This window comes from Hyla sarda, chromosome 4, assembly GCF_029499605.1.
Source record: "Hyla sarda isolate aHylSar1 chromosome 4, aHylSar1.hap1, whole genome shotgun sequence".
Classification (NCBI taxonomy): Eukaryota; Metazoa; Chordata; class Amphibia; order Anura; family Hylidae; genus Hyla; species Hyla sarda.
In genome coordinates, this window is record NC_079192.1 from 90,894,748 (window position 1) to 90,966,836 (window position 72,089).

The 72,089-nt window shown below is 46.8% G+C and overlaps 2 long non-coding RNA genes across 3 annotated transcripts; both read right to left on the reverse strand.

Annotated features, from left to right (window-relative positions):
- Nucleotides 1–19,469: 19,469 nt before the first annotated feature.
- LOC130368227 (uncharacterized) lies at nucleotides 19,470–32,778 on the reverse strand. Of its 2 annotated transcripts, none has more exons than XR_008892381.1 (6): nucleotides 32,297–32,778; nucleotides 21,217–21,301; nucleotides 20,279–20,319; nucleotides 20,118–20,184; nucleotides 19,853–20,017; nucleotides 19,470–19,750 (listed from the first exon to the last, which is right to left on the reverse strand). It is a non-coding gene; the product is annotated as an uncharacterized LOC130368227 (long non-coding RNA). The 2 variants fall into 2 exon arrangements; XR_008892382.1 differs by lacking the exon at nucleotides 32,297–32,778 and adding an exon at nucleotides 28,929–29,506.
- Nucleotides 32,779–51,858: 19,080 nt separating this feature from the next.
- LOC130368229 (uncharacterized) lies at nucleotides 51,859–54,169 on the reverse strand. The gene is made up of 5 exons (XR_008892384.1): nucleotides 54,111–54,169; nucleotides 52,669–52,709; nucleotides 52,508–52,574; nucleotides 52,243–52,407; nucleotides 51,859–52,139 (listed from the first exon to the last, which is right to left on the reverse strand). It is a non-coding gene; the product is annotated as an uncharacterized LOC130368229 (long non-coding RNA).
- Nucleotides 54,170–72,089: the final 17,920 nt, after the last annotated feature.

Sequence of the window (72,089 nt, forward strand, 5' to 3'; positions counted from 1 at the left end):
ACTTTTGACTTAAAATGGAGAAAACAAAGACAGGCGGGGAAGGCAAAAACATATAACTTTAAAAAGGCAAACTTCCCTGGGCTGAGGGCTGCACTACAGGACATAGACTGGGGGGAGGTGTTCTCAAATACTGATACAGAAGGTAAATGGGACATCTTTAAATCAACTCTAAATAACTATACAGCTAAATATATACCAAAGGGGAACAAATATAAACGATTAAAACTAAATCCTACATGGCTGACAAATGATGTTAAAAGAGCAATAAACAACAAAAAAATAGCCTTCAAAAAATTCAAATCTGATGGGTCAGCTATAACATTTAAACAGTACAAGGAGCTTAATAAAATCTGTAAAAATGTAATAAAAACAGCAAAAATTCAAAACGAGAGACAGGTGGCCAAAGAAAGCAAAACTAATCCTAAATATTTTTTTAGATATATAAATACAAAAAAATCAAGGACATAGTATGTAGGACCCCTTAATAATGATAATGGGGAGGTTGTCACGGGCGATCAAGAGAAAGCGGAGCTACTGAATGGGTTCTTTAGTTCTGTATACACTATGGAAAAAGGAGCTGACATTGGCCAGGTCAGTGCTGGTAACACATCATGTAATGTACTGAACTGGCTTAATGTAGAGATGGTACAAGGTAAGTTAAGTAATATAAATGTAAGCAAATCTCCAGGGCCAGATGGATTGCACCCAAGAGTTCTTAGAGAGGTAAGTTCAGTAATATCTGTACCCCTGTTCATGATATTTAGAGAATCTCTGGTGTCTGGTATTGTGCCAAGGGACTGGCGCAAGGCGAATGTGGTGCCAATCTTCAAAAAGGGCTCTAGGTCTTCCCCAGGAAACTATAGACCGGTAAGTTTAACGTACATTGTGGGTAAATTGTTTGAAGGACTTATTTTTTTTTTTTTTCAACTGTAATTTTTATTAAAGATTTTCACAAAAGAAAACAGGAGTCCGCTAAGACTTAGGCAAATCAGAGTCCGGGGCGCAGCCCAGCACAATCACAATAGGGGTAAGTAACAATCCAATATAGAGAGCAGGACAAATAAAACAGTTGTACATCGGGACAATTAGCCCCGACTGCAGACAAACCATCAACCCAGCAAATATACAGAAGATAAGAAGCCATATAGTGAATTACTCAAAGGAGAGAACTGAAAAATTCTCCAACATGAAGGACCGAGAGAGAAGACAAACAGAAGACAGAAGGAGACAAAGACACCGAAGCACAAACACATTAGGGGAGAAGGAAGGAAGGGAGGGAAGGGGGGGGGGGATAGGGAGAGTTTTCGGTAGCGCCTTAAGGAGGTTGCCTGTCAGAGAAACGATCCCACGGCTCCCAAACTGAAAGGAAGGTGGGGATAGTATTATTCAGAGAGGCTGTGAGGTATTCTAGAGAGCGTATTTCACTAATACGGGAGAGTAGGTCTGACTCAGAGGGAGGAAGAGTCCTCTTCCAGCATTTAGCAACTAAGGTCTTAGCCGCCAAAAAAATGTGCATAGCCAGTTTAAACAACCTCTTGGGTAGAGCCGAGTGCGAGAGGTGCAAAAGATAGACCTGAGGGTTAGGAGGGACCGATACTCCAAAAACATCCGAAAGTAAGCGACTCACTAACTCCCAATATCCCGTGATGAGCGGGCAAGACCAAAAAATATGAAACAACGTACCCAAACCCACCCCACATTGCCAGCACTGGGGGGGGACACTGGTATTCAGTCTATTCAATAACTCCGGGGTATGGTACCAACCCAAAATCAGTTTGTATTGAGTCTCCTTGTAAGCAGTACAGCCCTCTCCCATATTATTTTCCACTGAGGAAGGGTAATAGACATATTAAGCGCTTCCTCCCAACGAGACATATACCGGTGGGATACCTGGACATCCCCCATATGCCGGGTAAGCAATGAGTAAATATCGGAGAGAAGACCCCTCACCTGAGGTCCACCACGACACAGCCTTTCAAAGCCTGTAGGCAAGGACACCACAAGGGAACCGAGCGTGGAGGACATAAAATGCTGTAGCTGTAAATAATGAAAATGCTCAGACGAGGGGAGATCCCAACGAGACTGCAACTGAGAAAAATGCAAGAGAGTTCGCGACAAGGGATCAACCACATCTGCCCAGCAAAAAAGGCCTCTAGACCCCCACTCCCCCACCATAAGAGAAGTCCGTCCGGGGGGAAAACTAGGATGATAAAGGAAAGATCGAAGAGGGGAGGAGGGAGACAGTAGTTTAAATTTGACAGAGCAGTAACCCCACACATATCTGGAAAGTGCCATAGGGCCCAGGAGAGGGGAGAGAGAAGGAGCAGAGGCAGGAAGAGTCCAAAGGAGAGCGTTAGGGTGGACAGGCGCTAACCATAGCTTCTCTAGCTCCATCCAACGGCTATAGGCATGATAGGTAGACCACGCCGCTAGATGGCGCAAGTGGGAAGCCCAATAGTACTTTACCACATCCGGGACCGCCAAGCCACCAAACGCCCTCCCGGCCATCATCACGGACATCGGGAGCCGATGTCTTTTTCCATCCCAAATAAATCGAAAAATAGCCGCCTGTAGAGAGCGCAGGGCTGACAGTGGGACCCGAACCGGCAGGGTCTCAAAAAAGTAAAGAAGCTTCGGGAGAATAGTCATTTTCACCGCAGCAATGCGACCAAAAAAAGAGATGTATTGCGAGCGCCATTTTTCCATAAGAGCACGGAGCTCCCGAAAGAGGGGAAGATAGTTGGTGGAATAAAGTGAGGAATAGTTAGAAGAGATCCAGACCCCCAAGTACTTAATAGCAGAGGGAGACCACCGGAAAGAATAGTCAGAGCGTAGAAGAGCAGAAAACGAAGAAGGGAGATTGAGAGGAAGGGCCTCCGACTTAGCAAGGTTAACCTTATAGCCGGAAACCACCCCATAGTCATGCAAAACCTTGTAAAGAGAAGGAAGAGACAGTAGAGGGCGAGAAAGTGTAAGAAGAACATCGTCAGCAAACAGACAAACCTTGAATTCCCTATCATGTAAGAAAATACCAGTAATGTCCGGATCACCTCTGATCATAGCGGCTAAGGGTTCAATACATAGCGCAAAGATCAGGGGGGATAACGGGCAACCCTGACGAGTTCCATTAAATAAAGAAAAAATAGGAGACGGCGAGTGAGGAAGCTTGAGTGAGGCTGTAGGGGAGGAATAGAGACCCCGCAGTGCAGTCAAAAACTTCCCCGAAATCCCAAATTTTTGTAAAGTAGCAAAAAGAAACGGCCACCCCAGCCTATCGAAAGCTTTTTCAGCATCTAAACTAAGAATTAAGGCCTGCTCAGATCTCCGATTGATCAAATCAATCAGGTCCACCACCCTCCTTGTGTTGTCTCCACCTTGGCGACAAGGGATAAATCCAACCTGGTCTTTATGAATGAGAGCCGGGAGGAAGGAGCAAAGTCTAACAGCCAATACCTTAGAAAAAAGCTTAAGGTCAGAGTTAAGGAGGGCAATGGGCCGATAGCTGGAGCAATCGTGAGGATCTTTGCCGGGCTTGGGTATAAGGGTGATAAGGGAGTGTAAGAAAGACTGCGGAATCGCCTCCCCGTCCAGAAAGGAATTGAAGAGAGAAATGAGTTTAGGCACCAGCAGAGTGGAGAATGTCTTATAATACAGATATGGGAAACCATCCGGCCCAGGAGAGCGACCAGTCGGGAGAGATTTAAGGACCTCCAAGACCTCCTCTCCCGTAATAGGGGCATTTAGAACATCCCGGTCGGCACCTGAAAGAGAAGGCAATCCACACCGAGAGAGATAGGTGTCTAAGGTGGCTGCCCTCTCCCCCGGGTCGGACGGCAACTGGGAAGGAAGTGAGTAAAGACCAGTGTAATAGTCAACAAAAAGACGGGAGATATCAGCAGGGTGGTAATGGAGAACCCCATTAGGGTCCTTCAAAGCAGAGGGGGATTGAGCAGCAGCCCGGTCACGTAAACGCCTCGCCAGCATTGTGTGAGCCTTATTGCCTTTCTCGTAGAAGCGTTGCTTGGCATAGAGCAATTGCCTCTCAACTCTATGTAGAGCCAGGTCGCCCAATCGCGCCCGGGCCGCAACCAAGCCCCTCAGTGTTGAAACAGAAGGAGAAGACAGCAAGCAAGCTTCCAGACGAGCAATCTCCAATCGAAGTTCCCGAGAGCGACTCAGAGCATTACGCTTAAGACCAGCGCCCAAAGCAATGCAATGGCCGCGGATCACAGACTTGTGAACTTCCCAAAGGATAGCCTGCGAGGACACTGAGCCTTCATTAGTGGCAAAGTAGTCAGTAATACACCGCTGAATCGACTCTCGGGAAGGTAACGTTTTAAGGAGGGAGTCATTCAATCTCCAATGACAAGATCTCAGAGAGGAAGGGGAAGAGGAGAAAGAGAGGAGAACTGGACAGTGGTCAGACCAAGAAATAGGATCCAGAGAGGTATCAGAGAGCATGCGCACCATCGGAAGATTCCCAAAAAAAAAGTCAATACGCGTATGCAACTTGTGTGGGTGCGAATAAAAACTAAAAGAGCGCTCCGTCGGGTGGCCAATCCTCCACAAATCGTAGAGCGAGGAGTTACGGATGAGACGCCGAAAAATTGAGGCAAGACGCAGCTGCGCAGGCACAGGGGGAGCGCCGGTGACTGAATGGCGGTCCAAGGAGGGGGAAAAGATGAGGTTAAAATCTCCACCCACTAACCATGCTGACGGGGGATACCTCTGGAGTTTAGTAAGGACCCTACGCAGAAAAGGAACTTGCGAAGTGTTAGGAGCATAGACATTACAAAGCAAAAGGGAGACCCCGCCCAGGGAACCCTCCAGTATGACATACCTCCCCTTAGGATCAAGAAGAGAGGAAGAGACTTGTAATGGGCAGGACCTAGACACCAAAATAGCTACCCCCGCCCTCTTCCTATCCATGGTAGCCGAGTAACGTTTGAAGGACTTATAAGGGATTACATACAGGAATACATAGGGGATAATAGTATTATAAGTGATAGCCAGCATGGGTTTACTAAGGATAGAAGTTGTCAAACCAATCTAATTTGCTTTTATGAAGAGGTGAGTAGAAGCCTTGACAGAGGAATGGCTGTGGATATAGTGTTTCTGGATTTTGCTAAAGCATTTGATACTGTCCCTCATAGACGTCTGACAGGTAAGTTAAGGTCTTTGGGTTTGGAAATTTTAGTTTGTAACTGGATTGAACACTGGCTCATGGATCGTACCCAGAGAGTGGCGGTCAATAATTCGTACTCTGATTGGTTCACGGTTATTAGTGGTGTACCCCAAGGTTCAGTACTGGGACCGCTGTTGTTTAATTTATTTATCAATGATATAGAGGATGGTATTAACAGCTCTGTTTCTATCTTTGCAGATGACACCAAGCTTTGTAGCACGGTACAGTCTATAGAGGATGTGCATAAGTTACAAGATGACTTGGATAGACTAAGTGTCTGGGCATCCACTTGGCAAATGAGGTTCAATGTGGATAAATGTAAAGTTATGCATCTGGGTACTAATAACCTGCATGCGTCATATGTCTTAGGGGGGGATTAAACTGGCAGAGTCACTGGTAGAGAAGGATCTGGGTGTACTTGTAGATCACAGACTACAGAATAGCATGCAATGTCAGGCTGCTGCTTCCAAAGCCAGCAGGATATTGTCATGTATCAAAAGAGGCATGGACTCAAGGGACAGGGACATAATACTCCCCCTTTATAAAGCATTGGTACGGCCTCACCTGGAGTATGCTGTTCAGTTTTGGTCGCCTGTACATAAAAGGGACACTGCGGAGCTGGAAAGGGTGCAGAGACGCGCAAATAAACTAATATGGGGCATAGAACATCTTAGCTATGAGGAGCGATTAAAGGAGTTACAATTGTTTAGTCTTGAGAAGAGACGTTTAAGGGGGGATATGATAAACGTATATAAGAATATTAATGGCCCATACAAAAAATATGGAGAAAAACTGTTCCAGGTTAAACCCCCCCAAAGGACGAGGGGGCACTCCCTCCGTCTGGAGAAGAAAAACTTTAGTCTCAAGGGGCGACACGCCTTCTTTACCATGAGAACTGTGAACTTATGGAACAGTCTACCTCAGGAACTGGTCACAGCAGGAAAAATTAACAGCTTTAAAACAGGATTAGATACATTCCTGGAACAAAATAACATTAATGCTTATGAAGAAATATAAAATCCCATCCCTTCCCCAATATCGCGCCACACCCCTACCCCTTAATTCCCTGGTTGAACTTGATGGACATATGTCTTTTTTCGAACGTACTAACTATGTTACTATGTTACTATGATGCCGCTGTTGGGGGTGATTTGACTGGTGTTGCTGCATTCCGCATGGAGGGGGTTCTTCGGGTCCAGCCTCCTGTCGTCGATGGTAGCCGAGTCCGTGATGTCCGAAGCCGTCCCGCAGCTGGAGTTACGGCCGCTGGTCCAGAGCCGGTAAGGTCGGGTGAGTACACCACTGTCTCCACTGCTGCGGGTTCAGGGGGGGTGGGGGGGTTGGAGGGTTTGCAATATTTCGTAGATGGGTTGCAAGCGTTGCTGCGCAGTAGCGGGTTGTCTGCGGGTGGGTCGCCGGTACCTGTGTGGGGCGCAGCGACTTTGTCCAAGGGGCTGGTGGATATAGTCGGGGTCCTGGGGTTGCTCGGGCGAGCTCACCCCCGGTGGTGGGGGCGTCGGGATCCGGTGGGGGGGTTCGTTTGGCTGCTTCTGCTCGGGGGGAGGTGTACGTGTGTTTCGAGGGCCCCTTGGGCGCGCACCTTAAGGCTGAGGTGCGGGAAAGGATTTGGAAGCGGGAGTGTGTGGATATTTTTTCGCTACTCCTGCTTGAAAAATTTAATCTGGACAGGGTTAGGCCGGATGAGTCGAAGCGTATGGAGAAGGTTGAGGAGGAGGAGGAGCGCCGGCGGTATCGGCTGATACCGCGGACCTTCTCCAACTGGCTTCAGGCGTTCGCTATTTTGGGCAGCGTTGTGGGAGAAAAGTCGCCGGAGCATTGCTCTGGTCTCTTTTGTTATTTGGACGCTGTTGGGGAGGCGTATTGGGTGTATGGGGGTTCGGCGTGGCTTTGGTACGATGAACAGTTTAGGCAGCGGATGGCGGTGCGCCATGATTTGAGGTGGGACCATAAGGACATAGGGCTGTGGATGCGGCTTATGGCGGCTCCACGCAGTGGGGGTGGCCTGCAGTCCTTTCGGGACAGCGCCGGAGGTGCAGGGCCGGGGTCAGGGTGTTTGCTGGCAATTCAATAAAGGGAATTGCAAGTTCGGAGCAGAGTGCCGTTTTAAGCACGAATGCTCCGGGTGCGGAGTGGGTGGCCACGGGCTGTCGCGCTGTTTCCGGCGAGGTAAAGGCAAATTGGGGGAGGTTGATGCGAAGAGGGGCGACCCCGGTGCAGGTGGCAAGGATGGAGCCTTTCCTCGCCAAGTACCCAAATAGGGCGGCGGCGGAATTTTTGAGGGCGGGGTTTACGGACGGATTCCGTATCACCTTTGAGGGGGTTCTGGATGGGAATGGGGAGGTTAGGAATTTGGTCTCGGCTCTTGTCCGGCCAGATTTGGTGGAGGAGAAACTGATGAAAGAGGTGTCTTTGGGTCGGATGGCTGGTCCTTTTGACTCGCCTCCGTTGGTGGGCCTAATAAGTTCCGCCTGTTTCACCACCTTTCACATCCTTCTGGAGGGTCGGTGAATGACGGCATTGACCCAGCTATCTGTGCTGTGACTTATACTTCTTTTGATGCGGCATTGGCGTGGGTCCGGAGGTACGGCCAGGGGGCCTTGTTGGCCAAGACGGACATTGAGGCCGCTTTTCGTCTGTTGCCGGTACACCCGGACAGTTTTGCGTTATTGGGGTGCTGTTTGGGAGGGCGTTTTTTTGTAGACATGTGTTTGCCCATGGGCTGCTCAGTTTCATGTGCGTTTTTTGAGCAGTTTAGCTCCTTTTTGGAGTGGGTGGTGCGGGTAGAGTCGGGTTTGGATTCGGTTTTGCACTACCTTGATGACTTCCTGATTTTGGGCCCGGCGGGGTCTAGGGTGTGTGCTATTTTACTACAGGAAATGGAGAGGGTGTCGGGCTGGTTTGGCGTTCCGTTGGCGCCTGACAAGACTGAGGGCCCGTCTACGTCGGTGAAGTTTTTGGGCATAGTGATCGACACTGTGGCCATGGAGTGCCGGCTGCCAGAAGATAAGCTGGGCGATCTGAGGGAGGAGGTGGCGAGGGCGTGTCGGGTTCGGAAGCTGCAGCTGCGGGAGGTCCAGTCTTTGCTGGGGCGTCTCAATTTTGTGTGCCGGATCATGCCTATGGGGAGGGTTTTTTGCAGACGTCTCGCGGCGGTCACGGTGGGTGTTTCTCGGCCTAATCACTATGTGCGGTTGCCGGTGGGGTTGCGTGAGGACCTGAGGGTGTGGCAGGATTTTTTGGGTCGGTATAATGGGCGCTCTGTGGTGATGGGGAGGCCGGTATCGAGCGTTGACCTGGATCTGTATACCTATGCGGCTGGGGCCTGCGGGTTTGGGGCTTACCTTCAGGGTCAGTGGTGTGTGGAGGTATGACGGGAGACTGGGCTGACTAGGAACCTTGCATTCCTGGAATTGTTCCCGATCGTGGTTGCAGTGTTTGTATGGGGGGAGCTGTTTCGCAATAGGAATGTGTGCTTCCATTGTGACAACCTGGGGGTGGTTTTGGCTATCAACAACCAGACGGCGAGTCCTCCGCCAGTGGTCACGTTGCTGAGGCGATTAGTGTTGAGGGTGCTAGAGCTTAATTCTCAGGTGGTGGCGTTGCATGCGCCAGGGGTGGATAATTCGGTGGCTGACGCTCTCTCTCGCTTACAGTGGGACCGTTTCCGGGAACTGGCGCCGGAGGCCGAGGTGACCGGCCTTCCGTGTCCGGAATGGCTGTGGCATCTGGTTTAGAGTTGGCGCTCGCTTTAGTCTGTCGGTCAGTAAGCCAGGCTACTTGGGCTTCTTATCGACGCTGGTGGTCGGACTGGGAGACGCTACTGGGACAGTTGTCGTTTATGGGCGCCCCTGCAGATTGGGAGGCGGCCCTATTGTATTATGTTGGTAGGCCGTTTTGCGAGGACGTGTCTCCGGCGGGGATTGGCCGTCGGATGTCGGCTTTTGCGTTTTGGTTCAAAGTTCGTGGTTTGCCGGACGTCTCTAAGTCGTTTTTGGTGCGTTAGGCACTGCGGGGGTTTCGGAGGGGGGCGGTGTCCAGGGATTCGAGGCGTCCGGTGACTTTTCCGCTTTTGTGTCGGTTGGGGACGGCGTTGGATGGGATTTCTATTTCGAATTACGAGCGTTGTTTGTTTTGATTGGCGTTTGTTTTGGCGTTTTTTGGGGCATTTCGGATGTTAGTTTGGAAGGTGGGGTTTTGCGTTCTTTGCTGCGCCGTTCCAAAACGGATCAGGAGGGTCGTGGGGTTACTGTGCGTTTGGCGGCCTTACGGGGCTCGGCTATGTGTCCGGTTTTTTGCTATGCGGCTTTTTTGGAGGTGAGGGTGGGGGTTGTGGGTCCTTTATTGGTACACGCAGACGGGAGTTTTTATTGCGTTTTCAATTCGTGTTTTTTTTTTTGGAAGTGTTTGGCGGTGGTGGGTTGTGTGGCACGGGATTATAGCTTGCATGCGTTCCGCATTGGGGCGGCTACCGAGGCGTCTCGTTGGGGCTTGGGACCCGAGATCATTAGGCGGATTGGGAAGTGGGAGTCAGAGAGGTTTCAGTTGTATGTTCGTCCTCATTTGCTGTGATTGTTGTGTGTTGGGGGAGTGCCGTTTGTATTTTGTTATTGTTTTTTGTCTTTCAGGTGGCGGCCCGGGACTTGTGCGGATTATCGGCCACTCCTATGTGGTGAGGGGTGGGGTGCGGGCTGGTGTTCGTCCAGCGGGCCGGCAGTTGGGCTTGACGAGTTCGACAGGTCAGGTCCACTGGTTGGGGAAGAGCGGAATGCGGAATTGTTGGCCAGGGTTCAGTTTTTTGTACACTTGGACAGAGCCCCCAACGACCTTGTCATACACCTAGGAGGGAATGATTTGGGTGTGAGGAGATCCCGGGATCTGACCTGGGACATCAAGCTGGACTTGATGCGATTGTGGTCGTCCTTTCCAGGCCTGATCATCGTGTGGTCTGAAATGGTGGCCAGGAGGAAATGGAGGCAGGCCAGGTCTGTGGTTGCCATTAATAGAGCACGGATTAAACTCAATAAGGTGGTGGGCAAATTCGTGGCCCGTAATGGGGGCCTGGTGGTGCGTCATAGAGAATTGGAGGGGAGCTCTTCGGAGTTCTTGGATGATGATGGCGTTCATCTGAATATTTTTGGTATGGATCTGTGGATCTTGGAGATTCGGGAGGTAGTGGAGCGAGCACTTAGTCTGTGGTGGAACGGGGACAAGTGAGGAGTCACTTGTCGCCATTGTGGCGGTGGCAGGAGAGAGACCTGGAGGTACAAGTGGATGGCATGGAGGTGATGGAATACAGTGTGGAGGTGGGCTGGGAGCGGTCCCAGCCCGATGGAAAATTCTGCAAGGGAACATGGGTTCCCAGGATTGTTGGGGGGGCCTGACAAAATGGTTCTCCTGTGCAGGCGCTAACGGCTAGGAGCAAGTGAGGCCCCATTCTAGCTTGGGCTCGGTAACAGTGCCTTCAGGTCCTCCTCCTGTGTTAGGGACATGTTAATTGGTTAACTTATGTTAAGAATGTTTTATTCAGGGCGTGACTGGACTCGCTAGAGAGAGGAAGCATGGTGTGAGAGCTCCCGCCGGACTGGACTGAAAACGGGCTAATGTGAAGGTTATGGGTGGTAGATCTCTTGCCAAACGGAAGAAGAAGCAACCTGCACCCACTGTGCCTCCTCTGAGCGGTATCGCCCGCTATTTCGCATCTCAGAAATCCGATCGGACCGACCAACCTGTGGTGCGGCCTTCAGACGCCATTCCCCAACAACAGCAGTGCGAGGCGGGGAGAAGGAGTGAGCAGGCGCTCCAAGCGGCGTCTGCAGCAAGTGACCCCGCTGACAGTGCAGCTCACACGGCCTGCAGACAGAGAGAGACCGGCGACAATACACAGGACTCTGCTCCGGGCTTTGACAACGCGCCGTGCGCGATACTGGAAGTAAGTGCCGCGCCTCCCTCCAGCACCAGTGCTCGGCTACCTCACCGCCTCCACTGCTGCCATCTCCTGCTGCGCCACAGCGTCCGGCACAGACCTGTGCCGTCCAGCACCCGGTCACCTACTGGTGCGGAACTGCACTTAACTTAGAGACTCCTTCCCCACTTACCTCCACATCCCTACCTGAGTGCTTATCAGACCACCAATGCCCGGGCATCAACCCGCTAAGAAGCTAGGCCCTGCCATACAGCCTATATCCACCAACCTCTATGTGACACAGATAGGGATGGGATCCTCACAGTCTACTGATGACAACCCAGTAGGGCAGTCTGCAATACCTGCCTCCCCGGCTCCTGACCACAGCTTGATGCCACAACCTGAACATCAGGTACTTCCTGCACCTGAATTTCGCCAGGGCTTGCAGCCTGAGTCCCCAACTCCCAATAATACATCACCCGACACAATAGCCTCCTCCATGGCTGCCGGTCCTGCCGCAATGAATCCACAGGCTGCTGGCCCCTCGCCATCCTTGCCGTCTCCTGCCACTGGCCAACACGTTTCACGTGAGATCCAGTATACGAATCCTGCATCTATGACACCTTTATTACCTACCTGCCAGGACTCGGGGAATGCCCAACAGTCACAAGATGGCTATTGGAGGCTGGTTGAGAAACGACATAAATCGCAAGGGACTTTACGTACACCACCTGTACGCGGAGCGGCTGCGCCACCCCAGCTACCTGTGCTCCCAGAAAAGGTTCCTGGCCCTCCGGCATGCGACATAACTGACTGGGCCAATGAAATGTACTCTGATGGCTCCAACTCTGATAGAGACTCTCAAGACTCATCTGTGGATAGTGACGCCCCTGAGTACTGGGGTAAAAGTCCCCCTGCAAAGAAAAAATTATTCAAGACCCTGATGAAAGTGAGACATAATAAACGCCGTTCCCGTGACCATTCATCCTCTGAGGACTCTCATACTCCAACGGAGGATGCCCCTCATAGGTCTGCACCCTCTAGACAGCAGATGCCAGCCATAACTGCCACGCTTCAGTCACATGTTCCGCCTCCTACCTTTCCACTTACTCCTGAGATGGCGCTCTCGACATTGCAGGGACACCCTGAATTGCAAGCACTCTTGACCCTGATCCCCACTAAAGCTGACTTGGCAACGCTGGCGACCGATCTCAAACTTGCTTGGAACCGTGACCTGGAACCCGTTAAGGCTGAGGTGTCTAACTTACATAAGAAGGTCCAGAGACTGGAGGATTTTTGCTCTACTACTACAACCCACCTCCAGAAACTACAGGAAGCCACAGAGAAATTGACATTACAGCAAATCCACACAATTGATCACTTGGACGATCTTGATAATAGGAATCGGCGCAATAATCTTAGGATCAAGGGCCTTCCGGAAACAGTTCTACCTCAGAACTTGCCAGATACATTGCAACGTCTCTTTAATGAACTACTAAAGAAACCGCCGTATTCGAACATAGAACTGGATCGTGCTCACAGGGCTCTCAGAGCGAAACATCCTGATCCGAAAAAGCCCCGTGATGTTGTCTGCAGAGTGCATCATTTTCTCCAGAAAGAGGCAATCCTGAGAGGTGCTAGACAGGTTAAAAACCTTTCCTATAATGGTTCCCCTATACAGATATACCCAGATCTTTCTCTACGGACCCTCCGTTTGAGAGCCTCCTTGAAACCGTTGCTGACTCTGTTACAAAATGCTAAAATTGTTTACAGATGGGGCTTCCCCTTCTCTCTGAATGCAAAGTATGGATCCAATATCTCTACGCTCAAGAGACCGGAAGATTTGCCTGCCTTCCTTGAAGCCTTCCGTATCCCCCATGTCAGTCTGCCTGAGTGGGAAGCCTTGTTCTTATCTCCCCTTCCTGCTGCACCGCAAAACCGTCCTGATCGATCTCCGAGAGACCGTCCATCCGAGGTCACCACAAGTGTCCCGCTGCAGCAAAGATCGAAACGTAAAACCTGAGCTGCCTATCTGAGATATTAGTGTATTACCTCATATGTAGTTTAACACTGTCAAATGTGGTTGCATTATGTCACCGCAGATAGATTACTGATATTTCTTGTCTTTTATAGCTTGTCCTCATATGGTCACTGTTTCCTGGCCTGTTAGTCTTATATTCTTTACTTGTTTATTTTATGTCTCCTTTGCTCCCATGGTACCCACTCTTCCTAAATATAATTTACTACCTGCACACATAATGCCCATAACCTACCAACTACCATTGTTCCCCTAATTTAGTTGCTACTGTTGTCACACTTAGCCCGTTTCATACTCGCCTCATCCCCTTAAGCGGGGATGAAGCTCTGACCTGTTACTCATAAGTCCAACCCAGGACCACTAAATGCTGTCCTTTCTGGCTTGTCTATCACGTTACCCCACTAGTATGTACATCGGACTGGTTCCGTTGGTACCTCTGACCCTTATGGTCTATTCCTTTAGTCCCTTTGCTTCTGTGTCTGTGCAGAAGCTTCTCTTCCCTTGCTTTCCTCCCTTTTCCCTTCCTCCCCACTTACTTGTGCTCTCTTCTATACGCAGACTTGAATCCTCGGACACTTGCCTGACTGATGGGCTGGACCCTCCACCTGTCTACCAACGGTGTGGTGAATATTGGCATTTACACATTACATCTGATGGCGGTTGACCTTCACATTACTACCCTTAATGTCAAGGGTTTCAACACCCCCGAAAAGCGTGCCCAGACGTTGTTCTCCATTCATAAGCAAAGATCCCATATCATAGCTCTACAGGAAACACATTTTAAAAAAGGTCACCTCCCTACCATACCAACCAGGCACTACGATAAATGGATACATAGTGTTAACCCTGATTCCAGGACTAAGGGTGTATCCATAGTTTTTCACAGGACGCTTCCCATTACGATCCAGACCTCCCTAGTTGACACAGACGCTCGATTTGTCTTCGCCAATTGCCTCCTTGCGGGACGTAATCTGACGGTGGCCTCTATATACGCTCCGAACCATAACCAAATTCAGTTCTTACTGAAGACTTTGGAGAGACTCTCCTCCTTTGCCAGGGGTCAGATTCTCCTGTGTGGAGACTTTAACACACCTCTATTCCCTCAGGTGGACACCTCATCAGGACACTCATACATCTCTCATAGTAAACTCAGGGCCCTTAGGCATAAGCTACATCTATTACAGTTAATTGATACCTGGAGAGCCTTCCATCCACAAGGACGAGATTATACCTTCTTCTCACACCCTAGACAAACATACAGTAGAATAGACTACATTCTCTGTTCACACTCCCTCCTCCCCTCTTTTACTTCTGTTACGATTGGTGTTGTCTCTATGTCTGATCATGCCCCAGTTCAGGGTACATTTACGCTTCCGACCTTGGTCAAGCCACATGCCTCTTGGAAGCTTAATGAAGTGGGATCCGTCGTCACCGCTAATCAAGTGGGAAACATTGAAATGTGTCTTGAGGGGAGTTTTGATGAGGCATGGGGCTTGGCTGAAAAGGGAAGCCTCAGCTAAGCTGATGACATTATACCGAGAGCTGCACATCCTAGAGACACGGCACAAACAACACCAACAGGACTCAACTTACCGTGAACTTATCAGAGTCAGGAGTGATCTGTTAGAGACGCTCAACAAAAAACACTGCCACTATAGACAACTAACGGGTAGACTGTTCTACGAGTGGAGTAATAAATCGGGGAAGATGCTGGCGAGGGCCCTTAGGGCGACACGCTCGACCCTCTATGTCCCCTCCATTCGCACTCGATCAGGCACCCCTTCTTCCCTCACGCCGGAAATACTGGAAACTTTTCAGAAATATTATACAGACCTATATAACCTCCCTTAACCTACCGCTCTCTCCTCTCACACTGACACTCAACCCTCCTTACAGAATTACTTACATGAAACGGCATTGCCCATCCTAACTGCTGAATCTATCTCGGACTTGGAGGCTCAGTTCACCCCTGAGGAACTCCACCTGGCGATATCGGCCCTACCTGCTGGTAAAAGTCCGGGACCAGATGGCTATACTGCCAAGTTCTATAAGACCCTCAGGGATGACCTGTCCTCCACACTCCTGCTGACTTTTAATGCTATCTCATCTTCCTCCTTTTTGGGATCGACTCTGAGACAAATAGGTTTGGGCCCCCATATGTTTGCCAGAATCATGTCGCTGTATTCCTCACCCCAGGCTAGAATCAGAATCAATGGACAGCTGTCGGCTCCCTTTAGCATTCGCAACGGTACGAGGCAAGGCTGCCCATTATCACCTATCCTTTATGTCCTATGCATGGAGCACTTGCTCAATGCAATACGCTCGAATCCAGATATAAGAGGCCTCTCCTCTCCCTCGTGCAGTTGCAAATGCTCAGCGTTCGCTGACGATGTCCTTCTATTTCTCTCCTCCCCGCTCACTACCCTCCCTTCCCTCCTCTCCACCATAGCACAATATTCGGCTTATAGTAACTATAAACTGAACCCATCCAAAAGCGAAGCTTTGAATATCACACTGCCCTCCCAAATGATCACTCACATTTCTTTCACTTACCCTTTTAAATGGCAGAGGTCATCACTGAAATATCTTGGGATCCTAGTCCCTAGTGATCTGGCTAGCACTTTTCAATTAAATTTTCCCCCATTGTTCCACACCCTGAGAACTGACTTGTCGAAATGGGACAATAAAAACTTCTCATGGATTGGCAGGGTAAATATTTTTTAAATGAACATCCTACCCCGCTTACTCTATCTCTTTGCCTGTATCCCCTGTCATATCCCCCGTTCTTTCTTTAAGGACCTCTCTGCAATGCAGTCTCACTTTGTTTGGAGTAAGAAACATCCCCGCTTGGCAGGGAAGGTGCTTTATAGACGCAAGAGGGAGGGTGGCCTCGCACTGCCAGACTGCCTATCGTATTACAAGGCGATCATATTAGCCAGAATACTAGACTGCTACCACAGTCAGACTGCTAAGCAATGGGTTGTCTTTGAAAGAAATCTCTGTGGTGTGGATGCTAGGTCTACCTTGTGGACCAAAAGACTGCCCGCCCCCTTGCACCCACCTGACCATTTACCCCCGGTAACACATTCAATACTGCGAGCACATCAGTCCTACCTGAAAAATACATCTCACTATTTCCCGGATGGCCCCCTTATGCCCCTGTTTGGCAATGTGCTCTTCCCTCCAGCGCAGACTTCTGCCACTTTCTTAACGCGTAAAAAGTCTGATTATGTCCTATTCTCTTCCTTACTGCAACCCACAGGCTTGAAATCCCTCTACGACCTTTTGGGTGGAACTCAGCCTTCAACTATACATAGGTTCCAATATAGTTAACTTCTACACTTCTATAACACCAACAAAGCCGCACTCCGTCTTCATAGACAACTGACCCCCTTTGAAACCCTTTGTGCGGCCTCCGCTCCTGTCCCCCATGCAATTGGAACTCTCTATGCCCTGATCATAGGGGAACGCTCTGAAATTCCCCTGCCCTATCGAGTGGCATGGGAAAGGGAACTACAATGTTCTATTCCTGACAATGACTGGTCTCGTGCCCTGCTACATTGTCACAAATCTAGTATCTCATGCAAGGCACAAGAAACTAACTATAAAATCATCACGAGATGGTACAGAGTGCCGTCTCTTTTGGCGCAGATGTTCCCACAGGCTTCTGATGCATGTTGGAGGTGCGAACGCTCAAATGGGACAATGTCCCATATCTGGGTGACATGCCCGACATTGAATACGTTTTGGACACAAGTTTTATCTACCGTAAATAGGCTGACGACCCTTTCCATCGATAAGGACCCACGACCTATCCTCCTGTCCATATTCCCTAACACATGCCCCCGTCTGTCAGCCACTTTAGCACACTATTTACTTATCTCGGCTAGAGCTGTGATCCCTCGCCTTTGGAAATCTCCACTACCCCCGACCTACTCCTCATGGCTGAGGGAAGTTACCTATACTTGTAGGATGGAAGAACTCCGGGCAGACTCTACCCGACAGTTCGATAAATACCATGCTGTTTGGTCGCCTTGGCTATCCTATGTTGCCTTTCAGGAGTTCACTGATGATAACCTGGATCTGTCACCACGCACGCTCATCCCCCTCTGTCCAACTCCGCAATAGCTCACCCACAGTTGCTGTTTACTGCTTAGACAGGTGGAGAGGTTCAGTCCGAACAGGTAAGACTCTCTGCCATATTACACTAAGTCTGCTGCATCCTATCTCCCCCTCTTCGATTCTTCTACACCCCCCCCTCCTTCCTCTATCCCCCTGTATCTTTTCCTCTCTCTCCCTCCTCTCCTATCTTCCAGTTCCCTCTACCGATGTTGTGTTTCCTTTGTCTGTCCTGGTTCTCTGCTTCACTACTGGCGATGTTTGAATTTTCGCTAAAGTTATCGAATTTATACGTAGTTCTGAATCCTGTTAGCTACTCACAACCTCTGTTCTCTGGAGTTCATTTATGATGTGAGGCTCGGACTGCTGTAATGTTTAACTTCGCTGAGTGACTCCTTGTTTACTTGAGCCATGTGGGCTTTGTTGCCTGACCAGTGTAGACACTTCTCATGTTGTAATTTTCATTTTACCTTGTATGTTGAAAACCTTAATAAAACTTTACTTTGAAAAAAAAAAAAAAATATGTTTTATTCAATGTTATGTATGATGTTCATACAAGGTTGCCTTACAATGTTTTATTGTTATTTATTGTTTGATATTTAATAAAGGGGCTGCTGTGGCCTTGTTACCACCAACACTGTGTCTGTCATGTTTAAGGTAAGGGATTCCTCGTTACAAAGGGGGCTTTTGGGGGTTGGTGGATGGTAGGCTTTAGCAGCTATATTATCCCCAAGTCAAGGGTCCAGGCTGTAAAATAGAAGAACACCGGAGCAGCCAGATACACTGACTCTAAGGCTGAGCCTCATACTTCTACCGAAGCTGCAGAGTTATAGGGGAACTGTAAAAATGAAAGTACTACAACCCCCAGTGTGGTCAGTCTGTGCCCCCCTAAGGGTCAGGGTTGGAGGAGGCACAGGTTGAAAAGACACACTACATTGGGAGTTGTAGTACTGTAGTTGTTAAAGAAAAAAAATATGTTTTCATCATGTTGCCCATAGCAACCAATCAGATTACTTCTTTCATTCTTGAGAAGACCTCTGAAAAATAAAAGAAGTGATCTGATTGGTTGCTAAGAGCAACTGGACAACATTTCCTCTCCACAGGTACATTTCCCCGATTGTCTTCATATTTAGGATGAGAATCTACTGACAAAGTGAGTAGCCAACCATTTCTGGGCATAAAACTCTGTAAGAAACAGCAGTCTGGGGGCATCTGTGGTGGACATGAAGGAAGGTGGGGGGGTCCAGGGAAATTGAGATTTGACGTCTGCAGCGAGCGCTTCTCACTGAGCGACGGGTCTCATCCCAGGTATTGCAGGGGGACCCCCCACGATCAGCTACTTATCCCATAACCCATGGATAGGGGATAAGTTAATTTTTGCCATAGTTCTCCTTTAATTGGCCAGAACACACCCAAAATCGGTCCCAGCCAAATATTGCTTCGTGTCCTGTCATTTCTCCCAGCTGTTCTTTTTCTACCTGCTTGTAAGGCATGCCTACACTCTCTAATTCCTTAAAGTGGTACTCCGCCCCTAGATATCTTATCCCCTACCTTAAGGATAGGACAAAAGATGACTGATCACTGGGACCCCCGCAATCTTCATGCAGCACCCGGCGTTCCAAATAATATATTAAGAACTCTGGGTTCTCGTGGTGCGGGTTGTGACCTCCCGCCACGCCCTTTCCATTTATGTCTATGGGAGGTGGTGTGATGTCACAAGAAGGTGTGGCATGATGTCACGAATCCCATCACAGGAACCAGTGATCTAAACATACTATTTAGAATTTTGGTTGCTGCATGGAGATTGCTGGGGTCCCAGCAGCAGGATCCCCTTGATCAGACATCTTATCCCCTATCCTTTACATAGGGGATAAGATATCTAGAGGCGGAGTACCCCTTTAAGGGACAGTTCATGTACCCAAAAGTTGATCCTTTGCAACCGTATGACCCCTAGCAAGTTCCCTGCATGAGTCCCATTCATCAGAAAAAGGCGTGTGCATGGAACTTGCTGGGTGTTCTACGTTTGCCTCATAAACTGCACCACCCAGCACCAGTTGCCTCTCTCTGCACCACATTATGCAGATCGTGCAGGAGAGCAGCTTTGGTCATCCATGTTTTGCTAACTCTATTTTCACACACAGAAATAAATAAATGAGTCGAACAAGTCAAAGAACAGTTTAAAAAAAGGGGAACTTTATTTATTATTTATTAAAATGTTTGTGTAGGGGATTTTTTGTAACCTCCCATCACTCACAAAGAGCGTACAGTAACTAATACTCAGGACAGGAAAAACCTCCAGAGGGGAGGAAACCTGTAGGGAATCCATGGCTACTGTATGGCCCTTCCTCTGGGCATACTAAAGGAGGTTACCTCTATAATTTGGGCAAATGTTTCTGTGTATGTGCATGATTCCTAGGCCTGTGCCTTCATCCAACGTCTTGCTGTAGGTCCCGAAATGCTACTCCATGTCCTGGAAATAGTGCATCTAAGATAGGGGACAAAAAAGATAGATTATTTACATGTTTATCATAAAAATACACATGGAACTGCAATAAAGACCTTTTGGACAAAACAATGTAACACTTACCAGTCACAGTCATGTGCATGACTTTGCATTCCCGTGTCCCTACACAGTGTCCAGCACCGGCCCCTCACTGATGAACAGGACCAGTGTTATTTCTGGGGCTATGCCTTCATCCAACGTCTTGCTGTAGGTCCGGAAATGCTACTCCATGTCCTGGAGATAGTGCATCTAAGATAAGAAAAAAAAGATAGATTATTTACATGTTTATCATAGAAATACACATGGAACTGCACTAAAGATCTTTTGGACACAACAATGTAACACTTACCAGTCACAGTCATGTGTATGACTTTGCATTCCCGCGTCCCTACACAGTGTCCAGCACCGGCCCCTCACTGATGGAAAATGAACAGGAGCAGTGTTATTTCTGCTCAGTGCTGCTCTTTGGTGGACAATGGTTATGACATCACATGTTTGACACACTGTTACCTCCTGGGAGTTCTATTTCAGTAGTGCTGCTCTCTGATTGGCTGAAAATCAAAAAAGCTTTCTAATATATTCTGTATGACTGTTATTTAAGGTTTTTGACAAATTTTATTAAAATGGCGCCACTCCCTGTGGGTGCGTTATATTTGTTTCTCCTAACCAGACATTCTGTATAAGTAATATAATTTGGTGGCCCCAACAGCCTCGGCCCATAGGTTTCTTACATAGATCAATGCTACTCCGGTAGGCTCAATGAGCAGCGCTGGCCGCCGGGACGTCTGACGAGTGACGTCCCTGACGTTGCGGTCTGGAACGAAGGATGTCACTAGTCATACGTCCCAGCAGCCATTGATTTAAAGTGGTCATGGCTCCTGCTGCCAGTTCAAGATCAGACACCATGGCCCTAGATTGACATACTGCAACACCGATCCCCTGTGGCTGCCCACCTGTTGCAAAACTACAACTCTCAGCCTTCGGCTGTCAGGGCATGCTGGGAGCAGGGGCGGGTCCAGAGTCGAGTCTCGGGAGGGGCGCTATTAGAGTATTTTGTGTTGGTGGACAGAAGATTACGGAACTTACAATATTATTAAATGTATCATACAGTCCTAACCTTGTTTAAGACTCTTAGGCCGTGCTCATATGTCAGAAAAATAATCATATATACCAATTGCCACAGAATGGGAAAGTGCTAAGGCTCTATAGTGAGGAGAATACGCAGTGATATCAGTGACTACAGGTGACGTCTTATCATTGTGTATTCTCCTCATTATAGAGAAGACGTCACCTGTAATCACTGATATCATTGTGTATTCTCCTCAATATAGAGATCAGTGATTACAGGTGACGTCTTCTCTATAGTGAGGAGAATACACAATGATATCAGTGATTACAGGTGACGTCTTCTCTATAGTCTTTCCTTATCTAATTCAGATGGTACATACCGCCAGGATTTGTTCCAGCTAAATCTTCTCTCTGCAGAACTTGATGCCCAGACGTCTCCTCACTATGCCAATGCATTCTGATCCTCTATATGAAAACAATAATTATTATAATACTGCCAAACACTGTATTCTTTGAATATAATACTGTCACACACCCTCCTAATATAATTCTGACATACTGTACCCCCTGAATAGACAACACACTGTACCCTCTGAATATAATACCACCATACACTGTACCCTCTGAATATAATACTACCACACACTGTGCCCTCTAAATTTAATACTACCAAACACTGCACCCTCTGAATATAATACTATCACACGCTGCACCCTCTAAATATAATACTATCACACACTGTACCCACTGAATATAATACTAACACACACTGTGCCCTCTAAATCTAATACTACCACACAGTGCATTCTCTGAATATAACTTGCTGTGCTGTAACTACCCTCTGAGTAAAATACCGTAATGTATTGTGGCCCCTAAAAAACGTACCACCCCAGAAATTCCTCACAATATACACTATACTTCTGAAAGGCAAAACACTCTGTGCCTTCACATATAGTAATAATGCCCCATCTTGTGCCCCTACATATAATATGACCTGTCCTGTTCCCCCACATAATAATGCCCTCTGTGCTGTGCCCCTCACATAGAATGCTCCTGTCATGTGCCCCACACATTTAATGCCCCCTGTGCTGTGCCCTTCACATATAATGCCCCCATTCTTTGCCCCTCACATATAATGCATCCATCATGCGCCCCTCATATATAAAGCCCCCATCATGCGTCCCGCACATATAATGCCCTTATCATGCGCCCCTCACATATAATGCCCCCTGTGCTGTGCCCTTCACATATAAAGCCCCATGTCCTGTCCACTCAGGGGGCATTATATGTGAGGAGCACAGCACAGGGGGCAATATATGTGAGGGGAACAGCACAGGGGGCAATATATGTGAGGGGAACAGCACAGGGGGCAATATATGTGAGGGGCACAGCACAGGGGGCATTATAAGTGTGGGGTACATAACAGGGGGCATTATATCATATAATGTCCCCCTGTGCTGTGCCCCACACATATAATGCCCCCTGTGCTGTGCCCCACACATATAATTTATATGTGTGGCACAGCACAAGGGGCATTATATGTGAGGGGCACAGCACAGGGGGCATTATATGTGAGGGGCACAGCACAGGGGGCATTATATGTGAGGGGCACAGCACAGGGGGGCATTATATCATATAATGCCCCCCTGTGCTGTGCCCCACACATATAATGCACCCTGTGCTGTGTGCCCCACACATATAATTTATATGTGTGGCACAGCACAGGGGGCATTAGGTGAGGGGCACAGCACAGGGGACATTATATGATATAATGCCCCCCTGTCCTGTGCCCCTCACATATAATGCCCCCTGTGCTGTGCCCCTCACATATAATGTCCCCTGTGTTGTGCCCCTCACATAATGCCCCCTGTGCTGTGCCACACATATAAATTATATGTGAAGGGCACAGGACAGGGGGCATTATGTGAGGGGCACAGCACAGGGGGCATTATATGTGAAGGGCACAGGACAGGGGGCCCCCTGTCATGTGCTCTTCACATATAATGCCCCCTGTGCTTTGCCCTGCAGACCAGGGACATGCACAGACATTTTGGAGGGCAGGGGCTCAAGTAAAAAAGAGGGCACTTTTCATAATTTAAAAAACGTCTGCCAGACTTAATGGGCAGATGTGCTGCGGCCCAGGGACACAGTGGCCTCCCGCCAGGCTTTCTCGACATTCTTAGCCCCCATAAAAGTTGGTGTTTTTGTAAAATCGAGTCAAGAACAGTTTCTATGAAGGTCTGCCATGTGTATATACACTTTGGCTGTGCTGTCAGTCTTATTTACAGAAAAGATATGACAGCTGCCCTATAATATACTGTATTATAGAGGAGATTTATCAAACCTGTGCAGAGAAAGAGCGGTGCAGTCGCCCATAGCAACCAATCAGATCGTTTTGCGGAAGGATTTTCCTCTGCAAAGGTTTTAATAAATCTCCCCCTATATGCCCCCACCTGAGCTCTATATGACAGAACCCAGCACCCATCACCAATCACCCATTACCCATCCCCAATCACCCATCCCCAATCACCCAGCACCCATCACCCATCCCCAATCACCTAGCACCAATCACCCAGCACCCATCACCAATCACCCAGCACCAATCACCCAGCACCAATCACCCAGCACCCATCACCCATCCCCAATCACCTAGCACCAATCACCCAGCACCCATCACCAATCACCCAGCACCAATCACCCAGCACCAATCACCCATCACCCATCCCCAATCACCCAGCACTCATCACCCATCCCCAATCACCCAGCACCAATCACCCAGCACCAATCACCCAGCACCCATCACCCAGCACCCATCACCAATCACCCACCTTACGCAGGAATCTCCACACAGCTCTGGTTCTTACACTGAAGAGATGGACACCACACTAATATATGCTTACAGTCTACAATATACTAAAGTTGGCAAAAAAACATAATTATAAATATACAAAGATGGCGAGGCATAGCACAGCATACAGGATGGAGGCAGGGAAGCTCCGCCTCCATTGCGCACAAGACTGACTTCGCATACTAGCAATGTGGGGCAATACCTAGAAAATGGAAAGACCAATTTTTGTATACTGCACTGTAACCTAGTGTATTGGGTTTAGTGCGAGTAAACAGCCTGTCAGTTTCCCTTTAATTATATACCGTACCTCCCCTTAATTCCCTATATACTGTGCCACCATTCATCTATTAATTCCCTATATACTGTGCCACCATTAATGAACTATATACTGTGCCACCATTCATCTATTAATTCCCTATATAATGTGCCACCATTCATCTATTAATTCCCTATATACTGTGCCACCATTAATGAACTATATACTGTGCCACCATTCATCTATAAATTCCCTATATACTGTGCCCCTATTAATTCCCTATATACTGTGCCACTATTAATGAACTATATACTGTGCCACCATTCATCTATTAATTCCCTATATACTGTGCCACCATTAATGAACTATATACTGTGCCACCATTCATCTATTAATTCCCTATATACTGTGCCACCATTCATCTAATAATTCCCTATATACTGTGCCACCATTCATCTATTAATTCCCTATATACTATGTCACCATTAATGAACTATATACTGTGCCACCATTCATCTATTAATTCCCTATATACTGTGCCACTATTAATGAACTATATACTGTGCCACCATTCATCTATTAATTCCCTATATACTGTGCCACTATTAATGAACTATATACTGTGCCACTATTAATGAACTATATACTGTGCCACCATTCATCTATTAATTCCCTATATACTGTGCCACCATTCATCTATTAATTCCCTATATACTTTGCCACTATTAATGAACTATATACTGTGCCACTATTAATGAACTATATACTGTGCCACCATTCATCTATTAATTCCCTATATACTGTGCCACCATTCATCTATTAATTCCCTATATACTGTGCCACCATTAATGAACTATATACTGTGCCACCATTCATCTATTAATTCCCTATATACTGTGCCAACATTAATGAACTATATACTGTGCCACTAATATTTAACTATACTGTGCCACCACTAAGGGTGCATTCACACGTGCGTATTTTCTGCTGCAGATCTGCTGCAGATTTGCTTTAGCAGATTTCTCTTCCCATTGTCAATGAGAAGCAAAATCTGCAGCAAAAATAGGCACACGTGAACGCACCCTAAGGATCTACACACAGTGCCAGCATACATAAAAATATAATGTTCCAATATAATGAAATATATGCTGTGCTCCCATAAATTCCCTATATACTGTGCTTACATTCCTCTATTAATTCCCTAATAATGTGCTTCATACAATAAATACAAGCACATAACATAAAGGCACATACAGTACATAGGTAATATACACACATACAGTACATAGGTAATATACACACATACAGTACATAGGTAATATACACACATACAGTGCATAGGTAATATACACACATACAGTACATAGGTAATATACACACATACAGTGCATAGGTAATATACACACATACAGTACATAGGTAATATACACACATACAGTACATAGGTAATATACACACATACAGTGCATAGGTAATATACACACATACAGTACATAGGTAATATACACACATACAGTGCATAGGTAATATACACACATACAGTGCATAGGTAATATACACACATACAGTGCATAGGTAATATACACACATACAGTACATAGGTAATATACACACATACAGTACATAGGTAATATACACACATACAGTGCATAGGTAATATACACACACACAGTGCATAGGTAATATACACACACACAGTGCATAGGTAATATACACACATACAGTGCATAGGTAATATACACACATACAGTGCATAGGTAATATACACACATACAGTACATAGGTAATATACACACATACAGTACATAGGTAATATACACACATACAGTACATAGGTAATATACACACATACAGTGCATAGGTAATATACACATACAGTGCATAGGTAATATACACACATACAGTACATAGGTAATATACACACATACAGTGCATAGGTAATATACACACATACAGTGCATAGGTAATATACACACATACAGTGCATAGGTAATATACACACATACAGTACATAGGTAATATACACACATACAGTCCATAGGTAATATACACACATACAGTGCATAGGTAATATACACACATACAGTGCATAGGTAATATACACACATACAGTGCATAGGTAATATACACACATACAGTGCATAGGTAATATACACACATACAGTGCATAGGTAATATACACACATACAGTGCATAGGTAATATACACACATACAGTACATAGGTAATATACACACATACAGTGCATAGGTAATATACACACATACAGTACATAGGTAATATACACACATACAGTGCATAGGTAATATACACACATACAGTGCATAGGTAATATACACACATACAGTGCATAGGTAATATACACACATACAGTGCATAGGTAATATACACACATACAGTGCATAGGTAATATACACACATACAGTGCATAGGTAATATACACACATACAGTACATAGGTAATATACACACATACAGTACATAGGTAATATACACACATACAGTACATAGGTAATATACACACATACAGTACATAGGTAATATACACACATACAGTACATAGGTAATATACACACATACAGTACATAGGTAATATACACACATACAGTGCATAGGTCATATACACACATACAGTACATAGGTAATATACACACATACAGTACATAGGTAATATACACACATACAGTACATAGGTAATATACACACATACAGTGCATAGGTAATATACACACATACAGTACATAGGTAATATACACACATACAGTACATAGGTATTATACACACATACATAGAGACACTGACACATACATACAACATGGAATATATACTAAAAGATATAGCCAATAGGCACATCATACATACAGGTACACACATACAATCACTCACAGATATACACACACATACATAGATTTACTTGCTCATATATATATATATATATATATATATATATATATATATATACACACACACACATATATACATACACACACATATATATATACATACATACACATACATACATACATACACATACATACACATACACAGACAGATTCACTTGCTCACATATATATATACACACACATACATACACACATATATACACACACACATATATACATACACACACATACACACACATATACATACATACATATATACATACATACACACACACATATATACATACACACACATACATATACACACACACACATACATACACACATATATACATACACACACATACATATATACATACATATACATACACACACATACACACATATATACATACACACACATACATACACACATATATACATACATACACACACATACACACATATATACATACATACACATACATACACACATATATACATACATACACACACATACATACACACACATATATACATACATACACACACATACACACATATATACATACACACACAGTGGTGTGGAAATTGAAAAAAAAACTACTTGTCCAAGGGACTAAAGCGGAACACAATCTACTTGTCCCTCAAGAAAATCTACTTGTCCTGGTTGATGAAATAATTTCAACCAAAATAGTCTGATCCCCCCCCACTAGACCACCAGGGATGGATATAAGATCCCTTTAGACACTGCTGACAGCGGTGATCTAATGGGTTAATAGGTGATCGCAGCATGCCAGGCTATTAGCGGAGGGAGAGCTGTAGCTCCTCTTACACCCCAGACAAGCCCAGAAAAGTCTAGATGTAACTTTTTGATCACCTTATAAAACATTTCTCATATGAAGTGACCAAAAATTAGCAATTCTGGACTATTCTTTACATTTACACCGTTCACTGTACGGTTTAATTAACATTATATTTTAATAGTCTGGACATTTCCACATGTAGCGATACCACTTATGTTTATTTTTGTACATTATTTTTATTTAAAGAAAATTGGAAACTTTTATTAGGAAAGGGGCTTATTCACATGTATACGCACTTTATAAAATATTTTAATCACTATTTTTCAGTCTCAATAGGGACTTATGTGTTACTGGGGGGGGGGGGGGGGTTCTGCTTCTCCAGTTTATGTGCTGCATTTTGTGTCAGAAAATGCTGGAAGTTGCATTTAGTTACTAGATAACTACAACTCCCAGCATGCCCTGATACAGCCTATGGTTCTGTGGGTGTTGCAGCATGTTGCACTGTATAGTACAGTTAAGGTTATTGGGGGACATGCTGGGAGTTGTAGTTTTGGTTTGTGTCAGCTGCAGAGCCATAGGATGTGTCAAGGAATACTGGGAATTGCAATTAGTAACTACAACACCCAGCATGCCCTGATGCAGCCTATGGCTCTGCAGCTGGGGGATTCTGGGGGTGCAATTTAGTGCGGGTGCCACTAAAAATAAATAAAATTAGATGGCTCGACGTGACAGTCCGCTCCTACACCCGCCACACACACACCCGCCACTGCCCCCCCCCCCAACATCATACATTACATACACTCACACATACACTCACACCATACATATGCACACATCATACATACACCTGCCGCTGCCCCCCCACATCATACATCACATACACACACATCACACTTAGACATTATACACACATCATACATTACATACACATCACACATAGACATCATACACACATACACTCACACCATTCATATCCACCAGTGTTTCCCAACCAGGGTGCCTCCAGCTGTTGCAAAACTATAACTCCCAGCATGCCCAGGGCATGCTGGGAGTTGTAGTTTTGCAACAGCTGGAGGCACCCTGGTTGGGAAACACTGATATACACCATACATATATATCATATACATCATATACATATACATATCATATATATCATACATATCATATATCATATACATCATATACATCATACATACACCTGCCCCCCATCATACATTACATACACACATCACACATACACTCACACCCTACATATACAACCACCCTTCCTGCCGCCGCCGCCTGTATTCTCGGTCTCCTCACCTGAGCCGCCATGAGTGGACATCAGAGCTGTAGTCCCGGCCGGTGTGAGGTCAGATTTCCGTCCTCCCCCTCCCCCCCTGCTCTGTGTTTTCCCCGTGCAAACAAGCAACCTCCCCGTGTTGGATTAGGTCCTGTGGAGACAGGGGGAGGGGGAGGGATAGAGCTGTGTGCGGGGGATGGAGCTGTGCACGGAGCTGTCTACATCCTCTCTCTCCCCCTGCTGTGTCTTCTGAGCTCCGTCCATCCTCCGGGAGGGGAGATAAGGGGGCTCTGCAGTCAGCTGGAGGCCGCCGCCCCCTCCATACACTCTGAGCGCCGGTGTGAGGTGTAGACTTCCATCGGCTCCTGCGCCTCACACCGACATTAAAGAAAAATAAGGGGGGGAAGTCTGTCTGTCCCTGCCCGATACAGGGCTAAATCTATAAACAATTCACCTGCCCGGCGCCCAAAACTACTTGTCCCGGGCGTCGGGCTATAGGATTTCCACATCCCTGACACACATACATACACACATATACACATACATACACACATATATACATACATACACATACATACATATACACATAGATTCACTTGCTCACATATATACATACACACACACACTGACATACAATCACTCACATATATACATACACACACTGACATACAATCACTCACATATATACACACACACTGACATACAATCACTCACATATATACACACACACTGACATACAATCACTCACATATATACACACACACTGACATACAATCACTCACATATATACATATACACACACACTGACATACAATCACTCACATATATACATACACACACTGACATACAATCACTCACATATATACATACACACACTGACATACAATGACTCACATATATACACACACACACTGACATACAATCACTCACATATATACATACACACACACACTGACATACAATCACTCACATATATACATACACACACTGACATACAATCACTCACATATATACATACACACACTGACATACAATCACTCACATATATACACACACACTGACATACAATCACTCACATATATACACACACACTGACATACAATCACTCACATATATACACACACACTGACATACAATCACTCACATATATACATATACACACACACTGACATACAATCACTCACATATATACATACACACACTGACATACAATCACTCACATATATACATACACACACTGACATACAATCACTCACATATATACACACACACACTGACATACAATCACTCACATATATACATACACACACACACTGACATACAATCACTCACATATATACATACACACACTGACATACAATCACTCACATATATACATACACACACTGACATACAATCACTCACATATATACACACACACTGACATACAATCACTCACATATATACACACACACTGACATACAATCACTCACATATATACATATACACACACACTGACATACAATCACTCACATATATACATACACACACTGACATACAATCACTCACATATATACATATACACACACACTGACATACAATCACTCACATACATACATACACACACACTGACATACAATCACTCACATATATACATATACACACACTGACATACAATCACTCACATATATACATATACACACACACTGACATACAATCACTCACATATATACATATACACACACACACTGACATACAATCACTCACATATATACACACACACACACTGACATACAATCACTCACATATATACATATACACACACTGACATACAATCACCCACATATATACATATACACACACTGACATACAATCACTCACATATATACATATACTCACACTGACATGCAATCACTCACATATATACATACACACTGACATACAATCACTCACATATATACACACACACACTGACATACAATCACTCACATATATACATATACACACACTGACATACAATCACTCACATATATACATATACACACACTGACATACAATCACTCACATATATACATATACACACTGACATACAATCACTCACATATATACATATACACACACTGACATACAATCACCCACATATATACATACACACACTGACATACAATCACTCACATATATACATACACACACACACACATACAATCACTCACATATATACACACACACACACACTGACATACAATCACTCACATATATACACACACACACACACTGACATACAATCACTCACATATATACATATACACACTGACATACAATCACTCACATATATACATACACACACTGACATACAATCACTCACATATATACACACACACACACACACTGACATACAATCACTCACATATATACACACACACACACACAGACATACAATCACTCACATATATACATATACACACTGACATACAATCACTCACATATATACATAAACACACACTGACATACAATCACTCACATATATACATATACTCACACTGACATGCAATCACTCACATATATACATACACACACTGACATACAATCACTCACATATATACACACACACACACACACTGACATACAATCACTCACATATATACACACACACACACTGACATACAATCACTCACATATATACACACACACACACTGACATACAATCACTCACATATATACACACACACACACACTGACATACAATCACTCACATATATACATATACACACACTGACATACAATCACTCACATATATTTACAGTTACTTACAGTAAGGCCCCATCCATCCCTCTCTGCACATACATAGAGATAGACACACACACATATATGTGTGTATATATATATATATATATATATATATATATATATATATATACACACACACTGACATACAATCACTCACATATATACACACACACACACTGACATACAATCACTCACATATATACACACACACACACTGACATACAATCACTCACATATATACACACACACACACACTGACATACAATCACTCACATATATACACACACACACACACTGACATACAATCACTCACATATATACACACACACACACACTGACATACAATCACTCACATATATACATATACACACACTGACATACAATCACTCACATATATACATATACACACACTGACATACAATCACTCACATATATTTACAGTTACTTACAGTAAGGCCCCATCCATCCCTCTCTGCACATACATAGAGATAGACACACACACACATATATGTGTGTATATATATATATATGTATATATATATATATATATATATATATATATATATATATATATACACACACACTGACATACAATCACTCACGTATATTTACAGTTACTTACAGTAAGGGCTGCTTAGACTGGTTTGTGACCGGACATGTTGTGGGCGGGGCCTCCCTCTGCCTCCCTCTGCCTCCTCTGCTCCTGTCTCCTCCGTGTGGAGAGAAGCAAAGAAATGGCAGATAATGACAGGGTGAGTGGCGCCCCCTTGCTGCAGGGAGGGCACAGCACCCTCCATTAAACCACATACAAATCTCCAGCAATGGATCCTTTTTACTTCACTTGTCAGCCTGAGTCTGCACCTCCTTTTGTGAGGGCACTAGAGGGGCAGGTGAGGAAAAGGGCAGGGGCTCCAGCCCCCTTTCACTCCTATGTGTGCACGTCCCTGCTGCAGACCCTCATTAAATATTCCCTTTTCTCTGACCCCCCTCCTCCTAACAGTGGCGCATATCCTGTTTCCATAATCCCCTGGACCCTGAGCATACCCTTACTTACAGTATGCAGGCCGCAGGGACGGGTCCTCCAGGCGCCGGCGCGATGATGTGACGTCATCGCGCCGGCCTTTAGTGGATCTCGTCCCCGCAGCTCACACGCTGTGTACTCACAGCGTGTGTGTAAGGTTAGTGCAGTGTTTCCCAACCTTTTTCGGGTCGTGGCACACCTCGTAAAAAAAAATTTTCGCGGGGCACCGCTACCGAGGTTGACGAGCGAAAAAAAAAGAGGGAAAAAACGCACTGCACTATATCTATTTATCTGTCTCACTGTCACTCAGTACTTACTGCACTTGTCTCCTTGGAGGACCGGACTATAGTAAAAAAAAAAATATATATATATATATATGTATATATATATATATATATATATATATATATGAACAAATTCCTATGCACACTGCATATATCTTATCTTGCATATATCTTATTTTCCCCCACATTAGGCTGGCAGTATAGTCCCCACACATTAGGTTGGCAGTATAGTCCCCCCACATTAGGTTGGCAGTATAGTCCCCCCACATTAGGTTGGCAGTATACTCCCCCCCACATTAGGTTGGCAGTATAGTCTCCCTACATTAGTTTGGCAGTATAGTCCCCCCACATTAGGTTGGCAGCATAGTCCCCCCACATTAGGCCCCGCATAGTCCCCCCACATTAGGCCCCCGCATAGTCCCCCCACATTAGGCCCCCGCATAGTCCCCCCACATTAGGCCCCGCATAGTCCCCCCACATTAGGCCCCGCATAGTCCCCCCACTTTAGGCCCCGCATAGTCCCCCCACATTAGGCCCCGCATAGTCCCCCCCACATTAGGCCCCGCATAGTCCCCCCACATTAGGGCCCGCATAGTCCCCCCACATTAGGCCCCGCATAGTCCCCCCACATTAGGCCCCGCATAGTCCCCCCACATTAGACCCCGCATAGTCCCCCCCACATTAGGCCCCGTATAGTCCCCCCACATTAGGCCCCGCATAGTCCCCCCACATTAGGCCCTGCATAGTCCCCCCACATTAGGCCCCGTATAGTCCCCCCACATTAGGCCCCGTATAGTCCCCCCACATTAGGCCCGTATAGTCCCCCCCACATTAGGCCCAGTATAGTCCCCCCCACATTAGGCCCAGTATAGCCCCCCCCACATTAGGCCCAGTATAGTCCCCCCAACATTAGGCCCAGTATAGTCCCCCACATTAGGCCCAGTATAGTCCCCCCACATTAGGCCCAGTATAGTCCCCCCCCACATTAGGCCCAGTATAGTCCCCCCCACATTAGGCCCAGTATAGTCCCCCCCACATTAGGCCCAGTATAGTCCCCCCCCACATTAGGCCCAGAATAGTCCCCCCCACATTAGGCCCAGTATAGTCCCCCCACATTAGGCCCAGTATAGTCCCCCACATTAGGCCCAGTATAGTCCCCCGCACATTAGGCCCAGTATAGTACCCCCCACATTAGGCCCAGTATAGTCCCCCCCCACATTAGGCCCAGTATAGTCCCCCACATTAGGCCCAGTATAGTCCCCCCACATTAGACCCCACATAGTCCCCCCACATTAGGCCCCGTATAGTCCCCCCACATTAGGCCCCGTATAGTCCCCCCACATTAGGCCCCGCATAGTCCCCCCACATTAGACCCCGCATAGTCCCCCCACATTAGACCCCGTATAGTCCCCCCACATTAGGGCCCCGCATAGTCCCCCCACATTAGGCCCAGTATAGTCCCCCCCACATTAGGCCCAGTATAGTCCCCCCACATTAGGCCCAGTATAGTCCCCCCCACATTAGGCCCAGTATAGTCCCCCCCCACATTAGGCCCAGTATAGTCCCCCCCACATTAGGCCCAGTATAGTCCCCCCACATTAGGCCCAGTATAGTCCCCCCACATTAGGCCCAGTATAGCCCCCCCACATTAGGCCCAGTATAGTCCCCCCCACATTAGGCCCAGTATAGTCCCCCCCACATTAGGCCCAGTATAGTCCCCCCAACATTAGGCCCAGAATAGTCCCCCCCCCACATTAGGCCCAGTATAGTCCCCCCACATTAGGCCCAGTATAGTCCCCCCACATTAGGCCCAGTATAGTCCCCCCACATTAGGCCCAGTATAGTCCCCCCACATTAGGCCCAGTATAGTCCCCCACATTAGGCCCAGTATAGTCCCCCCACATTAGGCCCAGTATAGTCCCCCCACATTAGGCCCAGTATAGTCCCCCCCACATTAGGCCCAGTATAGTCCCCCCACATTAGGCCCAGTATAGTCCCCCCACATTAGGCCCAGTATAGCCCCCCCACATTAGGCCCAGTATAGTCCCCCCCACATTAGGCCCAGTATAGTCCCCCCCACATTAGGCCCAGTATAGTCCCCCCCACATTAGGCCCAGAATAGTCCCCCCCCCCACATTAGGCCCAGTATAGTCCCCCCACATTAGGCCCAGTATAGTCCCCCCACATTAGGCCCAGTATAGTCCCCCCACATTAGGCCCAGTATAGTCCCCCCACATTAGGCCCAGTATAGTCCCCCCACATTAGGCCCAGTATAGTCCCCCCACATTAGGCCCAGTATAGTCCCCCCACATTAGGCCCAGTATAGTCCCCCCCACATTAGGCCCAGTATAGTCCCCCCACATTAGGCCCAGTATAGTCCCCCCCACATTAGGCCCAGTATAGTCCCCCCCACATTAGGTGCAGTTCCCCCACAAACATACAGCCTTCAGCCATACAGTGTATTACTGAAGGCTGTATGCCTGTGTACTGCCCCACTTCGGTGTTCCGAGCACCACTCCTCTGGTCCGGCTATACAAGTAGGTCCCGGGACCGGAGGAGCGGTGCTCGGAACACCAAAGGTGACGCGCCGCTGGAAACACTTACCAAGTTGACAGCGCGCGTCCTCCTCGCTGCTCCGGTCCTCTGCGATTGTTGCTATGGGCGCACGCATGGGACGTCAGTGACATCCCTGCGTGCGCTACCTCCCGGCGGTCCCCGCGTTTTTAAAGTAAACTCGGGGCCGCAGGGACTTAGAGGCTTCCCGAAAGCATCTTTCGGGACACAGAGGTGTCCCGCGGCAAAAACACCCGGCGGGTGTTTTTCCCACGGCACATCTTACACTATGTCACGGCACACTAGTGTGCCGTGGCACAGTGGTTGAAAAACACTGGGTTAGTGAATGGTGGAGCCGGAGCTTACAGCTTCGGCTCCACCATGCTAGGGAGCGGGGGGGCAGCAAACTCGGGGGGGGGGGGGGGGGTGGGGGAGGGCAATTGCCCTGTTGCACCCCCCCCTGGATCCGCCACTGGCTGGGAGTTGTAGCTTTGCAATAGCTGGACAGATGTCTGTTGAAAGGGGGGAAAAGCACCAGAAATAAAGCAATGTGGGCTTTGAAAAACACCATTTATATGTTGTTTTTAATTACAGCCTAAGCCTAGGAACAAACACAATTCTTGTTTGATGTTTTTTTCTTTTTTTGCAAAAAAACAAACAAACATCAAAATCTTCCCCCTCATGTCTTTTCTCAGCTATCTTTGTGTTATTTTTGCTAAAAGCACTGGGGGGGGGGGGGGGGGGGTCTTAGAGATTTATCAAAACCAGGGAAGAGGGAAAGTGGACCAGTTGCCCATAGCAACCAATCAGGTAGTTTCTTTCAGTTTTTAAAAAGGCCTCTGAAAAGTGAAAGAAGCGATCTGATTGGTTGCTATGGGCAACTGGTCCACTTGACCTCTGCACAGGTTTTCATACATCTGTCCCAATGTGTATTATTATTATCATCATCATCATCATCATCATCATTATTATTATTATTATTATTATTATAGGAAGTGTTTTTTCTTTGGTGTTTTTTTTCCCTCTGGCTTTTCTAATTACAAGTCATGTGATTCTTTCATCATTTGACTGAAGGATTTCTATAAAAAAAAATAGTGAGAAAATACCACCCCAAAAATAAAAAAACATGCTCTCGGCATCCCACAGATTTGATAGCCTAAAAACACCATAAAAGGATGAAGAAACCCCCATTAGTGTCTGGTGTTTCATATTACCCTATTGATTCCAACCTAACATGTGCCCGCAGCGAGCATGGTGTTTTTTATGACAAACACGCCAAGTGTAATCCCAGCTGAAATGAATGTTTTCACAATAGGTGTGAACAGACTGCAGGATGTGCTAGATATATTTGCATAGTTGCGGCATACAGCACGTGCAGCATTTATGTGGCGGCTTTCCGCTGGCATATATGGCTTTCTGTGCTGGTGAATGCAGCGGGCACTTACTGGCGTTTTTTTCCTAGCTGCACAGTTTTGCACCACAACCACTCCGGTTGGGACCAGGCTGACCGATCTAATGACCAAGATGCCGCAGTGAACGGCTTTATTTCTGTGAAAGTTCTGGCGAACTACAATGCTCAGAAGAGGAGGAGCGCCATTGAGCTTTTGGAAAGAGAATTAGTTTGGAATGGTCAGGGCCATGTGCGTTTACAAAGCCCCCGTGGTGCCAGAACAGTGGACCCCCACATGTGACCCCATTTTGGAAACTACACCCCTCACAGAATTTAATAAGGGGTGCAGTGAGTATTTACACCCCACAGCTCGTTGGAACAGTGGGCTGTGCAAATGAAAAATTTAATTTTTCATTTTTACGGACCACTGTTCCAAAAATCTGTCAGACACCTGTGGGGCGTAAATTCTCAATGTACCCCTTATTACATTACGTGAGGGGTGTAGTTCCAAAATGGGGTCACATGTGTCGGGGGTCCATTGTTCTGGCACTATGGGGGCTTTGTAAACACATGTGGCCTTCAATTCCAGACAAATTTTCTCTACAAAATCCCAATGGCGCTCCTTCTCTTCTGAGCATTGTAGTTCACCCGCAGAGCACTTTAAATTCACATATGGGGTATGTTCTTACTCAGAAGAGATGGGGTTACACATTTTGGGGGGCTTTTTTCCTATTTTCCCTTGTGAAAATGAAAATTTTAGGGTAACACCAGCATTTAAGTGAAAAAATATATTTTTTTTCATTTTCCCATCCAACTTTAAAGAAAATTTGTCAAACACCTGTGGGGTGTTCAGGCTCATTATACCCCTTGTCACGTTCGGTGAGGGGTGTAGTTTCCAAAATAGGGTCACATGTGGGTATTTATTTTTTTGCGTTTGTCAGAACCGCTGTACAATCAGTCACCCCTGTTCAAATCACCAATTTAGGCCTCAAATGTACATGGTGCGCTCTCATTCCTGAGCCTTGTTGTGAGCCCGCAGAGCATTTTTTTGCTCACATCTGGGGTATTTCCGTACTCAGGAGAAATTGCGTTACAAATTTTGGGGGTCTTTTTTTCCTTTTACCGCTTGTGGAAATAAAAAGTATGGGGCAACACCAGCATGTTAGTGTAAAATTTTTTAAAATTTTTTTACACTAACAGGCTGGTGTAGCCCCCAACTTTTCCTTTTCACAAGCGGTAAAAGGAAAAAAAGACCCGCAAAATTTGTAGTGCAATTTCTCCCGAGTACGGAGATACCCCATATGTGGCCCTAAACTGTTTCCTTGAAATACGACAGGGCTCCGAAGTGAGAGAGCGCCATGTGCATTTGAGGACTAAATTAGGGATTGCACAGGGGTGGACATAGGGGTATTCTACGCCAGTGATTCCCAAACAGGGTGCCTCCAGCTGTTGCTAAACTCTCAGCATGCCTGGACAGTTAGTGGCTGTCCAGAAATGCTGGGAGTTGTTGTTTTGCAACAGCTGGAGGCTCCGTTTTGGAAACCCTGCCGTACAAGACGTTTTTAATTTTTTATTGGGGGGGGGGGGGGGACAGTGTAAGGGGGTGTACATGTAGTGTTTTACCCTTTATTATGTGTTAGTGTAGTGTAGTGTTTTTAGGGTACATTCACACTGGCGTGCTACGGTGAATTTCCCGCTAGGAGTTTGCGCTGCGGCAAAAAATTTGCCGCAGCCCAAACTTGAAGCAGGAAATTTACTGTAAACCTGTCTTTGTGCATGTACCCTGTGCATTCACATGGGGGGTCAAACCTCCAGCTGTTTCAAAACTACAACTCCCAGCATGTACTGACAGACCGTGCATGCTGGTAGTTGTACTTTTGCAACAGCTGGAGGCACACTGGTTGGAAAACCTTCAGTTAGGTTCTGTTACCTAACTCAGTATTTTCCAACCAGTGCGCCTCCAAATTTGCCAGATTTGTAAATTATTTCTATTTAAAAATCTTAATCCTTCCAATAGTTATCAGCTGCTGTATTCTACAGAGGAAGTTATTTTCTTTTTGGATTTCTTTCCAGTCTGACCACAGTGCTCTCTGCTGACACTCTTTTTATTAGAAAAATACAAAACTTATCAAATACAAAACACAAAGCAAGCTTAACCAGCTATAACATAAATAAGAAATACTCTAGAACCAAAAACAAAACCTCATAAACAAAACCCTGCCTAACCGGCCAGCCCAGCTTTACTAAGATACTAAAATACTAAGATATTAACCCCTTCCCGCAGAATGTCATATATAAACGCCGGGTTGTGCAGTGCGTTCACGCATCCCGACGTTTATAAATGACATTCAGTTAACCCGGACCAGCGGTGGGACCGAGGAGCAACGCGGGACCGGCCACGTTGACGAGCAGCGACGGGACCGGCAGGTAAGTACATGGTCCTCAGAAGCAGCAGTGAAGATCTTCACTGCTGCTTCTAGGAGTCTGAAAACTACTGAAATTGTATAATGGTCTCCAATCTGTGCTCTTGCAGCTGTTGCAAAACTACAACTCCCAGCATGAACTGACTGTCCAGGAATGCTGGGAGTTTTAGTTCAGCAACATCTGGCACTTCAGATGTTGCCGAACTACAACTCCCAGCATGCCCTTCAGCTGTCTGGGCATGCTGGGAGTTGTAGTTTTGCAACAACTGGAGACACACTGGTTGGGAAACATTGTTTCTAACTCAGTGTTTCCTAACCTGTGTGCCTCCAGCTGTTGCAAAACTATAACTCCCAGCATGCACTAGCAGACCATGCATGCTGGGAGTTGTAGTTTTGCAACATCTGGAGGGCCCCAGTTTGGAGACCATTGTATAATGGTCTCCAATCTGTGCTCTTCCAGCTGTTGCAAAACTACAACTCCCAGTATGCACTGACTGTCCAGGAATGCTGGGAGTTTTAGTTCAGCAACATCTGGCCCTTCAGATGTTGCCGATCTACAACTCCCAGCATTCCCTTCAGCTGTCTGGGCATGCTGGGAGTTGTAGTTTTGCAACAACTGGAGACACACTGGTTGGGAAACATTGTCTGTTTCTAACTCAGTGTTTCCTAACCTGTGTGCCATATACACATACCCCTACACAGCCCCCCTCCCCCAATAAGAACATCCAAAGCAGAGCCTCCAGCTGTTGAAAAACAACAACTCCCAGTATTGCCGGACAGCCCTTGACTGTCCACGCATGCTGGGAGTTTTGCAACAGCTGGAGGCACCCTGTTTGGGAATCACTGGCGTAGAATACCCCTATGTCCACCCCTATGCAAATCCCTAATTTAGGCCTCAAATGCACATGGCGCTCTCACTTTGGAGCCCTGTCGTATTTCAAGGCAACAGTTTAGGGTCACATATGGGGTATCGCCGTACTCGGGAGAAATTGCGTTACAAGGTTTGGGGGGTATTTTCTTCTTTAACCCTTCATGAAAAGGAAATGTTGGGGTCTACACCAGAATGTTAGTGTAAAATTTTTTAATTTTTTACACTAACATGCTGATGTTGCCCTATACTTTACATTTTCACAAGAGGTAAAAGGTAAAAAAAGCCCCCCAAAATTTGTAACGCAATTTCTCCTGACTACGGAGATACTCCATATGTGGGCGCAAAGTGCTCTGGGGGCGCACAACAAGGCCCAGAAGGGAGAGCGCACCATGTACATTTGAGGTGATTTGCACAGGGGTGGCTGATTGTTACAGCGGTTTTGACAAACGCAAAAAAAAAAAAAAAACCACATGTGACCCCATTTCGGAAATGACACCCCTCAGGGAATGTAGTGAGGGGTGCAGTGAGAATTTACCCCCCACAGGTGTCTGACGGATCTTTGGAACAGTGGTCCGTGAAAATGAAAACTTGTACAGCCCACTGTTCCAAAGATCTGTCAGACACCAGTGGGGGGCAAATGCTCACTGTACCCCTTTTTACGTTCCTCAAGGGGTCTAGTTTCCAAAATGGTATGCAATGTGGTTTTTTTTGCTGTCCTGGCACCATAGGGGCTTCCTAAATGCGACATGCTCCCCGAGCAAAATTTGCTCTCAAAAAGCCAAATATGACTCCTTCTCTTCTGAGCATTGTAGTTCGCCCATAGTGCACTTCAGGTCAACTTATGGGGTACCTCCATACTCAGAAGAGAAGGGGTTACAAATTTTGGGGGGTATTTTCACATATTAACCCTTGCAAAAATGTGAAATTTGGGGTGAAACACACATTTTAGTGGAAAATTTTTTATTTTTTTTTACATTTGCAAAAGTCGTGAAACACTTGTGGGGTATTAAGGCTCACTTTATTCCTTATTACGTTCCTCAAGGGGTCTAGTTTCCAAAATGGTATGCCATGTGTTTTTTTTTTTTTGCTGTTCTGGCACCATAGGGGCTTCCTAAATGCGACAAAATTTGCTCTCAAAAAGCCAAATATGACTCCTTCTCTTCTGAGCATTGTAGTTCGCCCGTAGTGTACTTCAGGTCAACTTATGGGTTACCTCCATACTCAGAAGAGAAGGGGTTACAAATATTGGGGGGTATTTCCTGCTATTAACCCTTGGAAAAATGTGAAATTTGGGGGGAAATACAATTTTAGTGAAAAAAAAAATTTATTTTTTTACATATGCAAAAGTCGTGAAACACCTGTGGGGTATTAAGGCTCACTTTATTCCTTGTTATGTTCCTCAAGGGGTCTAGTTTCCAAAAGGGTATGCCATGTGAGGTTTTTTTGCTGTTCTGGCACCATAGGGGCTTCCTAAATGCGACATGCCCCCCGAGCAAAATTTGCTCTCAAAAAGCCAAATATGACTCCTTCTCTTCTGAGCATTGTAGTTCGCCCGTAGTGCACTTCAGGTCAACTTATGGGGTACCTCCATACTCAGAGGAGAAGGGGTTACAAATATTGGGGGGGATTTCCTGCTATTAACCCTTGGGAAAATGTGAAATTTGGGGGGAAACACACATTTTAGTGAAAAAAAATATATATTTTTTACATATGCAAAAGTCGTGAAACACCTGTGGGGTATTAAGGCTCACTTTATTCCTTATTACGTTCCTCAAGGGGTCTAGTTTCCAAAATGGTATGCCATGTGTTTTTTTTTTTTGCTGTTCTAGCACCATAGGGGCTTCCTAAATGCGACATGCCCCCCGAGCAAAATTTGCTCTCAAAAAGCCAAATATGACTCCTTCTCTTCTGAGCATTGTAGTTCGCCCGTAGTGTACTTCAGGTCAACTTATGGGTTACCTCCATACTCAGAAGAGAAGGGGTTACAAATATTGGGGGGTATTTCCTGCTATTAACCCTTGGAAAAATGTGAAATTTGGGGGGAAATACACATTTTAGTGAAAAAAAATAATTATTTTTTTACATATGCAAAAGTCGTGAAACACCTGTGGGGTATTAAGGCTCACTTTATTCCTTGTTATGTTCCTCAAGGGGTCTAGTTTCCAAAATGGTATGCCATGTGAGGTTTTTTTTGCTGTTCTGGCACCATAGGGGCTTCCTAAATGCAACATGCCCCCCAAAAACCATTTCAGAAAAACATACTCTCCAAAATCCCCTTGTCGCTCTTTCCCTTCTGAGCCCTCTACTGCGCCCGCCGAACACTTTACATACACATATGATGTATGTGCTTACTCAAGAGAAATTGGGCTACAAATATAAGTATACATTTTCTCCTTTTACCCCTTGTAAAAATTCAAAAATTGGGTCTACAAGAACATGCGAGTGTAAAAAATGAAGATTGGGAATTTTCTCCTTCACTTTGCTTCTATTCCTGTGAAACACCTAAAGGGTTAAAATGATGACTGAATGTCATTTTGAATACTTTGGGGGGTGCAGTTTTTATAATGGGGTCTTTTGTGGGGTATTTCTAATATGAAGACCCTTCAAATCCACTTCAAACCTGAACTGGTCCCTGAAAAATAGTGAGTTTGAAAATTTTGGGAAAAATTGGAAAATTGCTGCTGAACTTTGAAGCCCTCTGGTGTCTTCCAAAAGTAAAAACTCGTCACTTCTATGATGCAAACATAAAGTAGACATATTGTATATGTGAATAAAATTTTTTTTTATTTGTAATATACATTTTCCTTACAAGCAGAGAGCTTCAAAGTTAGAAAAATGCAAAATTTTCTAATTTTTCATCAAATTTTAGGATTTTTCACAAGGAAAGGATGCAAGTTACCACAAAAATTTACCACCATGTTAAAGTAGAATATGTCACGAAAACACAATCTCGGAATCAGAATGATAACTAAAAGCATTCCAGAGTTATTAATGTTTAAAGTGACAGTGGTCAGATGTTCAAAAAACGCTCTGGTCCTTAAGGCCAAAATGGGCTTGGTCCTGAAGGGGTTAAAATATGCCCAAAATATCTAATCAAACACTCACACGCTTACCGAAAATGAACATAAGAAAAATAAATAAATAAATAAAATAGCACAACTTGGCTTGTCAAAATATAAACATAAAAGTTATCATTACCCGACTATAACTCAAAACCATCCATACTTGGGAACACGCAACAAGAAAACTAAACAGAAAAGTAGCAAGCACACCTAAAAAAAAGAAAAATGAATAAATAAATAAAATAAAAAATAATTATTGTATGTTTTTTTACATTTTATTTTTTTTATATATTTTTTCATTTATTTTTTACATTTTTTATATTTTTTTAATCTATATATATTTTTTTTTCTCATATATTAAAATAATAAATAAATAAATAAATTTGAAAAAAAATTACAAAAAATATGTATATTGTAATAATAATAATAATAATAATAAAAATAATCAAAATAATCATATCACACATACATTCACTTACAAAACGTCCAAAGTAACTGGATCCTCTATCCGGGACTAATGAAAATACCAAAGAAAACATAAAACAGACCAAATAACTGAAATAAACAAAATAAACCACATATCAACACAACAACTGGTCCGGCTACCATAACGCTATAACATGAAACAATATGAAACAATATAGATATAACACAATATAGGTACAAAATTACTAAATTTACTATATAAATTAAATATAAAATAAACAAAATATATGCACTACAGAAAACACCTACAAAATCAATAGAAAACCCTAGGAAAAACCCTACACTAAAACTGTACCCTCACCCACACCCCGGTCATCAGAGTTCCTACACTTCAAATTGTCCCTCACATATAGCTTCCCCTGAAAGCAGCGCCAGGCCAAGTCCCAAAACTTCTGGGGGATCCTTTTCATGTTTAAAAGGTACAACCCCACCCTCAGATCCCGACCTGGGCAGTCCCTGAGCGCCAGAGGCTTCTGGAAGTGGGTCAACAGAACCCGTTTGTCAAGGAACTGCCTTCACTGGGTCCTGCTCTCCCACACTCCCAGACCCCACCGACGTATCGCCTTCAGAGTCGGGGTAGCGTAAGCCGGAAGATATCCATGGGGCGTACGGAGGTCCTTCACTTGCCCTCCTGTCTCCCATTCCTGGAAGAAAGGCCGAAACCATTCCCTGCAGTAGAGTACCCACGGAGAAGCCCTCTCTGACCAGAGGTTTGAGATGTTAGCTTTCAAGAAGGTGTTGGTTAAGAACACCACAGGGTTTACCATAGATAAACCCCCTAGTCTCCTCGTGCGGTACGTAACCTCCCTCTTGACTAGGTTCATCCTGTTTCCCCATAACAGTTGGAAAAACAGGCTGTAGATTCTAATGTAGTAAGCTTCTGGCAAGATACATACGCTGCAGATAGATAAACAAGGGGAGCAGGTACGATTTGATCAGGTGTACCCTTTCCCTGAGGGTCATAGACCAACCCTTCCATTGGTCCACCTTCTGAGCGGCATCCTGGAGCTTACCATCCCAGTTTTTGGTTGGATAATCATCCTGGCCGAATATGATGCCCAAAACTTTTGCTGACTCTTGGGGCCCGGGAAGAGTGTCCGGGAGATCAAACTTGGGATCTCGCCCTCCCAGCCAGAGACTCTCACACTTATCCCGGTTGATCTTAGACCCAGATGCCTCCGAGTAGCGGTCCACTTCCGACATCACCACATCGACCTCCTCTCGCGAGGAGACAAAAATAGTGACATCGTCAGCGTACGCCACCACTCTCTGGGCGACATCCAGCTCCGCCAGACTCATCCTGACTCCCGCCAACGGCCCACAATCTACCCTCCGGACGAAGGGATCGATCGCAAACACGTATAAAAGCAGGCTCAAAGGACAACCCTGACGGACTCCGGACCCCACCTCAAAACAGCGGCCAGACCAACCGTTCACCAGTGGGAAACTCTCTGCCCCTGCATACAAGATCTTAAGCCAATTAACAAAAGTACTCGGTAAGCCATATCTCAGGAGGACGGACCAGAGGTACTCGTGGTTCACCCGATCAAACGCTTTGGCCTGATCCAGGGACAGCAAGTACCCCTTCCAGAAACCCGCTCTACTCCGCTCCACTGCCTCCCTGACACTAAGGACCGCACTTAAGGTGCTTCGGCCTGGAACAGAGCAGTGCTGAGCCCCCGAAAGGAGCCGGGGTGCAAACTTCACCAGCCGATTAAACAGTATCTTAGCCGGAAGCTTCCTGTCCGTATTGAGAAGAGCTATGGGCCTCCAATTCTCAATACGGCTGGGATCTTTACCCTTTGACAGAAGAATCAGGGCTGACCTCCTCATTGAATTCGGCAGAGTGCCCGAGGAGAGACACTCATTGAATACCTCAGTCAAGAGGGGAGCTAAAGACTCCTTAAAGGTCCTGTACCACTCGGATGTTAAGCCATCCGGACCTGGCGACTTCTTAGGGGCGAGCCCCTCGATCGCTAGTCTCACTTCCTCTTCCCTGATTTCTTCTGCCAAAACATCAAGAGAGGGGTCTACCCCTGGCTCAGGAATGGTTTCAGCCAGGAAAGCCGACATCTTGTCTTGATCTAGATCCTTCCTTCCCAAGAGGTGCAAGTAGAAGGATCTGACGACCTCCAAGATCCCTGATCTGGACCGATTCAGAGATCCTGTACTATCAATCAGTCCTGAAATGACTTTACTACTCACTGACATCTTACAGTTTGTGTAAGGGTCGGGCGAGCGGTACTTCCCGAAATCCCTCTCAAAAACCAAAGATGCGTGCCTATCGTACTGACACCCCATCAGCAAGGATTTCACTCTGGAGATATCCTCACGGCTACCTCCAGTCGAGACAAGAAGCTCGAGTTTCCTACTCAGACCCTGATACAGGCGATACCTGTTCAGGGACCTGAGGCTCGAGAGCTGGCGGAAGAACCCCTCAACCCGCTTCTTCAATATCTCCCACCACTCTGACTTACTACTACATAGGCCCAGTAAAGGTACCTGACTCTGAAGAAAATCCTCAAAGGACTGTCTTATCTCCGCTTCCTCCAGGAGGGACAAATTCAGCTTCCAATAACCTTTTCCCATCCGGGGGGGTCTCTGAAACATTCAGGGAAAACAAAATCATACAGTGGTCGGAGAACTCCACCTCAACCATGGACACTGCGGAAGCTACGGCTTCCTCCTTTAAATAAAACCTATCTATCCTAGACCTGCGACTACCTTGATGATAGGGGAAACCCGTGTGGCCTGAGGGGCTCCGGATGTGGGCGTCCTCTAGGCGAGCTTCTCTAGCTATGCTAATCAGTGCAACACTATCGCAAGTCAGCGGACCATTGGAGCCTCTCCTATCTTGAGACCTCGTGACATTATTGAAGTCCCCTCCAAAGATCACTTGCCGACTCGTAAAAAGAAAGGGCTTAATCCTCATAAAGAGATCTTTACGGCCCCGCTTAGTTTGCGGGGCGTAGATGTTAATGAGCCGGAGCTCTTGTCCCTTCATGAAGACATCTAAGATCAGGCACCTCCCCATTTCTAACTCAATAACCCGTCTGCATTCAACAGGAGCAGTAAAAAGGACCGCCACCCCACTATACGGCTCAGCCGCAAGAGACCAGTGGGAGGGACCGCGCCTCCACTCTCTTCTGGCTTTTACCAGGGAGGCTAGATCTGACAACCTGGTCTCTTGTAAAAAGAAAATGTCAGCTTCAACACGGCCGAGAAAATCAAAGGCTGCGAATCTAGCCGTATCTGATTTTATGCTGGCACAGTTAATGGATGCCAACGTGATTGAGTTAGATGGCCTCACCCCTTAAACCTTCTTCCTCTCCTTCCCTCCACCCCCATCTGAATCGGAGGAAGACCCTATGCCTCTTTTTAAACTCAGGGATATATCCATCCTAGGATCTTTACCTCCAGCATCTGGTGTTACCTCAGCCCCTGAGGAAACTGCCCCAGAGGAAGGAGGCTCGGCACCTCCTGGAGGCCGCACTGCCTCCGGACCCTCGAGAAGAGGAGGGGAGATGGTATACTCTGGCGAGATACCGCTTTTACAGCGAAATCTCGCCATCCGGGCTCGTTTTTCATCAGCTCATAATTAGACCAAAAGAGATCTAGTCCTTCCGGCCTAACAAAGCTGACGTCAAACTCGGAGGAGCCGAAGGGGTGAATCAGGTCAAAGATGTCCCCAGCCCTGAAACCCATCTGGAAAAGAAGCTCCACCACCACCATGCATCTTCGCCTTTCCAGACCAAACGGGCCACATTCCTGCGATCTACCTCCTGCCCGGGTGTCTGGAGGGACCATACGGCCTACCCATTCCTCTCTCGGAACGCTCCCAGACCATGTCTCTCCACCCAAAAAGACAGGTCCATCTCCTTTCCCTCTACCTGGAGCGTCCTTTCTCCTCTCTTTAGTGCCTCCAGGAGGCGCCGTTGCAACTGACCTTCACCAGATACAGGAGGTAAAGATCCTACTGAACCCCCAGCCGCCACACTTGCATAACTCCTGACGACCGGGGGGGGGCAGCCGGACCAGACACCGTCCTTACATCCCCGCCTAGGCCACCTGTACTGCCACAAAAGCCACTCTTATTCCTACCATCCACACCACTACTACTACTCTCATTCACACCACTACTCCTCCCATCTGCACCACTACCACTCCTCTCATTCACACCACTACCACCCCTCCTCTTCACTCCACTATCACCACTCTTATTCACTTCACTGCCACTCCTCCCAATCACTCCACTACCACTCCTCCCATCTGCACCACTACCACTCCTCTCATTCACTCCACTATCACCACTCTCATTCACACCACTACCACTCCTCCCATCCACAACACTACCACTCCTCCCATCTACACCACTACCACTGCTCCCATCTACACCACTACCACTCCACCCATCTGCACCACTTCCACTCCTCCCATCTGCACCACTACCAATCCTCCCATCTGCACCACTACCACTCCTCCCATTTGCACCACTACCACTGCCACATACACCCCTCTCATCCACAGCACTACCACTCCCATCTTTCAAACACCTTGTATTAACATTGCTTTTATTGACAGTATTTTTGGGATCAGCAGCTGCTTCACCCACTACCTCTGGGCTGGCCTGGACATGCTTTAGCTTGGCCTTTTTGTACATTCTCAAGTCACCGGCGGCTGCCATTGTCGGCGACGCTGACTCCTCCTCCATTCGAGATGTTACCGCCGACATCACCTCCCGAAGCTGAGGCTGCCCCTCCGGGCGCAACTTCACCCCTCCTCGTGCCACTGATGTGCAGGGACTCCCCTCTCTCACAGGGGAGATCCCTGCAGTGTCCGCGCCAAACACTGTGCCCAACCGCACGGGCTCAGCAGCAGGTTCTGACACCTGGACGCTCCCCCCCCTCTCTCAGGGGAGTGCCCCGCAGCACCGACACTACTAGCAGCGCCCAGGGGACCGCCCCCCGAGCAGAAGATCTCACCACACACCTCAGGCGCCTGGACACTCCCCCCCCCCTCTCAGGGAAGTGCCCCGCAGGGCTAGTAACATTGCCCACAATACTCGGGGAACCGCTCCCCTTGCAAACTGCCGCATAACTATTGCCCACCATTAGCCAGTCCTGTTCTTCCCTACCAGCAGGACGCGTGACTGTAGCACCTGCGGCCATGTTGGATGCACCACTGTACCCCCCGTGCTGGTCCCGTTCCACAGCAGAAGCGGGATCTGGCAGAGTGGGAGGCCCAGCAGCCTGAATCAACTTTTCAGGTGGCCCAGACTGCTGGATTGGAGAGAAAACAAACTTTATCTGCTCCTCAGCCTTTTTCTTCTTCTTTTTTTTCCTCTTCCTCCCCTCAGGGCCCAGGTCCTGGCCAAAACTGCAATTTTCCAGACGGTTGGGTGACTCCTGCATCACTATGGCCCGCAGGAGCCCCCCACAGACCAGTCCACTGTCACCGCCATCACTACTGTCACTTTCCTCAGAGGTGGCTGGTAAGGCGACTTGGGCAGGGTTGATGTAATCTGCACTCGGGGTGACAGAGGTCTTAGGGGTATACGGGGTATCACACACATCCCCCTCACTCTCATCTCCCTCACTGCCGCCATCTCCCTCACCACCTTCCTCCATCTTCTCCTCCGTGACACACAAGCACTCTTCCTCCCCCTGACTATCCTCTTCCTCCTTCACAGGGGTACGCATGGTTTTATAGCGGTCTTCATTCTTTAATTTTTCTTTAAACATGCCTGCACCCTCTACAATCAGCATTCGGGCTCTCACCACATCCTGCTCCTCTGCCTTCAGCTGACACACCCTGGCAGCGAACCTTGCCCTCATGGCCTTGGCAGAGTTATCTGTTTGGTAGCGAGCAAACTTCAGGTCTTCCCTTATGATTTTCAGCTTTTTTCCCAGCTACTCATATTCTACTAGATTTGCCTGCATGCGGGAACCGAAAGTAGCTAGCGACTCCCTGGGACCCTTCACCCCCCATTGCTGGGGTTCCATAGTATCAGACACAGTCCCCGAAGACATAACCATAAGCTTCTTACCGGACGCCTTGTGGTTTCCAGCGACGGACGGGGGAGTGGGCTCCACATTACTGCGGAGCCTGCTGGATCTTCTCACCCTGTCCTGGGAATCGGCCGTAGCTCTCTCACTCCCACCCCCCGCCGTCCTAGTTCGAGGGGTGGAAGTCTGGGGCTCCATAGCAGGAGGCTCTCCCAAGGAAGCTGCCACCCTCCTGGGGAAAAGGCTGTAGGAAACACTGCTTCAATCCTCTCTCTCTGGAAAACTCTGGAAGTCAGACACACCCAACAGCTGCTGTGTTCCACAGGAAGTGCTCTCTGCTGACACCTCTGTCCATGTCAGGAACTGTCCAGAGTAGGAGAAGTTTACTATGGAGATTTGCTCCTACTCACATAGAGCACTGTAGTCAGACCGAAAAGAACTATACAACTTCCTCTGTAGCATACGGCAGCTGATAAGTACTGTAAGGATTAAGATTTTTAAGAAGTAATTTACAAATCTGTTTAACTTTCTGGCACCAGTTGATTTAAAAAAACTAAATCCCTCAAGCAACCGTTCAGCCCCAGTCCAGAACCATCTGACCGGACCACAGGGACCAGTGTGGAGGAGAACAGTGTCCAGGCTGTAAAAGAGAAGAACACTGGAGCAGCCAGATACACTGACTCTAAGGCTGAGCCTCATACTTCTACCGAAGCTGCAGAGTTATAGGGGAACTGTAAAAATGAAAGTACTACAACCCCCAGTGTGGTCCGTCTATGCCCCCCTAAGGGTCAGGGTTGGAGGAGGCACAGGTTGAAAAGACACACTACAATGGGAGTTGTAGTACTGTAGTTGTTAAAGAAAAAAAAGATGTTTTCATCAGGTTGCCCATAGCAACCAATCAGATTGCTTCTTTCATTCTTGAGAAGACCTCTGAAAAATAAAAGAAGTAATCTGATTGGTTGCTAAGAGCAACTGGACAACATTTCCTCTCCACAGGTACATTTCCCCGATTGTCTTCATATTTAGGATGAGAATCTACTGACAAAGTGAGTAGCCAACCATTTCTGGGCATAAAACTCTGTAAGAGACAGCAGTCTGGGGGCGTCTGTGGTGGACATGAAGGAAGGGGGGGGGGGTCCAGGGAAATTGAGATTTGACGTCTGCAGCGAGCGCTTCTCACTGAGCGACGGGTCTCATCCCAGGTATTGCAGGGGGACCCCCCACGATCAGCTACTTATCCCATAAACCATGGATAGGGGATAAGTTAATTTTTGCCATAGTTTTCCTTTAATTGGCCAGAACACACCCAAAATCGGTCCCAGCCAAATATTGCTTTGTGTCCTGTCATTTCTCCCAGCTGTTCTTTTTCTACCTGCTTGTAAGGCATGCCTACACTCTCTAATTCCTTAAAGTGGTACTCCGCCCCTAGATATCTTATCCCCTACCTTAAGGATAGGACAAAAGATGACTGATCACTGGGACCCCCGCAATCTTCATGCAGCACCCGGCGTTCCAAATAATATATTTAGAACTCTGGGTTCTCGTGGTGCGGGTCGTGACCTCACGCCACACCCTTTCCATTTATGTCTATGGGAGGTGGTGTGATGTCACAAGAAGGTGTGGCATGATGTCACGAATCCCACCACAGGAACCAGTGAGCTAAACATAATATTTAGAATTTTGGTTGCTGCATGGAGATTGCTGGGGTCCCAGCAGCAGGATCCCATTGATCAGACATCTTATCCCCTATCCTTTACATAGGGGATAAGATATCTATACCCCTTTAAGGGACAGTTCATGTACCCAAAAGTTGATCCTTTGCAACCGTATGACCCCTAGCAAGTTCCCTGCATGAGTCCCATTCATCAGAAAAAGGCTTGTGCATGGAACTTGCTGGGTGTTCTACGTTTGCCTCATAAACTGCACCACCCAGCACCAGTTGCCTCTCTCCGCACCGCATTATGCAGATCGTGCAGGAGAGCAGCTTTGGTCATCCATGTTTTGCTAACTCTATTTTCACACACAGAAATAAATAAATGAGTCGAACAAGTCAAAGAACAGTTTAAAAAAAGGGGAACTTTATTTATTATTTATTAAAATGTTTGTGTAGGGGATTTTTTGTAACCTCCCATCACTCACAAAGAGCGTACAGTAACTAATACTCAGGACAGGAAAAACCTCCAGAGGGGAGGAAACCTGTAGGGAATCCATGGCTACTGTATGGCCCTTCCTCTGGGCATACTAAAGGAGGTTACCTCTAGAATTTGGGCAAATGTTTCTGTGTATGTGCATGATTCCTAGGCCTGTGCCTTCATCCAACGTCTTGCTGTAGGTCCCGAAATGCTACTCCATGTCCTGGAAATAGTGCATCTAAGATAGGGGACAAAAAAAGATAGATTATTTACATGTTTATCATAGAAATACACATGGAACTGCAATAAAGACCTTTTGGACAAAACAATGTAACACTTACCAGTCACAGTCATGTGCATGACTTTGCATTCCCGTGTCCCTACACAGTGTCCAGCACCGGCCCCTCACTGATGAACAGGACCAGTGTTATTTCTGGGGCTATGCCTTCATCCAACGTCTTGCTGTAGGTCCGGAAATGCTACTCCATGTCCTGGAGATAGTGCATCTAAGATAAGAAAAAAAAGATAGATTATTTACATGTTTATCATAGAAATACACATGGAACTGCACTAAAGATCTTTTGGACACAACAATGTAACACTTACCAGTCACAGTCATGTGTATGACTTTGCATTCCCGCGTCCCTACACAGTGTCCAGCACCGGCCCCTCACTGATGGAGAATGAACAGGAGCAGTGTTATTTCTGCTCAGTGCTGCTCTTTGGTGGACAATGGTTATGACATCACATGTGTGACACACTGTTACCTCCTGGGAGTTCTATTTCAGTAGTGCTGCTCTCTGATTGGCTGAAAATCAAAAAAGCTTTCTAATATATTCTGTATGACTGTTATCTAAGGTTTTTGACAAATTTTATTAAAATGGCGCCACTCCCTGTGGGTGCGTTATATTTGTTTCTCCTAACCAGACATTCTGTATATGTAATATCATTTGGTGGCCCCAACAGCCTGGGCCCATAGGTTTCTTACATAGATCAATGCTACTCCGGTAGGCTCAATGAGCAGCGCTGGCCGCCGGGACGTCTGACGAGTGACGTCCCTGACGTTGCGGTCTGGAGCGAAGGATGTCACTAGTCATACGTCCCAGCAGCCATTGATTTAAAGTGGTCGTGGCTCCTGCTGCCAGTTCCAGATCAGACACCATGGCCCTAGATTGACATACTGCAAAACCGATCCCTTGTGGCTGCCCACCTGTTGCAAAACTACAACTCTCAGCCTTCGGCTGTCAGGGCATGCTGGGAGTTGTAGCTTTGCAATAGCTGGACAGACGTCTGTCGAAAGGGGGGAAAAAGCACCAGAAATAAAGCAATGTGGGCTTTGAAAAACACCATTTATATGTTGTTTTTAATCACAGCCTAAGCCTAGGAACAAACACAATTCTTGTTTGATGTTTTGTTTTTTTTATGCAAAAAAAAACAAACATCAAAATCTTCCCCCTCATTTCTTTTCTCAGCTATCTTTGTGTTATTTTTGCTAAAAGCACTGGGGGGAGGTGGAGGGGTTGTCTTAGAGATTTATCAAAACCAGGGAAGAGGGAAAGTGGACCAGTTGCCCATAGCAACCAATCAGGTAGTTTCTTTCATTTTTAAAAAGGCCTCTGAAAAGTGAAAGAAGTGATCTGATTGGTTGCTATGGGCAACTGGTCCACTTGACCTCTGCACAGGTTTTCATACATCTGTCCCAATGTGTATTATTATTATCATCATCATCATCATTATTATTATTATGGGAAGTGTTTTTTCTTTAGTGTTTTTTTTCCCTCTGGCTTTTCTCTTTACAAGTCATGTGATTCTTTCATCATTTGACTGAAGGATTTCTAAAAAAAAAAATTGTGAGAAAATACCCCCCCCCCCCCCCCCAAAAAAAAAAACATGCTCTCGGCATCCCACAGATTTGATAGCCTAAAAACACCATAAAAGGATGAAGAAACCCCCATTAGTGTCTGGTGTTTCATATTACCCTATTGATTCCAACCTAACATGTGCCCGCAGCGAGCATGGTGTTTTTTATGACAAACACGCCAAGTGTAATCCCAGCTGAAATGAATGTTTTCACAATAGGTGTGAACAGACTGCAGGATGTGCTAGATATATTTGCATAGTTGCGGCATACAGCACGTGCAGCATTTATGTGGCGGCTTTCCGCTGGCATATATGGCTTTCTGTGCTGGTGAATGCAGCCGGCACTTACTGGCGGTTTTTTCCTAGCTGCACAGTTTTGCACCACAACCACTCCGGTTGGGACCAGGCTGACCGATCTAATGACCAAGATGCCGCAGTGAACGGCTTTCTTTCTGTGAAAGTTCTGGCGAACTACAATGCTCAGAAGAGGAGGAGCGCCATTGAGCTTTTGGAAAGAGAATTAGTTTGGAATGGTCAGGGCCATGTGCGTTTACAAAGCCCCCCGTGGTACCAGAACAGTGGACCCCCCCACATGTGACCCCATTTTGGAAACTACACCCCTCACAGAATTTAATAAGGGGTGCAGTGAGTATTTACACCCCACAGATCTTTGGAACAGTGGGCTGTGCAAATGAAAAATTTATTTTTTCATTTTTACGGACCACTGTTCCAAAAATCTGTCAGACACCTGTGGGGGTAAATTCTCAATGTACCCCTTATTACATTATGTGGCGGGTGTAGTTTCCAAAATGGGGTCACATGTGTCGAGGGGTCCATTGTTCTGGCACTATGGGGGCTTTGTAAACACATGTGGCCTTCAATTCCGGACAAATTTTCTCTACAAAATCCCAATGGCGCTCCTTCTCTTCGGAGCATTGTAGTTCGACCGCAGAGCACTTTAAATTCACATATGGGGTATGTTCTTACTCAGAAGAGATGGGGTTACAAATTTGGGGGAAGCTTTTTTCCTATTTACCCTTGTGAAAATGAAAAATTTAGGGTAACACCAGCATTTTAGTGAAAAAATTTTTTTTTTTTCATTTTCCCTTCCAACTTTAATGAAAATTCATCAAACACCTGTGGGGTGTTCAGGCTCATTATACCCCTTGTCACGTTCGGTGAGGGGTGTAGTTTCCAAAATGGGGTCACATATGGGTATTTTTATTTTTTTTGCGTTTGTCAGAACCGCTGTACAATCAGCCACCCCTGTGCAAATCACCAATTTAGGCCTCAAATGTACATGGTGCGCTCTCATTCCTGAGCCTTGTTGTGAGCCCGCAGAGCATTTTACGCTCACATATGGGGTATTTCCTTACTCAGGAGAAATTGCATTACAAATTTTGGGGGTCTTTTTTTCCTTTTACCGCTTGTGGAAATAAAAAGTATGGGGCAATACAAGCATGTTAGTGTAAACATTTTTATTTTTTTACACTAACAGGCTGGTGTAGCCCCCAACTTTTCCTTTTCACAAGCGGTAAAGGGAAAAAAAGACCCCAAAAATTTGTAGTGCAATTTCTCCCGAGTACGGAGATACCCCATATGTGGCCCTAAACTGTTTCCTTGAAATACGACAGGGCTCCGAAGTGAGAGAGCGCCATGCGCATTTGAGGACTAAATTAGGGATTGCACAGAGGTGGACATAGGGGTATTCTACGCCAGTGATTCCTAAACAGGGTGCCTCCAGCTTTTGCTAAACTTCCAGCATGCCTGGACAGTCAGTGGCTGTCCAGAAATGCTGGGAGCTGTTGTTTTGCAACAGCTGGAGGCTCCATTTTGGAAACCCTGCCGTACAAGACGTTTTTAATTTTTTATTGGGGGGGGGGGGGGGGGGGACAGTGTAAGGGGGTGTATATGCAGTGTTTTACCCTTTATTATGTGTTAGTGTAGTGTAGTGTTTTTAGGGTAAATTCACACTGGCGTGTTACGGTTAATTTCCCGCTAGGAGTTTGCGCTGCGGGGAAAAATTTTAAGTAGGAAATTTACTGTAAACCTGTCCGTGTGAATGTACCCTGTACATTCACATGGGGGGCAAACCTCCAGCTGTTTCAAAACTACAACTCCCAGCATGTACTGACAGACCGTGCATGCTGGGAGTTGTACTTTTGCAACAGCTGGAGGCACACTGGTTGGAAAACCTTCAGTTAGGTTATGTTACCTAACTCAGTATTTTCCAACCAGTGTGCCTCCAGCTGTTGCAAAACTACAACTCCCAGCATGTACTAATCACCGAAGGGCATGCTGGGAGATGTAGTTATGCAACAGCTTGAGATACCCAACTACAATTCCCAGCATGCCGAGACAGCTGTTTGCTTTCTGGGCATGCTGGGAATTGCAGTTTTGCAACATCTGGAGAGCTACAGTTTTTTGACCACTGCACAGTGATCTCCAAACTGTGGACCTCCAGATGTTGCAAAACTACAACTTCCAGCATGCCCAGACAACAAACAGCTATGTGGGCATACTAGGAGTTGTAGTTTTGCAAGATCTGGAGGGATATAGTTTAGAGACCACTGTATAGTGGTCTCAAATTGCAGCCCTCCAGCTGTTGCAAAACTACATATTCCAGCATGCCCAAACAGCTGTCTGGGCATGCTGGGAGTTGTAGTTTTGCAACATCTGGAGGGCTACAGTTAGAGACCACAGTCTCAGACTGTAGCCCTCCAGATCAACTTACCGGCTTCCATACCATCCCGGGAGCCGTCCTCTTCAGAAGCAAGTGACGGGTAAGTGGACGTCGGCGCCCGGTCCCCTTTGGTTCCCCGTTCTGCCCCGCCTATTGTGGGTGGACAAGACGGGGAAAATGAAAGTTAACCCCCCCGCCCCCGGTCTGCTATTGGTCGTCCCCTCTGACGATCAATAGCAGACCAATAGCAGGGATAGGAGGGGTGGCAACCCTGCCACCCCACTCCTATGCCTACAGGGGATCGTGGGTGTCTTAGACAACCGCGATCTCCCTTCTATTTCGGGTCACCGGGTCACAATAGACCCGTATGACCCGGAATCGGCGCAAATCACAAGTGTGAATTCACTTGCGATTTGCGCCGATCACCGATGGGGGGGTCATCACAAATGCACCCCTGGGCATTTGTGCGGGGTGCCTGCTGATTCATATCAGCAGTCACCCCGGCCCGGTCCCCGTCCGGCGCGCGGCGGGGACTGAAATTCCCACGGGCGTATGGATACGCCCTGGGTCCTTAAGTACCAGGACGTCAAAGCTTATCCATACGCCCTAGGTCCTTAAGTGGTTAAACACTAACCTTGAGGTTAGGGAAATTTGCCAGATTTGTAAATTATTTCTATTTAACCCCTTAAGGACACATGACGTTCTCATACGTCTCCATTTCCGAGTCCTTAAGGACACATGACGTATGAGAACGTCATGTGTTTTACCGGCCCCCCGCAACCATCTGGAGCGGAGCCGGTCCCCGATGCCTGCTGAAATCGTTCAGCAGGCATCGGGGCATATCGCCCAGGGGGGTCATTATGACCCCCCATGTCGGCGATGGCCGCAGATCGCTGGACAATTCAGTCCAGCGATCTGCGGCGGATTCCGGGTCAATCGGGTCTCCAGTGACCCGGTGACCCGGAATTATTGGCTGATCGGGGCCGTCAGAGACGGCCCCGATCAGCCAGAGCCAGCAGGGGTGAGGTGGCACTGGTGCCACCTCACGATCGCCCTGATTCGTCGGCCGGATTACCGGCCGACCAATCAGGGCGCCTGCTGCGAGTGTCACTCCCGCAACCCGCTCCGCCCCTCTTCCGGAGGACGTGAGCGGGTGCGGGACGTGCACCCCGGTGCTGGGGACCCCGATCCCCGGCGCCCCTGTTGGGATCGGGGCCCCAGGAGCAGCGGCGGCGGCGGAGACGACGAGGGACTGACCTGTGCGGCGAGGATCGTTGGAGGTGAGTGACAGCCTCCTGCTGTTGCTTAGCAACAGCTCCCAGCATGCAACAAGGGCATGCTGGGAGCTGTAGTTATGCAACAGCAGGAGGCAGACCACCACAACTCCCAGCATGCCCTTATGGGCATGCTGGGACTTGTAGTTTTGCAACAGCTGGAGGCACATTCTTTCTATGGAAAAGTGTACCTTCAGCTGTTGTGTAACTACAACTCCCAGCTTGCACAATCAGCTAAAGTGCATGCTGGGAGTTGTAGTGGTGCATCTGGTGGTTGCATAACTACAACTCCCAGCATGCCCGTTGGCTGTCGGTGACTGCTGAGAGTTGTAGTTTTGCAACAGCTGAAGGCACACTGAGTTAAGTAGCAAACCAGTGTGTCTCCAGCTGTTGCATAACTACAATCCCCAGCATCCCCAGCCAAAGTAGTATGCCTCCAGCTGTTGCATAACTACAACACCCAGCATGCCCTTCCGCTGTCCGTACATGCTGGGGGTTGTAGCTTTTGCAACAGCTGAAGGCACACTGGTTGCAAAACACTGAGTTTGTTACCAAACTCGGTGTTTCACAACCAGTGTGCCTCCAGCTGTTGCAAAACTACAACTCCCAGCATGCACTGATAGACCGTACATGCTGGGAGTTGTAGTTTTGCAACAGCTGGATGTCCCCCCCCCCCCCAATGTGAACGTACAGGGTACACTCACATGGGCGGAGGATTACAGTAAGTATCCGGCTGCAAGTTTGAGGTGCGGCAAAATTTCTGCCGCAGCTCAAACTGCCAGCGAGAAACTACTGTGAACCCCCCCGCCCGTGCGACTGTACCCTAAAAACACTACACTACACTAACACAAAATAAAATAAAAAGTAAAAAAACACTACATATGCACATACCCCTACACAGCCCCCCTCCCCTCCCCAATAAAAATGAAAAACATCTGGTACGTCACTGTTTCCAAAACGGAGCCTCCAGCGGTTGCAAAACTACAACTCACAGCATGCACTGATAGACCGTACATGCTGGGAGTTGTAGTTTTGCAACAGCTGGATGTTCCCCCCCCCCCCCCCAATGTGAACGTACAGGGTACACTCACATGGGCGGAGGATTACTGTAAGTATCCGGCTGCAAGTTTGAGCTGCGTCAAATTTTCTGCCGTAGCTCAAACTGCCAGCAAGAAACTACTGTGAACTCCCGCCCGTGCGACTGTACCCTAAAAACACTACACTACACTACACTAACACAAAATAAAATAAAAAGTAAAAAACACTACATATACACATACCCCTACACAGCCCCCCTCCCCAATAAAAATGAAAAACGTCTGGTACGCCACTGTTTCCAAAACGGAGCCTCCAGCTGTTGCAAAACAACTACTCCCAGTATTGCCAGATAGCCGTTGACTGTCCAGGCATGCTGGGAGTTTTACAACAGCTGGAGGCACCCTGTTTGGGAATCACTGGCGTAGAATACCCCTATGTCCACCCCTATGCAAGTCCCTAATTTAGGCCTCAAATGCGCATGGCGCTCTCACTTTGGAGCCCTGTCGTATTTCAAGGCAACAGTTTAGGGCACATATGGGGTATCGCCGTACTCGGGAGAAATTGGGCTTCAAATTTTGGGGGGTATTTTCTGCTATTACCCTTTTAAAAAATGTAAAATTTTTGGGAAAACAAGCATTTTAGGTAAAAAAAATATATATTTTTTTACATATGCAAAAGTCGTGAAACACCTGTAGGGTATTAAGGTTCAAATTACCCCTTGTTACGTTCCCCGAGGGGTCTAGTTTCCAAAATAGTATGCTATGTGTTTTTTTTTTTTTCTGTCCTGGCACCATAGGGGCTTCCTAAATGCGGCATGCCCCCAGAGCAAAATTCACTTTCAAAAAGCCAAATGTGACTCCTTCTCTTCTGAGACCTGTAGTGCGCCAGCAGAGCACTTTTCACACCCATATGGGGTGTTTTCTGAATCGGGAGAAATTGGGCTTCAAATTTTGGGGGGTATTTTCTGCTATTACCCTTTTTAAAATTGCAAAAATTTTGGGAAACCAAGCATTTTAGGTAAAAAAAATATATATTTTTTTACATATGCAAAAGTCGTGAAACACCTGTAGGGCATTAAGGTTCACATTACCCCTTGTTACGTTCCCCGAGGGGTCTAGTTTCCAAAATGGTATGCCATGTGTTTTTTTTTATGCTGTCCTGGCACCATAGGGGCTTCCTAAATGCGGCATGCCCCCAGAGCAAAATTTGCTTTAAAAAAGCCAAATGTTACTCCTTCTCTTCTGAGACCTGTAGTGAGCCAGCAGAGCACTTTTCACCCCCATATGGGGTGTTTTCTGAATCGGGAGAAATTGGGCTTCAAATTTTGGGGGGTATTTTCCGCTATTACCCTTTTTAAAAATGTAAACATTTTGGGAAAACAAGCATTTTAGGTAAAAACATTTTTTTTTTTTTTACATATGCAAAAGTCGTGAAACACCTGTAGGGCATTAAGGTTCACGTTACCCCTTGTTACGTTCCCCAAGGGGTCTAGTTTCCAAAATGGTATGCCATGGTTTTTTTTTTTTGCTGTTCTGGCACCATAGGGGCTTCCTAAATGCGGCATGCCCCCAGAGCAAAATTTGCTTTCAAAAAGCCAAATGTGACTCCTTCTCTTCTGAGACCTGTAGTGCACCAGCAGAGCACTTTTCACCCCCATGCGAGGTGTTTTCTGTATCGGGAGAAATTGAGCTTCAAATTTTGGGGGGTATTTTCTGCTATTACCTTTTTTAAAAATGTAAAATTTTTGGGAAACCAAGCATTTTAGGTAAAAAAAATATATATATTTTTTTTACATATGCAAAAGTCGTGAATCACCTGTAGGGTATTAAGGTTCACATTACCCCTTGTTACATTCCCTGAGGGGTCTAGTTTCCAAAATGGTATGCCATGTGTTTTTTTTTTGCTGTCCTGGCACCATAGGGGCTTCCTAAATGCGGCATGCCCCCCAAAAACCATTTGTCGCTCCTTCCCTTCTGAGCCCTCTACTGGGCCCGCCGAACAATTAACATAGACATATGAGGTATGTCCTTACTCGAGAGAAATTGGGTTTCAAATACAAGTAAAAATTTTCTCCTTTTTATCCCTTGCAAAAATTAAAAAATTGGGTCTACAAGAACATGCGAGTGTAAAAAATGAAGATTTTTAATTTTCTCCTTCACTTTGCTGCTATTCCTGTGAAACACCTAAAGGGTTAATACACTTACTGAATGTTTTTTTGAATACTTTAGGGGGTGTAGTTTTTATAATGGGGTCTTTTATGGGGTATTTCTAATATGAAGACCCTTCAAATCCACTTCAAAACTGAACTGGTCCCTGAAAAATAGTGAGTTTGAAAATTTTGTGAAAAATTTCAAAATTGCTACTGAACTTTGAAGCCCTATGGTGTCTTCCAAAAGTAAAAACTCATAAATGTTATGATGCAAACATAAAGTAGACATATTGTATATGTGAACCCAAAAAAAATATATTTTGAATATCCATTTTCCTTACAAGCAGAGAGCTTCAAAGTTAGAAAAATGCAAAATTTTCTTTTTTTTCATCAAATTTTGGGATTTTTCACCAAGAAAGGATGCAAGTTACCATAAAATTTTACCACTAAGTTAAAGTAGAATATGTCACGAAAAAACAATCTCGGAATCAGAATGATAACTAAAAGTATTCCAGAGTTATTAATGTTTAAAGTGACAGTGGTCAGAATTGCAAAAAACGCTCCGGTCCTTAAGGTATAAAATGGCCTGGTCCTTAAGGGGTTAAAAATCTTAATCCTTCCAATACTTATCAGCTGCTGTAATCTACAGAGGAAGTTATTTTCTTTTTGGATTTCTTTCCAGTCTGACCACAGTGCTCTCTGCTGACACCTCTGTCCATGTCAGGAACTGTCCGGAGTAGGAGAAGTTTACTATGGAGATTTGCTCCTACTCACATAGAGCACTGTAGTCAGACCGAAAAGAACTATACAACTTCCTCTGTAGCATACGGCAGCTGATAAGTACTGTAAGGATTAAGATTTTTAAGAAGTAATTTACAAATCTGTTTAACTTTCTGGCACCAGTTGATTTAAAAAAAAAAAAATAAAATAAAATGTTTTCCCCCGGAGTACCCCTTTTACGTAACACCTGTAAATTCTGCACTACGAATATCAGCAGCCACTGAAGAGAGAGGTCATCCAACAACTGAAGTCCCAAAAAAATCTGCCACTAAATCCCTCAAGCAACCGTTCAGCCCCAGTCCAGAACCATCTGACCGGACCACAGGGACCAGTGTGGAGGAGAACAGAATGCCCTGGAAGGGAAAGCATTGGACTGTAGGGGCACATGACAGGGGGATTAGGCAGCGAGGAAAGGGTTAATGGGTTAGAGCGGGAGGTTCAAGGAGGAAAGGGAGGAGCTAGGTACAGGGGTCATAAGTAGGTAGGCAGGTAGTTAGGGCCAGTCGGGACACGAGGAGGAACGTGAGAAGAGCTCCCTACCTGATGGAGGACATGGACGCGATCTTGAGGCGAGTGAGGGAGGAGGCGCTGCTCCGTGGGCCCCAGTGGTTCGCGGAGCAGTTTCCGGGATTCGCGGCGCAGTCGGTGGGGGAGATCGGGCCCTGGTCCAGCAGCCGGCGCTCTCGCCCTCCGGAGCGCCTTTCACCTGCGGCCTCTCCCTCTGCTAGACGCCGGCGGGTGAGCCCTTCGGCCGTTGCCGCTGGCCTGAGGTCCGTGGCGGCCAGCGGTGTGCTGTCGGGGGGGAACGCCTGCCGGTTCGGATGCTGCGCTAGTGGGGACCGCGGGGCGTGCGGGCGGCGCGCCTCGCTCACTGCAACGGGAGCGTGGTGCGGCGGCCTGCTCCATGGGAGTGACGGTGATGGGGGAGCAGGCCAGGGGGAGGAGGACGACACGTGCCCCAGCTGACCCCGCCCCCCAGTCGGGGGGGCGGGCTCCTGCGGGCCTGGCAGTCACCCAGGCCTTGATTCATGCTGCACCTGTGGCCTCCTCCTCTAGAGGGGGCAGGCGGCATACTAGATTGTCGCAGGCTGCTGCTGCTGCAGGGGGAGCTGCAGTGTACGGGGGGAATGAAATTAGCCCCGCCCCTAGCGATGCCAGCGGTGATGAGCTGCTGCTGGCTGATGGTCCTGCTGTTGCCCTGGACCCGTTGGCCAATCCCCTGCTTCCCCTCGGGGTCGCAGGCACGGAGGTTAGCGGGGGCCGGAGTTCTTCGGCACATCGCAGACCGGGTTGACAGGTTGCTGGGCGGGGCTGGAGAGGACCCAGCAGTCATGGTACATATTGGCACCAATGACAAAGTAAGAGGTAGGTGGAGTGTCCTTAAAAATGATTCCAAGGACTTAGGCGGCAAGCTTAAGGCAAGGACCTCCAAGGTAGTGTTTTCTGAAATACTACCAGTACCACGAGCCGCACCAAAGAGGCAGCGGGAGATCAGGGAGGTAAACAAGTGGCTCAGAAGCTGGTGTAGGAAGGAAGGGTTTGGGTTCATGGAGAACTGGGCTGACTTCGCTGTCGGTTACCGGCTCTACCGTAGGGACGGGCTGCACCTCAATGGGGAGGGTGCAGCTTTGATTGGGGAGAAGATGGCTAGAAGGGTGGAGGAGTGTTTAAACTAGGGACTTGGGGGGAGGGAACCTACAGCAAAGAGGGGGAAGATAGTGTAGATAGAGAGGTGGGAATTATAAATGTACCTGGGGGTGGAGCGGAGGGAGGGGTTAGAATAGTTAATAGGAATAGGCTTCATAGGAAAATAAAACTTACACTCTTGAATCCCATTAACCCCAATAACATAAAGGATGGAAATGTAAAGTGTATGTTCACAAATGCCAGAAGCCTAGCAAATAAAATGGGGGAGCTTGAGGCCTTGATACTGGAGGAACATATTGATATAGTTGGGGTCTCTGAGACATGGCTGGACTCCTCGCATGACTGGGCTGTCAATCTGCAGGGGTTTACATTGTTTCGCAAGGATAGAATGAACAGAAAAGGTGGTGGAGTCTGTCTGTATGTAAGAAGTGGTATGAAAGTCAGTGTGAACGATGCCATAGTGTGTGATGATTCTGAGGAGGTGGAATCACTGTGGGTACAAAAGGAGGGAAATACTGAAAAAATAATATTTGGTGTAATCTACAGACCCCCTAATATCACTGAAGAGATAGAAGGTCGGCTGCATAAACAAATAGAGAGGGCCGCCCGGGCAGGTACAGTGGTAATAATGGGAGATTTTAACTATCCAGATATAGATTGGGGTCCGGGGTTGGCTAAAACTACAAAGGGGCGACAATTCCTAAATTTATTGCAGGATAATTTTATGGGCCAGTTTGTGGAGGACCCAACAAGAAGTGATGCCTTGTTGAATCTGATCATTTCCAACAAAGCAGAGCTGGTTGGTAATGTAACTGTGCGGGAAAACCTTGGTAATAGCGACCACAATATAGTTACTTTTGACTTAAAATGGAGAAAACAAAGACAGGCGGGGAAGGCAAAAACATATAACTTTAAAAAGGCAAACTTCCCTGGGCTGAGGGCTGCACTACAGGACATAGACTGGGGGGAGGTGTTCTCAAATACTGATACAGAAGGTAAATGGGACATCTTTAAATCAACTCTAAATAACTATACAGCTAAATATATACCAAAGGGGAACAAATATAAACGATTAAAACTAAATCCTACATGGCTGACAAATGATGTTAAAAGAGCAATAAACAACAAAAAAATAGCCTTCAAAAAATTCAAATCTGATGGGTCAGCTATAACATTTAAACAGTACAAGGAGCTTAATAAAATCTGTAAAAATGTAATAAAAACAGCAAAAATTCAAAACGAGAGACAGGTGGCCAAAGAAAGCAAAACTAATCCTAAATATTTTTTTAGATATATAAATACAAAAAAATCAAGGACATAGTATGTAGGACCCCTTAATAATGATAATGGGGAGGTTGTCACGGGCGATCAAGAGAAAGCAGAGCTACTGAATGGGTTCTTTAGTTCTGTATACACTATGGAAAAAGGAGCTGACATTGGCCAGGTCAGTGCTGGTAACACATCATGTAATGTACTGAACTGGCTTAATGTAGAGATGGTACAAGGTAAGTTAAGTAATATAAATGTAAGCAAATCTCCAGGGCCAGATGGATTGCACCCAAGAGTTCTTAAAGAGGTAAGTTCAGTAATATCTGTACCCCTGTTCATGATATTTAGAGAATCTCTGGTGTCTGGTATTGTGCCAAGGGACTGGCGCAAGGCGAATGTGGTGCCAATCTTCAAAAAGGGCTCTAGGTCTTCCCCAGGAAACTATAGACCGGTAAGTTTAACGTACATTGTGGGTAAATTGTTTGAAGGACTTATTTTTTTTTTTTTTCAACTGTAATTTTTATTAAAGATTTTCACAAAAGAAAACAGGAGTCCGCTAAGACTTAGGCAAATCAGAGTCCGGGGCGCAGCCCAGCACAATCACAATAGGGGTAAGTAACAATCCAATATAGAGAGCAGGACAAATAAAACAGTTGTACATCGGGACAATTAGCCCCGACTGCAGACAAACCATCAACCCAGCAAATATACAGAAGATAAGAAGCCATATAGTGAATTACTCAAAGGAGAGAACTGAAAAATTCTCCAACATGAAGGACCGAGAGAGAAGACAAACAGAAGACAGAAGGAGACAAAGACACCGAAGCACAAACACATTAGGGGAGAAGGAAGGAAGGGAGGGAAGGGGGGGGGGGGGGATAGGGAGAGTTTTCGGTAGCGCCTTAAGGAGGTTGCCTGTCAGAGAAACGATCCCACGGCTCCCAAACTGAAAGGAAGGTGGGGATAGTATTATTCAGAGAGGCTGTGAGGTATTCTAGAGAGCGTATTTCACTAATACGGGAGAGTAGGTCTGACTCAGAGGGAGGAAGAGTCCTCTTCCAGCATTTAGCAACTAAGGTCTTAGCCGCCAAAAAAATGTGCATAGCCAGTTTAAACAACCTCTTGGGTAGAGCCGAGTGCGAGAGGTGCAAAAGATAGACCTGAGGGTTAGGAGGGACCGATACTCCAAAAACATCCGAAAGTAAGCGACTCACTAACTCCCAATATCCCGTGATGAGCGGGCAAGACCAAAAAATCTGAAACAACGTACCCAAACCCACCCCACATTGCCAGCACTGGGGGGGGGACACTGGTATTCAGTCTATTCAATAACTCCGGGGTATGGTACCAACCCAAAATCAGTTTGTATTGAGTCTCCTTGTAAATAGTACAGCCCTCTCCCATATTATTTTCCACTGAGGAAGGGTAATAGACATATTAAGCGCTTCCTCCCAACGAGACATATACCGGTGGGATACCTGGACATCCCCCATAGGCCGGGTAAGCAATGAGTAAATATCGGAGAGAAGACCCCTCGCCTGAGGTCCACCACGACACAGCCTTTCAAAGCCTGTAGGCAAGGACACCACAAGGGAACCGAGCGTGGAGGACATAAAATGCTGTAGCTGTAAATAATGAAAATGCTCAGACGAGGGGAGATCCCAACGAGACTGCAACTGAGAAAAAGGCAAGAGAGTTCGCGACAAGGGATCAACCACATCTGCCCAGCAAAAAAGGCCTCTAGACCCCCACTCCCCCACCATAAGAGAAGTCCGGCCGGGGGGAAAACTAGGATGATAAAGGAAAGATCGAAGAGGGGAGGAGGGAGACAGTAGTTTAAATTTGACAGAGCAGTAACCCCACACATATCTGGAAAGTGCCATAGGGCCCAGGAGAGGGGAGAGAGAAGGAGCAGAGGCAGGAAGAGTCCAAAGGAGAGCGTTAGGGTGGACAGGCGCTAACCATAGCTTCTCTAGCTCCATCCAACGGCTATAGGCATGATAGGTAGACCACGCCGCTAGATGGCGCAAGTGGGAAGCCCAATAGTACTTTACCACATCCGGGACCGCCAAGCCACCAAACGCCCTCCCGGCCATCATCACGGACATCGGGAGCCGATGTCTTTTTCCATCCCAAATAAATCGAAAAATAGCCGCCTGTAGAGAGCGCAGGGCTGACAGTGGGACCCGAACCGGCAGGGTCTCAAAAAAGTAAAGAAGCTTCGGGAGAATAGTCATTTTCACCGCAGCAATGCGACCAAAAAAAGAGATGTATTGCGAGTGCCATTTTTCCATAAGAGCACGGAGCTCCCGAAAGAGGGGAAGATAGTTGGTGGAATAAAGTGAGGAATAGTTAGAAGAGATCCAGACCCCCAAGTACTTAATAGCAGAGGGAGACCACCGGAAAGAATAGTCAGAGCGTAGAAGAGCAGAAAACGAAGAAGGGAGATTGAGAGGAAGGGCCTCCGACTTAGCAAGGTTAACCTTATAGCCGGAAACCACCCCATAGTCATGCAAAACCTTGTAAAGAGAAGGAAGAGACAGTAGAGGGCGAGAAAGTGTAAGAAGAACATCGTCAGCAAACAGACAAACCTTGAATTCCCTATCATGTAAGAAAATACCAGTAATGTCCGGATCACCTCTGATCATAGCGGCTAAGGGTTCAATACATAGCGCAAAGATCAGGGGGGATAACGGGCAACCCTGACGAGTTCCATTAAATAAAGAAAAAATAGGAGACGGCGAGTGAGGAAGCTTGAGTGAGGCTGTAGGGGAGGAATAGAGACCCCGCAGTGCAGTCAAAAACTTCCCCGAAATCCCAAATTTTTGTAAAGTAGCAAAAAGAAACGGCCACCCCAGCCTATCGAAAGCTTTTTCAGCATCTAAACTAAGAATTAAGGCCTGCTCAGATCTCCGATTGATCAAATCAATCAGGTCCACCACCCTCCTTGTGTTGTCTCCACCTTGGCGACAAGGGATAAATCCAACCTGGTCTTTATGAATGAGAGCCGGGAGGAAGGAGCAAAGTCTAACAGCCAATACCTTAGAAAAAAGCTTAAGGTCAGAGTTAAGGAGGGCAATGGGCCGATAGCTGGAGCAATCGTGAGGATCTTTGCCGGGCTTGGGTATAAGGGTGATAAGGGAGTGTAAGAAAGACTGCGGAATCGCCTCCCCGTCCAGAAAGGAATTGAAGAGAGAAATGAGTTTAGGCACCAGCAGAGTGGAGAATGTCTTATAATACAGATATGGGAAACCATCCGGCCCAGGAGAGCGACCAGTCGGGAGAGATTTAAGGACCTCCAAGACCTCCTCTCCCGTAATAGGGGCATTTAGAACATCCCGGTCGGCACCTGAAAGAGAAGGCAATCCACACCGAGAGAGATAGGTGTCTAAGGTGGCTGCCCTCTCCCCCGGGTCGGACGGCAACTGGGAAGGAAGTGAGTAAAGACCAGTGTAATAGTCAACAAAAAGACGGGAGATATCAGCAGGGTGGTAATGGAGAACCCCATTAGGGTCCTTCAAAGCAGAGGGGGATTGAGCAGCAGCCCGGTCACGTAAACGCCTCGCCAGCATTGTGTGAGCCTTATTGCCTTTCTCGTAGAAGCGTTGCTTGGCATAGAGCAATTGCCTCTCAACTCTATGTAGAGCCAGGTCGCCCAATCGCGCCCGGGCCGCAACCAAGCCCCTCAGTGTTGAAACAGAAGGAGAAGACAGCAAGCAAGCTTCCAGACGAGCAATCTCCAATCGAAGTTCCCGAGAGCGACTCAGAGCATTACGCTTAAGACCAGCGCCCAAAGCAATGCAATGGCCGCGGATCACAGACTTGTGAACTTCCCAAAGGATAGCCTGCGAGGACACTGAGCCTTCATTAGTGGCAAAGTAGTCAGTAATACACCGCTGAATCGACTCTCGGGAAGGTAACGTTTTAAGGAGGGAGTCATTCAATCTCCAATGACAAGATCTCAGAGAGGAAGGGGAAGAGGAGAAAGAGAGGAGAACTGGACAGTGGTCAGACCAAGAAATAGGATCCAGAGAGGTATCAGAGAGCATGCGCACCATCGGAAGATTCCCAAAAAAAAAGTCAATACGCGTATGCAACTTGTGTGGGTGCGAATAAAAACTAAAAGAGCGCTCCGTCGGGTGGCCAATCCTCCACAAATCGTAGAGCGAGGAGTTACGGATGAGACGCCGAAAAATTGAGGCAAGACGCAGCTGCGCAGGCACAGGGGGAGCGCCGGTGACTGAATGGCGGTCCAAGGAGGGGGAAAAGATGAGGTTAAAATCTCCACCCACTAACCATGCTGACGGGGGATACCTCTGGAGTTTAGTAAGGACCCTACGCAGAAAAGGAACTTGCGAAGTGTTAGGAGCATAGACATTACAAAGCAAAAGGGAGACCCCGCCCAGGGAACCCTCCAGTATGACATACCTCCCCTTAGGATCAAGAAGAGAGGAAGAGACTTGTAATGGGCAGGACCTAGACACCAAAATAGCTACCCCCGCCCTCTTCCTATCCATGGTAGCCGAGTAACGTTTGAAGGACTTATAAGGGATTACATACAGGAATACATAGGGGATAATAGTATTATAAGTGATAGCCAGCATGGGTTTACTAAGGATAGAAGTTGTCAAACCAATCTAATTTGCTTTTATGAAGAGGTGAGTAGAAGCCTTGACAGAGGAATGGCTGTGGATATAGTGTTTCTGGATTTTGCTAAAGCATTTGATACTGTCCCTCATAGACGTCTGACAGGTAAGTTAAGGTCTTTGGGTTTGGAAATTTTAGTTTGTAACTGGATTGAACACTGGCTCATGGATCGTACCCAGAGAGTGGCGGTCAATAATTCGTACTCTGATTGGTTCACGGTTATTAGTGGTGTACCCCAAGGTTCAGTACTGGGACCGCTGTTGTTTAATTTATTTATCAATGATATAGAGGATGGTATTAACAGCTCTGTTTCTATCTTTGCAGATGACACCAAGCTTTGTAGCACGGTACAGTCTATAGAGGATGTGCATAAGTTACAAGATGACTTGGATAGACTAAGTGTCTGGGCATCCACTTGGCAAATGAGGTTCAATGTGGATAAATGTAAAGTTATGCATCTGGGTACTAATAACCTGCATGCGTCATATGTCTTAGGGGGGGATTAAACTGGCAGAGTCACTGGTAGAGAAGGATCTGGGTGTACTTGTAGATCACAGACTACAGAATAGCATGCAATGTCAGGCTGCTGCTTCCAAAGCCAGCAGGATATTGTCATGTATCAAAAGAGGCATGGACTCAAGGGACAGGGACATAATACTCCCCCTTTATAAAGCATTGGTACGGCCTCACCTGGAGTATGCTGTTCAGTTTTGGTCGCCTGTACATAAAAGGGACACTGCGGAGCTGGAAAGGGTGCAGAGACGCGCAAATAAACTAATATGGGGCATAGAACATCTTAGCTATGAGGAGCGATTAAAGGAGTTACAATTGTTTAGTCTTGAGAAGAGACGTTTAAGGGGGGATATGATAAACGTATATAAGAATATTAATGGCCCATACAAAAAATATGGAGAAAAACTGTTCCAGGTTAAACCCCCCCAAAGGACGAGGGGGCACTCCCTCCGTCTGGAGAAGAAAAACTTTAGTCTCAAGGGGCGACACGCCTTCTTTACCATGAGAACTGTGAACTTATGGAACAGTCTACCTCCTGAGGTAGACTGTTCCATAAGTTCACAGTTCTCATGGTAAAGAAGGCGTGTCGCCCCTTGAGACTAAAGTCACAGCAGGAAAAATTAACAGCTTTAAAACAGGATTAGATACATTCCTGGAACAAAATAACATTAATGCTTATGAAGAAATATAAAATCCCATCCCTTCCCCAATATCGCGCCACACCCCTACCCCTTAATTCCCTGGTTGAACTTGATGGACATATGTCTTTTTTCGAACGTACTAACTATGTTACTATGTTACTATGATGCCGCTGTTGGGGGTGATTTGACTGGTGTTGCTGCATTCCGCATGGAGGGGGTTCTTCGGGTCCAGCCTCCTGTCGTCGATGGTAGCCGAGTCCGTGATGTCCGAAGCCGTCCCGCAGCTGGAGTTACGGCCGCTGGTCCAGAGCCGGTAAGGTCGGGTGAGTACACCACTGTCTCCACTGCTGCGGGTTCAGGGGGGGTGGGGGGGTTGGAGGGTTTGCAATATTTCGTAGATGGGTTGCAAGCGTTGCTGCGCAGTAGCGGGTTGTCTGCGGGTGGGTCGCCGGTACCTGTGTGGGGCGCAGCGACTTTGTCCAAGGGGCTGGTGGATATAGTCGGGGTCCTGGGGTTGCTCGGGCGAGCTCACCCCCGGTGGTGGGGGCGTCGGGATCCGGTGGGGGGTTCGTTTGGCTGCTTCTGCTCGGGGGGAGGTGTACGTGTGTTTCGAGGGCCCCTTGGGCGCGCACCTTAAGGCTGAGGTGCGGGAAAGGATTTGGAAGCGGGAGTGAGTGGATATTTTTTCGCTACTCCTGCTTGAAAAATTTAATCTGGACAGGGTTAGGCCGGATGAGTCGAAGCGTATGGAGAAGGTTGAGGAGGAGGAGGAGCGCCGGCGGTATCGGCTGATACCGCGGACCTTCTCCAACTGGCTTCAGGCGTTCGCTATTTTGGGCAGCGTTGTGGGAGAAAAGTCGCCGGAGCATTGCTCTGGTCTCTTTTGTTATTTGGACGCTGTTGGGGAGGCGTATTGGGTGTATGGGGGTTCGGCGTGGCTTTGGTACGATGAACAGTTTAGGCAGCGGATGGCGGTGCGCCATGATTTGAGGTGGGACCATAAGGACATAGGGCTGTGGATGCGGCTTATGGCGGCTCCACGCAGTGGGGGTGGCCTGCAGTCCTTTCGGGACAGCGCCGGAGGTGCAGGGCCGGGGTCAGGGTGTTTGCTGGCAATTCAATAAAGGGAATTGCAAGTTCGGAGCAGAGTGCCGTTTTAAGCACGAATGCTCCGGGTGCGGAGTGGGTGGCCACGGGCTGTCGCGCTGTTTCCGGCGAGGTAAAGGCAAATTGGGGGAGGTTGATGCGAAGAGGGGCGACCCCGGTGCAGGTGGCAAGGATGGAGCCTTTCCTCGCCAAGTACCCAAATAGGGCGGCGGCGGAATTTTTGAGGGCGGGGTTTACGGACGGATTCCGTATCACCTTTGAGGGGGTTCTGGATGGGAATGGGGAGGTTAGGAATTTGGTCTCGGCTCTTGTCCGGCCAGATTTGGTGGAGGAGAAACTGATGAAAGAGGTGTCTTTGGGTCGGATGGCTGGTCCTTTTGACTCGCCTCCGTTGGTGGGCCTAATAAGTTCCGCCTGTTTCACCACCTTTCACATCCTTCTGGAGGGTCGGTGAATGACGGCATTGACCCAGCTATCTGTGCTGTGACTTATACTTCTTTTGATGCGGCATTGGCGTGGGTCCGGAGGTACGGCCAGGGGGCCTTGTTGGCCAAGACGGACATTGAGGCCGCTTTTCGTC